This window comes from Primulina tabacum, chromosome 16, assembly GCF_025594145.1.
Source record: "Primulina tabacum isolate GXHZ01 chromosome 16, ASM2559414v2, whole genome shotgun sequence".
In the NCBI taxonomy this organism is placed as follows: Eukaryota; Viridiplantae; Streptophyta; class Magnoliopsida; order Lamiales; family Gesneriaceae; genus Primulina; species Primulina tabacum.
The window spans coordinates 25,753,011-25,825,099 of NC_134565.1; the positions used below are offsets into that span (position 1 = coordinate 25,753,011).

General features: G+C 39.2%; 3 protein-coding genes across 3 annotated transcripts; 1 reads left to right on the forward strand and 2 right to left on the reverse strand.

Moving 5' to 3' along the window:
- The first annotated feature begins 23,192 nt into the window (after positions 1-23,192).
- Positions 23,193-25,367, forward strand: LOC142528635 (uncharacterized). Its single transcript, XM_075633713.1, has 5 exons — positions 23,193-23,397; positions 23,493-23,716; positions 24,334-24,628; positions 24,713-24,790; positions 24,907-25,367. Exons 2-5 carry the CDS (start codon positions 23,496-23,498, stop codon positions 24,955-24,957), a joined length of 645 nt encoding a protein of 214 aa, XP_075489828.1. The 5' UTR covers positions 23,193-23,397; positions 23,493-23,495; the 3' UTR covers positions 24,958-25,367.
- Positions 25,368-25,528: 161 nt separating this feature from the next.
- Positions 25,529-41,197, reverse strand: LOC142528634 (calpain-type cysteine protease DEK1). The gene is given in 33 exon segments (XM_075633712.1): positions 25,529-25,935; positions 26,007-26,351; positions 26,353-26,430; positions 26,530-26,766; positions 26,934-27,071; positions 27,152-27,532; positions 27,906-28,034; positions 28,199-28,303; positions 28,730-29,050; positions 29,179-29,530; positions 29,704-30,023; positions 30,305-30,602; positions 30,687-30,802; positions 30,890-31,267; positions 32,117-32,188; positions 32,278-32,440; positions 32,583-32,674; positions 32,801-32,871; positions 33,020-33,185; positions 33,274-33,385; positions 33,506-33,656; positions 33,775-34,048; positions 34,450-34,612; positions 34,690-34,748; positions 35,465-35,575; positions 35,694-36,672; positions 36,759-36,873; positions 36,979-37,109; positions 37,334-37,469; positions 37,575-37,757; positions 38,326-38,576; positions 40,595-40,725; positions 40,881-41,197. Coding segments are annotated over 31 exon segments (6,432 nt in total). The 5' UTR covers positions 40,717-40,725; positions 40,881-41,197; the 3' UTR covers positions 25,529-25,935; positions 26,007-26,123.
- Positions 41,198-41,696: 499 nt separating this feature from the next.
- On the reverse strand, positions 41,697-42,200 carry LOC142528443 (uncharacterized). The gene has a single exon (XM_075633494.1). The coding sequence runs from the start codon at positions 42,198-42,200 to the stop codon at positions 41,697-41,699; it is 504 nt and encodes a 167-aa protein (XP_075489609.1).
- Between the last annotated feature and the right edge of the window lie 29,889 nt (positions 42,201-72,089).

The window sequence follows — 72,089 nt, forward strand, 5'->3', positions numbered from 1 at the left end:
AAGGATCATTTTCGTGCTACTAAAACAGACATTTTTACTTACATCAATAACATTTTGGTTATTTGATTAATAGTGGTGTCTAGTGAACTGAGGATTCTTAAAATCTAGAAGTGTAAAGTGATCACTAAGAGTTCCAAAACAGGCAGTGTGATAAGTTCTGATTGGAGTGGGCTGTTGCAAAGTTTGTAAAGCCAAAGTATTTTAGTGGAATCCTTCCTGCGGAGGAAGAAGGGGTGACATAGGAGTGTTTTCTCCGAACATCCATAAAATTCTCGTGTCTTTACTTTTCCCAAGCCTTTACATTTCAAACCATATCTTGTTGATTCGATTGCCAACCGATTGAAACTATCATTAGAAATATTGAATCGTTTTCCGCACTTTTCAAGTGGTTCATATTTCTAACCGTTTCAGAAAATCTTTCAATCGCCTAAAAACGGTTGAAAACAAATTTTAAAAGAAAATATTTTTAAAGAGTTTATTCACCCCCCTCTAAAATCTTTCCCAATCCTAACACAAGTCGATCCCAACACAAGTCCATTTTTATTCCCAGTATTTCGCTAGATTTAATATTTTATTAAAATAATATAGTTATATATTAAATAACTATAGTTTGAGCATTTATTTTTTAGTAACTCACGAATATGTTCGAATATTTCAAGTCGAACTCGAATCTTGATTCAAACAGAATTTAAGCCAATAATATAAAATTTTCGAGATTCGAATTGAAGTCGAATATAACTAATTCAAGTCAAATTCGGGCATTAAATTTCTTTTATAATCGGCCAGATTTAGTTAATTTATATTGGATAATCGGTTTTCTCGCGTCAAAATCACGGCGTAATTTTAAAAATTTTAATTTTGACATTCAAAATAATATTTGGACACTCATCTGGTTTAAATGAAAAGAACATACATTGGGCATTTGTAATATACCTGAAACGTCTGCTTATTCGTTTTCTTAAAAAGTACTAGGAAATTTTTTTTTTTTTAACCTCACTTAGCATCGGCCGAACCATAAAATATTTTCGACATCATTTTAAAAATAAAACAACAAACTATATATTTGAGAAATACAGCCCATACTATAATCTCTCAAAAACCTCTCACAACATAAATAAAAAGTCGTAAAGTCTTTTAACATAACTTAAAATCATAAATCCAAAACTAGTGCGGAAAACTAGCGTCGGTCCTCGGGTTATGTGCACCTTCAATCCAGTCAGATCAACCATCAAGACCTCCATTGTCATATTCATAATCAATATAACCTGCATCAATCACACCTAGTGAGTCTAAAGACTCAACACAGTCATATTCTTGATAACGAGTAATACGTAATACATTTAACATATAACAGTGAAAAATACTTATACTTAAAATATGCATTTTCATGAAGATGCATAAACATAAATATTTTCGTAAACATTTTCATGATGCGTAAAACTTTTAAATAAAAACATTTTCATAATCTTATGCATAAACATTTTCATATAAACATAAACATATCCATATTCATATCCTCATATTCATATTCATATTCATGTTCGTGTATGTTGAATTCAGATCGTGATTGTGACTCGTATTCTTAAACGTATTGGGCGATGGATCCATCTAAAGAAAACCACAGTACTGAGCGGCAGGGACACCAGCAGCACTCTCACCGGTCAACTGGGCCTTGGCCTACGTATGAACATATCATGTCATTGAAAATACGATCGTCGGGGCTCCCTCTGGGGCCTTTTCCCATAAATGGGCTCCCTCTGGGGCCTTCTTCTCCCCTCACGACATCTTCAATCATATCATCGTATTCGTATTCGTATCAACGAAAACACGATCGTCGGGCTCCCACTGGGACCTTAACCCTCACGATATTTCCAACATGTAGTAGTCACAATCCCTTCACGTCCTTCAACATGTTATCATCACTTAATAAAAACATGCATATAATATCATTTTTATTTTGAAACCAAGCATGCAACATGTTTTTAAATGTCCATATTTAAATCATAAAAATCATAGACATTTAAAAATCATAACTTAACATATTAAAAATCATAAACATCGATGAACATTTTAATATAAATATTTTAACATCGTAAAAATTTAAAATAAACAATTAAATCATAAATATTTAAAATAAACGTTTTAGCATATTAAATCATAAAACATCAAACATATTATCTTAAAAATCCATAAACATTTAAAATTGACATATTAACATATAAACATCCATAATCATTGAAAATAATCATATTATCATATAAAACAGCATTCAGGACACTGCCATGACGTTTACTAATTTTTAGGTGTAAAAAGACCGTTTTACCCCTGGATGTAAAATTTCACGTTTTTGATATTATCTTAATTTAATTGACTCTATCATGTCACAAATAATTATTTAAGCTTACATGAATTTTCTTATATTTTTATTTAGGTTAAATCAAGGACTTTTAAATTAATCTTTAAATGTAACGTATTAATGCGTTTTAATCCCGAATTAAACCAAACCTTAATATAAAATTCCCAAATTTAAAACTTAGACTTATAATAATTATTTTAGCTTAAACCTAATTTTCCATAATTTTATAAAGCTTAAAACTAGGTATTTCAATTAACTCGTTAATTAGCGTTTCGTGCGGCGATTAAATCCCGAATAAATCCAAAACTCGTTATTTTGATCCCAAATTTTAAACACAACATTTTTAAGATTTATTCTACCCTTCCAAGTCATGAGCCACCCCCGTGGACCCATGGAATCAATTTTAGCCTTATAATTTTCCAAATTGACACCCTAACGAACCACCGAGCCATCTCCCAATTTACTCGAGCCACGCCGAGCCACCTTGAACCAAAACCTAGCCAACCCATCTAGAGACCCTAATGTGCAAGACCAGGCCGAAATACCAGCCCTGGCCCGCTCAAAATCTCATGGAATTCGACCATGTACTGCACGTGGGTGTGTGTGTGAGTTCCCTTGAACACATGGACTCCTAACTAGTCTAGGACTTCTCCCAAACCTTAACCACCGAACCCACCTAACCCTGACCATCCCTAGACCACGCCCAGACTCGAGCCAGACCAGCCCAGCCCCTAGAACCCTCGCGTGAACCACCTGGATCAAAAGGCAGCACAGAGCGTAACTTGATCCTCTCACGTTTTACCTGTTTGCTCGTGCCAGCAGTGACTCCAGCCACTCCAGCTCCTGCCCCAACCATGAACCACCCTCCTTTGACCCTAAAGGACCTACCTAGCTCGCCCTCAGGCCAGCCGTGAGCCCCCTTTTCTCAGCCATATCAGAACCTGCGCGTGAAGACTCCACTCACGCTAGGACTCTCCCAGCCCACCTAACGCGAGCCCTAGCCCTCATAGGACTCTACCTAGGACCTAACCGTGACCCTAGCCAAGCCCCAACCAGCCCTGGCCGAGCCCAGCCCCCCATGCACAGTAGCCAACCCTCATGAACCAAGCCTTGCGTGAGTTGCTTTTCAAAATAATCCAACGGTTCTTTCCTGTTCGTGTCTTGATTTGCAACGTTTTAGTGCATTCTAGGACCCCTTTAAAATAATATAAAACATGCCCCTAACAAGTCCTAATCATGGCAGCCCTTTTACACACATAAAAACATGATTTTTGGAATTAAAAACACAAGTTTAAAGCATGTAGGCACATAGTCACGAAAATAGAACTTATGTGACTTGTTTTCATGCAAATTCATAAACAATTACATAATATGGTGTGATGATGAGTAAAGGGATTATATGGCGTGCCTTTGCGTATTTTACGCACGAATTAACGTTGACGATTGCGAAGAACGGCGACGAACGATCATGGCTTGAATTATTTTGCAACCTTCGAATTTTTCCTTGCTTTAAACTTGTGTGTGTATTAGGAGTGAATTTTTCAGAAAAGTGAGGCGTGTATTTTTGTGTGAAGAGTGTAGGGTTTTGCACTTTATATATTAATTAACACACTAACAAAAGCCTTGGCCTATTAATAAGTTAATTAGGCCCATTAAGCCCATTAGTATTTAATTAAAATATTAAAAATAATTTTGTTTAAATTAGTTTGTGAAGTTAATAGCCGGGTTGTCAAAACGTTCGTATTTTTGTTGAAAATCCAACACCGATAAAAATTACGTCCCGGCGTAAAAAATCACCTCAAATCCCCATATTTTCAAAAATAATAAAAAGCATCACCCATATTTTAAATAATTAAAAACACTTATTTAATAAAAACATTTTCTATTTTTCAGCCCTCGGTCTCCGTTCCTCGATCGCAACTCGAATAGCCTTTAAAATTACATTTTAATGCAACCATGTAAAATATATATTTTAAACATGCAAATATGCACTACATAATTAATTTATTAATGTAATTAAAACAATTAATTAAAATACAAAGGAATTTAATAATTGCATGCATGTGGTTTGCGTGGACTTTTAAATTTTCGGGGCGTTACAATACCTTTAGTGAAATTATCACTTGGCATCAACTACTCTGGTATTAGCGGATGTAGCTCTTGTTGTATTTCCTACGAAATTTCTTCAAAATCTCATTTATTCAAATCTCCTAATCCGGTACAAAACTTGAATATTTGTTCATCTTCAAAATTGCACTATAAATTTTGAATGCTTTTAAAGTACGAGAACAAAAATCAAAAGATGGCTCAAGAACTTGTTGTCTTGGGGTTGGCCGAATTTTTGAGAGAAAAATTAGAGAAGATTATCGAAAATTTGAGAAGCTTGGAGGCTAGGATTATGGCCTCATTCCTTAATACAAAAACCCTTGACCTTTTTTCCATAATTTTGGATTTAGGTTCCTTAATTAAAATTAATGGGCTTTGTTAATTAATTGGACTAGTACAACTAGTTTAATTAATTATATTAAGTCAATTAAAAATTTTAATTATTTAATATGTTGGACTTGTACTCCTAAAAACCCATTAAACATAATATCCACTACATTTAATTTAATATTTAATAAACTCAAACCTTCGAGTTTAATAATTTAAATTCTCTGATTTTATAAATTAAACTCCTTGAATTTATTCTCTCCAGATTTTAATTATCATAAATTCAATTCCTTGAAGTTATTATATAATAATTTTATATAAATTCAAGTCCTTGAATTTATTCTCTCATAATTTATATAAATTCAACTCCTTGAATTTATTATCTCATCGAAAACAAATGATCAAGTTCTTGTGTGTCTCCCAATAATTCAGGGATACAGCTAGCCGTGGGTTCACAACTCATTTTGATTCGAGATATTTTCCTTTATTCGGGCTTACCCTAATTTGCCATATTTCAGGCACCAACATTTGATCATGATAATGTGAGGCCCGGGGCCGAAGAGGGCGGGGGGTGATCGCCGGTGCCATGAGGTTGCACGGACAATGAGCGGCTCCTGGCAGGCTTCTAGGTGGAGGGAACATGAATGAACCGACCCACACGGGAATGAGAGGGATTTCGAGACTGTTCAATGTAATGGACTGTACAGTTGAAGAGGGCTTAAAAGATTTGATTTGTACTACTCATATCACGAAGGTGCATCTTCTTTTCGGTAGCTCATCACATAAGAACTCCAAAGTTAAGCGTGCTTGATTTGGGACAATTTTGGGATGGGTGACCTCCTGGGAAGTTTCCCAGGGTGCGTGTGAGTGAGGACATAAGCACGTTGGAAAGACTCTTTTTGATACAGTGAGGACAGTCGTCGAATCTGGGGCGTTACAGATAATATAAAAAATTATTTTCTGATTAAATCCATCGAATCATGGTAAGAGCGTCTAGTAGTATCGCCCCATGATTCCCTAGGTATCATTGATAGTGTCTGCAAGAACCAGTCGGTTATGATTAACGTACAGTATCATACCATCATCTCATATATCCTGAACAAATCTACAATCATTGGTTCATCGAGGGTTGCATATTAAATTCGATCGATAGCTATGTGATACAATCATAAAATAATCATAGTGTCATCGCATGCACAACTAGAAAACTCTTTCCCTAATATATATATCATACTCTGGCCAAAGATTTCATGCACTATTATTTCATTAGATCACATAGGATATCTACACCCGTAGGTGAGTGGTGAAATCCTGACTACAATGCACTAGCTCATACACATTTCGCAATTGCAGCCAAACTCGCCACCCTTTGACCCTCACGGAGTCGGTAAATGAGTCAAAACACAATCCTAGTATGTAGAGTCTCAGTGTTGTCTGTTGCGTGTTTTCTTGATTGCTCGCAAGCGCACGACGTCAAGTTATAGTAAAATGTATTTTTGAGTGCAAGTGTCGATCCCACGAGGAGTGTAAATAAAATATATATCAATGCTTGGAAAGACTCTTTTTGATACAGTGAGGACAGTCGTCGAATCTGGGGCGTTACAGATAATATAAAAAATTATTTTCTGATTAAATCCATCGAATCATGGTAAGAGCGTCTAGTAGTATCGCCCCATGATTCCCTAGGTATCATTGATAGTGTCTGCAAGAACCAGTCGGTTATGATTAACGTACAGTATCATACCATCATCTCATATATCCTGAACAAATCTACAATCATTGGTTCATCGAGGGTTGCATATTAAATTCGATCGATAGCTATGTGATACAATCATAAAATAATCATAGTGTCATCGCATGCACAACTAGAAAACTCTTTCCCTAATATATATATCATACTCTGGCCAAAGATTTCATGCACTATTATTTCATTAGATCACATAGGATATCTACACCCGTAGGTGAGTGGTGAAATCCTGACTACAATGCACTAGCTCATACACATTTCGCAATTGCAGCCAAACTCGCCACCCTTTGACCCTCACGGAGTCGGTAAATGAGTCAAAACACAATCCTAGTATGTAGAGTCTCAGTGTTGTCTGTTGCGTGTTTTCTTGATTGCTCGCAAGCGCACGACGTCAAGTTATAGTAAAATGTATTTTTGAGTGCAAGTGTCGATCCCACGAGGAGTGTAAATAAAATATATATCAATGCTTGTAATTAAAATAGTCAAGACTTTATCTAGAAAAATCAATAACAAGATTGGTTTGTTTGAACGAATTAATTGAAAACAATGAATTAATTTGATCACCGACTGGAGAAATAACTATGAGAGAGAATATCTAGAGGAATGATTTCACTAAGTTTCTACGATAATTCTTCTGGTTGTATTTAACTTCATGAATTCCTATTATTTAATGGCTAAGAACGCTTACATGTTTTATTCCCCCTTTCCCAAGTGACGAATAAATTGTATCAATAAAAATTCGATTCAATTATTCCTAATAAAAATCTAAGTTTAATTGATAAATGCAAGCAAAGTTCTCACTTAAGCCTCGCTAAAGTTATACGCCTTCGAACGATATAAACATTCAACGATGTGTCTCTAATGATCTATAATCCTAGTCTCTCTCCCGATTTGTAGAATTAATCAGACAACACACAATTTATGGCCAGTAAATTGCAGTGAAATAAATGTAGAGAACACAATTAAACAAAAACGGAATTCAATCATCAAAATATCAACGTCAAATCATCGTATAGACAAAGTTACGTCAACCTCTAGAATGAAAATTTAGTTCATCACGGAATCCAAGCGAAGACAAGACATATTCATAGTTTTAAACATCACTACACAATAAAATAAAATAGGGAAGGAAAATATAACAATCCGAAGTGTCGTCTCTGTCCCTATATACGTCGTTCTTCGTATTTGTGATTGTTCTTCGCTTCCCGAATCTTCGTCTCGTGTGTGCTTTCGGTTTCTCGCGTCTTTTCTTTTCCAAGGTGGCAGTTCGTGCGTGTTCTATTCTCCCACGACGGCTCTCTCCCGTTTCTGACCTAGGATGCGCAATTTATAGTTTTCTGGACACTCGGCGCACGCAGTTGCGCGCGAGCTACTGCCTGGTGGCTCGTGTCTGCGCGCACGGTTGCGCGTGAAGTGGCGCGACTGCATGCGCGCCTCTGGATCTTCGTGCTTCATCTGTGCGCGAGTGGCTGCGCATGAAGTGGCGCGACCGCACGCGCACTTCTTTCCAATGCCATGCCCCTCGGTTTTGTTTTCTTGCATTTACGAAGCGCCCACTATTTTCTCCATTCCTGAAATGACAACAAAAACAAACCAAAAACGCATAATTCTGTTCGAAATAAGCATAATTCAAAATGGATTCTAATATAAACTAAGTGCAAATCTTGCACTTATCAAACCCCCCAAACTTGAATTTTTGCTCGTCCCGAGCAAAATAAAATAAAAGCAAATAATCAAGAAAAAATTAACTCTAACGACTATAGTCATGGATATGCAAAAAGTGATATTGGCCTCTGACGTATCTAATTTCATGTAATTCACGATTTCCCAAGAGTCACGTACGTGTGTGATATGTCAATGTTCATTTACCCAATCGAATGCTCAAATAGAGTTGTCATACCCATTCGTCTTACAAACTCAAGAAATCATCAGCTCAGTGTCGCTCACACTTCATCAAAATATAAATTCGCATTCACAGATCACATAGGACTTTATCGGTGATTATTTGGATCGAAAGATAGTTAACATAAGTACGCCACAGATGAAATCACACAATGAGATGCTTGCAAGCAAGTGATTAAAGTATATACTTGATAACATTGTTTTTCAGGTATCCATGGGCTTGACTTGAACAACTTTTCTCCACTCGTATATTGGATAAATGTGACAAGGTTAATAGGTCTTGTAGGCTTGTAACGTTAGGCTACGGCTCATGGCTACAATAAAGGATGGAGATCAAGATTTGAGAGAAATAATTGAATTTTCATATTTCTCATCCTCATTTCATTCACCATCACTTTATTGTTTTCTTCCCAATCATATCCTTCATCTCCCATATTTTCCTTTCTTTTTCATCACTTTTGATTCATTTTTTTTTTGTCTCTTTTCAACTCCTTTTAGCACATTTAACTTTTTCTTTTCTTTTCAAGGAGTATTTGAATCATTACAACACCCATGAACTTATTTCTCTCAAAATTAGGTAGGACAATAAGTGTATAAGCTTCATTAGGTAGTCGTTGTGGGATGTAGAATAGATACAAGTGGGGGCTAATTGTATATCATTGACATACACCACTTGATTTTTAGTAGGCTCAAAATGGGACACTAGGGATATTTCATGTTCATTTGGTAGGCTCGAAGGCTCAAAACTGCTCCAAAGATCGCCTAAATCATTCCTATGTCATATATTATCCGTATTTCGTCTCGAAAAGTGTTCAAGCAAGTTCTAGATTTTCGTCAATCCATTAGTCAACTCATATAAACCAATCACATGCATTTGTTCAACAAAAAATGATATACGAGGTAGGTACAAAAGAAATTTTAAGCATCTCAATTAACTCGAAGTTCAAAGGACTACAATTGACAGTAAAAAAAGAACATATGCCAAAAGATATTGTGAAAAATTGCCTAGATCATTTCTATGTTTGCAAAGTGTCAATCAATTTCATGCAAGAATTACCAAGAATCAGATCTCCATCGTCTATTTAGCATCACAGGCATGCAACTGGTCTCTAAGCAACGATAGTATCAACAAACACAACAGTGCAAAAGAATTGTGACTCCTAAGTTATCATGAACACATATATACTTCAGGACCACAATTCAATTTTTCATCATCAGCCACACTATTTTACTTATCCATTACTCTTCCTAACAAATCCAGTATGCAAAAAATAAATAAAAACTAAAGAAAAAAATCAATTTAAATAATAATAATAATAATTCTAACGTGCAAGCAAATTCACCCCCCCAAACTTAAAGTATGCATTGTCCTCAATGTATAGAAATAAAGAACACGACAACACATACCTCGCACATGAGTGTCAGAACTCGGGACTCGAGTCATCATTCGCAGCATCTTCAGCATCATCGTCCATGGGCTGCGGCAGTGATTGTGAGAACCTGAAATTTCAGCAGTAGCAGTAGTAGCAGCTAGCAAATTTCAGCAGAAGCTAAAAATTCCATCAGAAGCTAATATTTCAGAAGCTGGTATTTTTCCAGCAGATTGGAATCCAGCAGCAGACAACAGATAAAATCGAGCTGCAGCAGCACGAAATCCCAGCAGACAGTTACTAATTCAGACCATAGCTTGTAACTGAAGCATTTAACACGAAATAAAGATTGTTAATGTCAGATTATGGCCTTAATTGGGAGGCTAACAGTCAGAATTTCACCTATAAATATCACCCTCATACCTCTGAATTGGTTTACCAAAAATCTGGAGTTATCACTTGAAATTAGAGCTAAGAGAGTACATTTTCGAAGCTGTAAAATCCAGTAGCAAGGCAAGCAGATTTCCAGACTTCAACCGAAATTCTTTAAGCAAATTACGGTAAGTGGGCTTATGTATAAATATCTTGAAACCCGTTTGATACTTCTGTTTCTAAGTTCAGTTTCTGTATGTTTGATTTCTGATATATGATTTTGAAGCACTGAAACTCCCTAGTGAACTAATGGTAGGAATATATATTCTGAACATTTCTGAATTCTGATTCTGATTCTGATTCTAGCCTCACCCCTTAGAGGAGAGAACATATAGGGGACTGATATCAGTTTAGCCATGAAATTCACTAACGTGCTCAGTGCTCACTAATTCTGATTTCTGTTATGAAACCTGTGATATCTGAATTCTGATTTCTGTTCTGAAACCTGTGATATCTGAATTCTGATTTCTGTTCTGAAAAGATGAGTTTCTGTATATTATTGTATTACTGTTTTTGTTGAAAATGGTTTCGAAAACTGGGAGTTATTCCTGCCCCTGCTTACTGAGTGACAACCATATCACTCACCCACTAAACCCATCTCAGATAAGAACGAGGAAGAAATATTAGAGGAGAAAGAGCAGATCCAGTTCTGGGGCTGGTGAAGAAGATTATTGTTTTCAGTTTATGTTATGTTAATTCCGTTGTATCTGTTAAGGCAATGTTGTGTCTGGTTTTTTACATTTCCGCTGTAAAACATCAGTATCCGAGTTGTAACAGACAATTGATTTATTTCGTATTATGAATAAAAGACTGGTTTCTGAATTCTGTACTCTGAGGCTTGTTGTTGTCGAATGTAAATTTGAGAACAACGCCGGTGTCAACCAACCCCCGTACCGGGGCGTGACATTGAAGTAGTATCAGAGCGAAACCGGGTTTCATAATCTAGGGAGGAGGAACTAGAAATAATAAGTTCTTATAGACTTCTGAAAATAAGTTCTGAAAGTTACTGATAATAAGCTATTGTAATAGACTACTGAAAATAAGCTACTGAAATAGACCACTGAAATGATAGATTGAATACGTACAATAGGAAAATCAGTAGGGAAACAAATCAGTAAACCAGTAGATCTGAAACCAGAACCAGTAGATGGAAATAAGTAGACCCAAAACCAGTAGCCCGAAACCAGAATCAGTAGACGAAATGAGTAGGTCTGAATGCAGAAGACTGAGTCAGTAGACTCGAATGCAGCAGACTGGTTCTGACAGTGCTGGAAAAGCAGCAGATTGATTGCAGTAGCTGCAGAATTTCAGTAGACAGTGCACTCCAGCAAACGAATGCAGTAGACTTTGTTAATGGCATGGAAGTTGAGGTGTTTTTCGCGCAAACTTCAAACGGCCATAACTTTTGATCCAGAAGGAATTTTTACTATTAAGAGTAGGCGTTGGAAAGCTTTCGACGAGGAGAACCTAACCTAGAACCATTCAATTGAATCTAGCACCGCCGACGAACCCCAAAATCCTTCTTTAAGATAGTGATATCATCATTTCCGTAAAAATTTCCAAAATTTTGAAATTCTGAGGAATTTTCATTTTCAAACGGCTTAGTATTTTTGCACCAAACTTGGTACCATTCATGTTCTTGATGTGAAGGATTTTTAGTAAAATTTTCACGTCATTCTGAGACCGAAAAATTTTTGAGCCATTTTCTTCTACTAAATGTTATAGGCATACTGATTCTATTCATTCCAGTAATTATTGTCTATAGTTCGACTTGTATTCTTGATATCGTTTCTGAACCTTCGCTCTCATGTTTTGGATGTAGGATATGGCGGACCAAAGTAGCTACATTAAGAGCTTAGAGAGGAAGCTAGAAAAACTCAAAGAGAATAACTACTGCCTAGAATTGGACAAAGATGAGTTAGAGCGTCGAACAGAACATTTGAGGTGTGATGTTCAACGTTATGCTCACTATCTGCATGAGGCAGAAGAGAGGAGTAGGAAGGCTCAAGAAGAGTTTGAAACCTCCCAAGAGACTTTGGTAGAATTCATCGAGTTACGTGATACACTAGTTGAGAAGATCCAAATACTCAAGGATCAGAATCACCAACTCGTGCACCAGCATAATCAGTATAGTGAACAGACTGATGCACATATTCATGAGTTGCAAAGTACTGTTGAAGTTCTTAGTGACCAGAATGCAGTTCTGCATGGTCATATTGAACACCTACAAGCAGTAATAGCCAACCTAGATGAACCCGAGGAGGATCCCGAAGAAGAAGAAGAAATCGAAGAGGATCCTATGGATTTGGGATTAGGAGAAGTGATAGATTAGAACATCAGTAGTGGTTTTCTTTGTAATACCACGTGTTCCATTTGCATTTATGTTCTCATTTTCGATGTTTGGTTGTAATTGCACTTTCTTGAGGAATCAATAAAATTTATTTCAATCCATTGGTTTCATATTTAAACTTTGAGCAATTACTCTATCATCGTGCTTCATTTGTTTAGTCTTTATTCTGCCATCAACCTTAGAACTTTCTTAATTGTAGGAAATGGACGGATGACCAGTTAGAAACAATCGCAATCCTCGCTACGGCAACCGCAACAATAACCGAAATGATGAGGATGCACAGCAACAACCACCACAACCACCACCAGCAGTTGGCCTCAGTCAGGTGGACTTGATGGCTATAGACACGATTGTGGCAACCACGCTACAAGGGTTAGTGAATCCTAATGCTAACCAGCCATCGCCACCACCTCCTGCTCAGAATGGGACTAAGCAGCACTATGAGGCTCTCCGAAGAGCAAGAGTCCCTAACTTCGATGGAAGCTCCGATCCAGAGGTCGGACAGAATTGGATGAAAGAGGTGGAAAATCATCTTCGATTACTTGAGGTTCCACAAGGGATCAGAGTAGATGTGATTACACCTTTTCTTGTGGATAAAGCTGCCAAATGGTGGGAAGGAGTCTCACCAGCTATGTTAGAGGTGGGACCTATCACTTGGCAAAGGTTCCGAGATGCATTCCTGAGGCAGTACTTTCCAACAGCAGTTCGAGTGCAGAAGCTGTCAGAATTTGAAAGCTTGGTTCAAGAACCAAACATGACAGTGGTGGAGTATTCATCCAAGTTCCACTCATTGGGAACTTACTCCCCAACCATCATGAGAGACGAAGCCTTGAAGATGCATCGCTTCAAGAAGGGATTGAATAGCCGTATTCAATCTGCCCTTGCTGTTATCGAGCCCAATAGTTTTGATGAATTGATGGGAGCCGCCATCAGGGCTGAGAATGACATCAAGAGGCGTGAAGGCGAGAACAAACTCAAACGTCCTCAGCCAAGCCAGTACCAATCGGGCCAGCAATTCAAGAGGCCTAGGTTTTCAAGCAACCAATTTACCAGTGCTCCATCCAAAGAAACCACTTCTTCTCAATCAAACAAAGAAGGAGTCAAGTGCCAAACTTGCGGATTCACACACACTGGTGAATGTCGTAGGAATTCTAGAGCTTTTTTCCGTTGTGGAAAGATGGACCATCGCATTGCTCAATGTCCTCTTCCAGACCCAAGGAACGGACCAGTAGGAGGAACAACTCCAAACAAGCCTAAGGAGAACAAGCCAAATGCTCGAGTTTATGCTATCACTCAAGAGGAGGCCGACAACTCAAATGATGTCGTAGCCGGTACCATTCTAATCAATAATATAACTGCTTATGTGTTATTTGATTGTGGTGCTACGCATTCATTCATGTCTAAGAGATTTGCCAAGAAGTTAGGAGCTAAGCCTGATAACTTAGAAGAACCATATAGAGTAGCAACTCCTGCTAATCAAATTTTAGAAACACGCACTTTATATCGGAATATTGGTGTTCTCATAGAAGATCAGAATTTCAAGGCAAACCTAATCCAACTAAACATGGTGGAATTCAACGTAATTCTTGGGATGGATTGGTTAGCCAAGAATCATGCTTTAGTGGACTGTCATGGAAAAAGACGGTAACCATCCAAGCTCCACACCAAGAGAAACTTTTATTTCATGGCAAGACAAAAGAACGAAAGACTCTTCTTTCTGCTTCTCAAACTTGGAAAGCCATGAAAAGTGGAGAAGAAGTTTACCTGGCTATGTTAAGCGAGGTAAAGAAAGAAGGAACCACACTGACACTAGAAGAGATTCCAGTGGTACAAGAGTTTCCGGATGTCTTTCCTGAAGAACTCCCTGGCGAACTTCTCGATCGCGAAGTGGAATTTGAGATTAACTTAGTGCCCAATGCTACACCAATCTCAAAAGCACCGTATCGAATGGCTCCAGCAGAATTGAACGAACTCAAAGAGCAACTTCAAGAGTTGTTGGATAAGAAGCAGATACGACCAAGCGCATCTCCATGGGGAGCTCCTGTCTATTTGTAAAGAAGAAGGACGGAAGCATGAGAATGTGTATTGATTACAGAGAGCTGAATAAGATCACAGTCAAAAACAAGTATCCACTTCCAAGGATAGATGACTTGTTTGACCAACTCAAAGGAGCTTCAGTCTTTTCCAAGCTTGACTTAAGGTCAGGCTACCACCAACTGAAGGTCAAGACAGACGATATTCCGAAGACCGCCTTCAGAACAAGATATGGACACTATGAGTTCATGGTAATGCCATTCGGTTTAACCAATGCTCAGGCAGTATTCATGGATCTCATGAATAGGGTGTTCAAACCATTTCTTGACAAGTTTGTTGTGGTATTCATCGACGATATTTTGGTATATTCATCAAGTGAAGAAGACCACAAAGAACATCTTCGTCTCACCCTCCAGACACTGAGAGAAAAAGAACTGTACGCCAAATTCAAGAAATGCGAATTCTGGCTAGAGAGCGTCGCATTCTTGGGACACATAATATCAGCAGCAGGAGTATCTGTGGACCCTAAGAAAGTCGAAGCAATCTCAGATTGGCCTAGACCAAAGACTGTGACAGAAATTAGAAGTTTCTTGGGATTAGCAGGCTATTATCGAAAATTTGTTGAAGGATTCTCTTCAATAGCCATACCCCTCACAAAGCTCACACAGAAGAACTTTAAGTTTCAATGGAATGAAAAATGTGAGCAAAGCTTCGAGACTTTGAAAAAGAAACTTACCTCCACGCCAATGTTGGTATTACCGATGGAAGACAAAGACTTCACAATCTACAGTGATGCATCTAAAGAAGGTTTAGGATGTGTACTCATGCAAGAGGGAAGGGTGATTGCATACGCATCAAGGCAGTTGAAGCCGTATGAACAAAATTACCCAACGCATGATCTCGAACTAGCTGCAGTGGTATTCGCACTAAAGATTTGGAGACATTATCTTTATGGAGCCAAGTGTGAGATTTTCACCGATCACCAAAGTCTCAAATATTTGTTCACACAAAAAGAACTAAATATGAGACAAAGACGATGGATCGAACTCATGAAGGATTACAACTTGACAATAAGCTACCATCCAGGCAAAGCCAACAAAGTAGCAGATGCTTTAAGTCGAAAGAATATGAGTAAGGTGATCCTGACATCACTTTCAGCACAACCATGTCTTCGAGAGACAATCAAGATAAGTCAAGATAGAGATTCCGCTTTGGTGAAACTAAAAGAGCAAGTTAAAGAAGGAAAATCACCAGATTTCGAGACGGATAACAAAGGAATCTTGTGGATGAAAGGACGATTGTGCGTACCAGACATCGATAACCTTCGACAAGAAGTAATGTCTGAGGCACATAATTCGAAATTTTCAGTCCATCCTGGCAGTACCAAGATGTACAGAGATTTGAAGAAAATTTTTGGTGGAGTGGAATGAAGAAAGACGTGGCCATATTTGTTTCCAAGTGTCACGTGTGCCAGCAAGTCAATGCAGAGCACCAAAGACCTGGAGGACTTCTGCAACCTCTAGAAATTCCAGAATGGAAATGGGAACATATCTCCATGGACTTTGTTGTCGGGTTACCAAAGTCTAGACAAAGTCATGAAGTCATCTGGGTAATCGTAGATAGACTCACAAAATCTGCACATTTCTTACCTGTCCGCATGAATTATAATTTGGACAAGCTAGCCACATTGTACATGAATGAGATCGTACGATTGCATGGAGTTCCAGCTAGTATACTGTCAGACAGAGATCCGAGGTTTACATCCCGTTTTTGGAAGAGCTTTCAACAAGCTATGGGGACCAAAATTACTCTTAGCACGGCCTATCATCCTCAGACCGATGGCCAAACAGAGAGGACAATCCAAACTCTAGAAGATATGCTGAGAGCATGTGCTCTAGACTTCAGTGGTAATTGGAGCGAACATCTGCCCTTAATCGAGTTCGCGTACAATAATAGTTACCACAGCAGCATTGGAATGGCACCATACGAAGCTCTGTATGGACGAAAGTGTCGATCACCACTGTATTGGAATGAGGTAGGGGAAAAAGCCATTGTTGGACCCGAAATGATCCAAGAAACAGTGGATAAAGTTGCCGTGATCAAGGAGAGATTAAAAGCTACACAAGATCGACAGAAAAGCTGGGCTGACCTTAAAAGAAGACCCGTGGAATTCGAAGTTGGAGAGAATGCATATGTGAAAGTGTCACCCATGAAGGGTATTATCAGATTCAATAAGGCTGGGAAACTGAATCCCAGATACGTCGGACCATTTGAAATCCTCGAGAAAGTGAGAACACTTGCTTATAGATTAGCACTTCCACCTGACATGTCAAGAATTCACAATGTATTCCACGTTTCGCAGCTGAGAAGATATATTTCTGACCCTAGTCATATTCTTGAAGCTGGACCACTGTTGGTTGAGGGAAATTTAAATGAAGAGCTGAAATATGAAGAAATTCCGATTCGAATTTTGGATAACAAAGACCAAGTACTGAGGAGACGAACTATTACATATGTAAAAGTACAATGGTCCAATCACACCGAAAGAGAAGCTACTTGGGAGTTGGAAGAAAAGATGCGAGAACAATACCCTTATCTTTTTGAAGATCATGCATAGCCAAGTTTCGAGAACGAAACTTCTCATAAGGAGGGAGGGATGTGAGAACCTGAAATTCCAGCAGTAGCAGTAGCAGCAGCTAGCAAATTTCAGCAGAAGCTGATATTTTTTCAGCAGATTGGAATCCAGCAGCAGACAATAGATAAAATCCAGCTGCAGCAACACGAAATCCCAGCAGACAGTTACTAATTCAGACCATAGCTTGTAACTGAAGCAATTAACACGAAATAAAGATTGTTAATGTCAGATTATGGCCTTAATTGGGAGGCTAACAGTCAGAATTTCACCTATAAATATCACCCTCAAACCTCTGAATTGGTTTACCAAAAATCTGGAGTTATCACTTGAAATTAGAGCTAAGAGAGTACATTTTCGAAGCTGTAAAATCCAGTAGCAAGGCAAGCAGATTTCCAGACTTCAACCGAAATTCTTTAAGCAAATTACGGTAAGTGGGCTTATGTATAAATATCTTGAAACCTGTTTGATACTTCTGTTTCTAAGTTCAGTTTCTGTATGTTTGATTTCTGATATATGATTTTGAAGCACTGAAACTCCCTAGTAAACTAATGGTAGGAATATATATTCTGAACATTTCTGAATTCTGATTCTGATTCTGATTCTAGCCTCACCCCTTAGAGGAGAGAACATATAGGGGACTGATATCAGTTTAGCCATGAAATTCACTAACGTGCTCAGTGCTCACTAATTCTGATTTCTGTTCTGAAACCTGTGATATCTGAATTCTGATTTCTGTTCTGAAAAGATGAGTTTCTGTATATTATTGTATTACTGTTTTTGTTGAAAATGGTTTCGAAAACTGGGAGTTATTCCTGTCCCTGCTTACTGAGTGACAACCATATCACTCACCCACTAAACCCATCTCAGATAAGAACGAGGAAGAAATATTAGAGGAGAAAGAGCAGATCCAGTTCTGGGGCTGGTGAAGAAGATTATTGTTTTCAGTTTATGTTATGTTAATTCCGCTGTATCTGTTAAGGCAATGTTGTGTCTGGTTTTTTACATTTCCGCTGTAAAACATCAGTATCCGAGTTGTAACAGACAATTGATTTATTTCGTATTATGAATAAAAGACTGGTTTCTGAATTCTGTACTCTGAGACTTGTTGTTGTCGAATGTAAATTTGAGAACAACGCCGGTGTCAACCAATTCCCGTCCCGGGGCGTGACAGTGATAAATCTGGTGGTGGGTAAAATTAACAACTAAGGGAGTAAAATAAAATAAAATAATAAAAACAAAATGAATGCTAAAAAATAAAAATTGTGGGTTGCCTCCCACACAGCGCTTAGTTTAACGTCGTCTGTCACTACACTGCTCAAGGTGGGTCGTATGATTTCTTGGATGCCCTTATTGCCACCAGTTGACCTTCAACTTCTATGGTTATCTTTCCTCATTTCACGTCAATGATGGCTCCAACAGTAGCCAATAATGGTCGTCTTAGAATGACGTGAATGTTCTGACTATTATCCATGTCAAGTACCACGAACTCTACTAAAACCTTCAGTTTGTCGATCCGAAGTTCAACATCTTCCACGATGCCCAACGGTGTCCTGATCGATTTATCTGCCATCTATAAGCTTAGTCCTGTGGGCCTCATCCTGCTCAATCCAAGTTTATCGTAGAGAGATCTTGGTATTATATTCACGCTCGCTCCTGAGTCACAGATAGCTTTATCCACTAAATGACCCCCTATTTCACATGGCATAATAAATTCATCAGGATCTAGCAACTTCTGAGGACGGTTTATTCGTGTTCCTTCGGTAAATTCACCTTCCACCTTATCTGCAAACTCATTATTAGTATGTAGGTTCTTGAGATCTTCAAGACCTTTTTTTTTTGAAATTCAGCTTGTAATTGTAAAAATATCTGGGGGTAGGGAAGTAAAAAAATATCAATGCATTGATTTAAATCATACCTCTCATATTTCTTACCTCGGGCTCTTTTGGTTGGAGTTGGCTTTTCATCCCGAACAGGTGTGGGTTCAACCTCTTTCTCTTCTCTTCTTACCACACCAAACTCTTCATGCTGTATAAAAATGGCATTCACTTCTCTCAGATTTGGATTTGCAGTCTTTTGGACTGCGCCTGACGGTTGAGACGTGAGGTGCTTTGTTATCTGCCCCACTTGCGATTCAAGGATTTTCAAGGTCGCCCCAATACTTTCCTATGTGGGTCTCTAGGTTGTCAAGCCTAGACTCAGTCCTAGCCATCCTCTTACCAGATTCACAAACGAATGTCCCGACCAAGTCCTCAAATGATGGCTTCCCTTCCCCATTTGATGTATTGAACCCCGGTGGAGGATTCAACACATTTTTATTATTTGCGTATGAAAAATTCTCATGATTTCTCAATCCCGAATGATAAGTATTAGGGGGAGGGTTACCTCGATGTCCTCCATAGCTTCCAAAATTCTCATTGTTGATGTATTGCACTTCTTCAGGAATTTGCAATTCTTCAACAACAAACGATGCTCCCTCAGTGTTTGATGTTCTCACTTTATTCATAGTCGCTATCTGTGTAGTCAATGCTGATACTTGTGCAGTGAGTGATGTGATAGAATCCACAGCATAAACTCCATCTGTCCTCGGTACTCCTGACCTCTCAGACGACCATTGGTAGCTATTGATAGACATCTGCTCAAGCAGGTCATAGGCTTGAGCAGGAGATTTGGCAAAGATCGTGCCACCTGCTGTTGCATCTACTGTTGTCCGTGTCTGACCATTCAACCCGTTATAGAATAGCTCAATCTGCACACAGTCTTCAAAACCATGATTTGGGCACCTCCGCAACAACTCTTTATACCTTTCCCAAGCTTCATACAATTGCTCGAAGTCAGTCTGTCTAAAAGTGCTGATCTCAATCTTCAATTGTGCAGACTTCGCAGGGAGAAAATATTTAGAAAGGAACCTCGTCGCCAGCTCCTGCCATGTCAGTGATGCTTCCCAAGTGAAGGATTGGAGCCATCCTCTAGCTTGGTCCCTGAGAGAAAACGGAAACAAACGCAGTCTAATAATATCATCAGGAACATTATTAATTTTTACCGTATCCGTGATCTCCAAGAAAGTCCTCAGGTGCACGTGAGGATCAGCAGTGGCAGTTCCTGCAAATTGGTTCTGTGGAACCATATTTATTAGCGCAGGCTTCAACTCGAAATTATTGGCATTGATGGTCCCTCTCGCAATACCAGAGTAGTGATTGTTGATCACTGGTCTGAAGTGATCTCTGATAGGTATAGCTTCTGGTAGATTTTGTCTTTTATTTTCTCTGTGTTCAGTCATTGCTTGGATCTCTTTCCTTCTTGCTTTTCTTAGTCTTCTCGCAGTTCTTTCGATCTCCGGATAAAAAATAAGCACATCAGGGTTTTGCGATCTTAGCATGCACTGTCAAACAGAAAAAATTGAAAAACTCAATCAATAAAAAATAAGTTCTAAATTAAAATATAGACTAATTGGTAACAATATTGATATAAATTCAAATTTTGACACTCCCCGGCAACGGCGCCAAAAACTTATTGCGTGTTTTCTTGATTGCTCGCAAGCGCACGACGTCAAGTTAGAGTAAAATGTATTTTTGAGTGCAAGTGTCGATCCTACGAGGAGTGTAAATAAAATATATATCAATGCTTGTAATTAAAATAGTCAAGACTTTATCTAGAAAAATCAATAACCAGATTGGTTTGTTTGAACGAATTAATTGAAAACAATGAATTAATTTGATCACCAACTGGAGAAATAACTATGAGAGATAATATCTAGAGGAATGATTTCACTAAGTTTCTACGATAATTCTTCTGGTTGTATTTAACTTCATGAATTCCTATTATTTAATGGCTAAGAACACTTACATGTTTTATTCCCCCTTTTCCAAGTGAGGAATAAATTGTATCCATAAAAATTCGATTCAATTATTCCTAATAAAAATCTAAGTTTAATTGATAAATGCAAACAAAGTTCTTACTTAAGCCTCGCTAAAGTTATACGCCTTCCGAACGATATAAACATTCAACGATGTGTCTCTAATGATCTATAATCCTAGTCTCTCTCCCGAGTTGTAGAATTAATCAGACAACACACAATTTATGGCCAGTAAATTGCAGTGAAATAAATGTAGAGAACACAATTAAACAAAAACGGAATTCAATCATCAAAATATCAACGTCAAATCATCGTATAGACAAAGCTACGTCAACCTCTAGAATGGAAATTTAGTTTATCACGGAATCCAAGCGAAGAAAAGACATATTCATAGCTTTAAACATCACTACACAATAAAATAAAATAGCGAAGAAAAAGATAACAAATCCGAAGTGTCGTCTCTGTCCCCAGATCCGTCGTTCTTCGTATTTGTGATTGTTCTTCGCTTCCCGAATCTTCGTCTCGTGTGTGCTTTCGGTTTCTCGCGTCTTTTCTTTCCCAAGGTGGCAGTTCGTGCGTGTTCTATTCTCCCACGGCAGGCTCTCTCCCGTTTCTGACCTAGGATGCGCAATTTATAGTTTTCTGGACGCTCGGCGCGTGCGGTTGCGCGTGAAGTCAGGCGGCCGCGTGCGAGCTTCTGCCTGGTGGCTTGTGTCTGCGCCCGCGGTTGCGCGTGAAATGGCGCGACCGCGCGCGCGCCTCTGGATCTTCGTGCTTCATCTATGCGCGCGCGGCTGCGCGTGAAGTGGCGCGACCGCGCGCACTTTTGTCCAATTCCATGCCTCTCGGCTTTGTTTTCTTGCATTTACTTGGCTTCGTGCCCACTATTTTCTCCATTCCTGAAATGACAACAAAAACTAACCAAAAACGCCTAATTCTGTTCGAAACAAGTATAATTCAAAATTGATTCTAATATAAATTAAGTGCAAATCTTACACTTATCATTGTCCTAGATCGTAAGGACTAATCATGGACAATCACAGCCATGACTTTTCCTTTCCATGGATGATAACCACTTGGAAAGTCCGAGGAAATGTTGTTTGGTACAATCATCGTTTGATTACCCATCTGTATGATCGGACATCTCTATGCCCTTAGCATGAAACACGGTACACAATATCACAGATGCTAATCTCAAGCTCATGTTGTATTTATCCTTATTTTAGGTGGCTGAATCGACTTGGAACAAATTTAGAATATATAGTGTTTACAAATGATTTTCAATATCGACTTACTATTCATTTGTATTAAAGCATAATCAAGGACTTTATCTTTGTTGATTGCATGAGTATATAGATAAAGTAAAATGAAACTCTGAAAAGTTAAATTATATTAAAGTAAAGATCATTTATTATATTTGAGTCGATAAATTTCCTAACCAACTGTTAGCTTACAGGACATCTAATCTAACAGTTTACACCCTTAGTTTTTTTTTTTTTTTGGTCTCCATTGGGTAGTGCAATATCTACACCCATAGTTGTTTGGGTGTATAAACTTTCTAAAAAGACCAAAATTTTAGTAGGAATTATATGTGAGAAATATGTTACTAAATAATGGATAATCAAGCACGTTGTAAGTCGGATACCACATATTCCTCCTATAATTTGATTATCTTGATATAATATTAGTGTGAGATTTTTTAACACTCGTATGTATTTAACTAAGTCATAGTATGTATTACCAACCCGAATTTTAAAATTAACCCGACTTCTCGGGTATCGGATACCCATCCCTGCCCACTTGAATGAATTTTGGGCTTTAGTTGGTCCAAATAGACAGGCCAGGCCCAAGGAGTTTTCATAGGAAGAGCACGAGAGTCACGTGACTCATATCTCCTCCGGCTGTCGGAGGGAAAATCCATTTCATCTCATCTCTTTCATTCAAAGAGATTAACGGCCCAGATTCTCCGTTATAATTATCGGCTTACGATCCCACAAACTTACAAAAGAAATAACATTTAAAAAAAATAAAAATAAAAATAAAAATAGATTGTATATTCTATTTGTGTGGAATGAAATTACATAAAGTTGAATGATAGTTTACATTACATCCATTTTTTTTTTTCAAGCATAGCAACTGAGAAAATCTCATCTTGTGGTTTGCGCAGCAGATTTTTCTGCAGCAATTTCTCTGTGCATATTCTCTTCCTCTGTGCATTTTTCTTACGTATTTTGGTTTGTGTTGACGGAGGGTACTCCATTGTCATCTGCTACAGATCTTGAGGTGTGTTTGGTTTTTCTTCTTGTTTTCTACTGAATTTTATATATTATGTAAGTGCAAGGATCTGAACTGGTTGCTTGGTATTTTTCTGATGCTACAGATAATGGATAAGTTGCAGTGGGGGAATAGAAAGAGACTAAGGTGTGTAAAAGTGAAAGATCCGGATTTAAATGGGAAAACAGATGGAAGCGGCGGCGGCGGTGTTATGAAGAAGAAAATAACTTCAAGGGTTATTGAAAACAACCACCATAATAATAATATCAATAACGGCAGTAAAGATGGGCTTGGTCTACCTCCAGTTCCATCTCCTCATCGTCCGAACAGGTAACAGAGGATTGAGAATTTCAAGGAAAGATACCATCTTTCTTGGTTTTTTGAGTTTCCCACTTCCATAATGACCAGATTTGCTTTTTCTTCTTCTTTTTTTTCTTCCTGTTTTCAATTATTTTTTGGTGGTACTACAATTGGAAGAAAGGATCCTTCTGGGTTTTTTTTAAAAAAAATTATATTTCTTTTTATTCCAAGTTTTTTGTTTGAAGAGGGTGATTCTGGATTTCTTCGTTTTTCCTTCCTTTTTTTCAATTGACGTGGCTCTGGAGTCTTAAGTTTTCGATTTGTTTTCTTTATCTTAAACTGAGCAGGGTTTTGTCTATCTTTAATCAGAAAGATTAGATAGGAGTTGAGCGTCTGGTACAAGAAAATTTGTACCACGGGTACAACTCGAACATTCTTGTGGAGGTTTTGGTAGCGGTTGTTGGATCCAAGTATATGCTATTAATTCGCATTATTGTGGTTGGTTAATGGTTACATATCCATTCAGATTCTCATCTACCTAAATTGTTTTCTACAACAAAACAGAGAATGGATTGTGTGTAAGAGATAGATGTATGCGAATAGATGCGTTTTTCCAACTGGTAATGGGCGCATAATATTCACTACAGGGAATTGGGGATGAGTAGATCTGGTGCAAATGATAACCGTAAAGCATCAGCATCTTCATCTCCTGAGAAAGAAGACAGATATTACACGACGAGGGGATCCAGTGGTGGATTCGAAGATGGCAACAAGTTGCTATTTGCAAATCCTGCTAAGGAGGAAAATAAAAAAATGGTTTGGCCAAAGTTGCTAATTTCTTTATCTAATAAAGAAAAAGAGGAAGATTTTATGTTGATGAAAGGATGTAAACCACCCCAAAGGCCAAAGAAAAGAGCCAAGTTGGTCCAGAGAACCATATTGGTGAGTTAATTCGGTTTGACGAAAAAGTTGTGTAAATCTAAATGATGCATTGAGATATAATGACATTGTTTTATTTATTTGTAGTTGGTGAGTCCCGGTGCGTGGCTATCAGACTTGTGCCAAGAAAGGTATGAAGTGAGGGAGAAGAAGACCTCTAAGAAGGTACTCAAGATTTTTTTTTTCGGCCTTCGCTCTCCTGTTCGATTTTACTTCAAATTCAAATGCCTGATTCCGATAGCAGAGTTTTGATGTCATTTCCTATTTTTATTTTTTTGCAGAAACCAAGAGGATTGAAGGCTATGGGAACCATGGAAAGTGATTCGGAATGATTGACTTCGCTGCGAGAAATTTAGTGGCAGAGAATTATTTTTTCAACCTTATACATGCAGAAGAGAGGATTTCAATTAGAGATGTTGACCGCACTTTGATTTGAATTCTTGAAGTGGTATTCTTTAGCACAACTATTCTGAGTTCTGCCTGATATATTGTAGTGACATTTTGGTAACTCGCAGATCACGAATTATTTGTACCAGTTCACAGATAATTTCAATGGGGCTTGCTCTTCATTTTTATACTGTATCTTATCCTAGGGATTTAGAAGACTGAGTCTGGGTCATAAATTATTATTCTTGCTGGGAGAAACAGAGTAAGAATATGTTCTTGTTCCTATGTATTCAGAAGAAGACAGTGAAGGGCAAGTTGTCCCTTACCGACCATTTTTATGAAATTTTCTGCTGGACATCACTTTTATTATAATACAAGGGTGCAACTCATTTGCTATAATTTTGTAGCTCATGCCATATTTTAACAAAAAAATTTAGATGTAAACAAATGTAAAAAAGTCTTGAATTCGTCCTGTTTCCCTTCTGCTAAATAATGAAGATTGACACTAGTATCAAATAGATTAAAGAAGAGGTTGGATTACGGTTTAAAAAAATTAAATGTTTTTACAAAGAGCTTCGGTCACCTATCTAAAGCTTCAAAATTGTGGCTGATGGATGATTCAGCCACCCACATTTGGTATTTTTGTAAACCTATAAATAACTAACAGGAACAAGTGTTACCCTACTCTCCATGCCGCTCATTTACAATTATAATGCTACTACCTCCTATACTTTGCCTTTGTATGCACAATTTTACCCTTGGTGGTGAAGGCAGGTCAGATTAGATCGCCTAAAATAACCATGAACTGATGCCGCTGTTCACAGATCCCAACAGATGATAGCAATTCCACGACAAAATAATGTGATTGCATGTAGCTTGGCCTAAAGATTGAGGGTTCATTTGCCTGGTGTCAATTTTCAGTACTGGAAAAACAGTAAGGATAATGACAAACCATGAAACTAGTATGATTAGTTCAACTTGAGCAAATTCTTACCATGAAACTCTGCTGCCCATTTTTGCTCGTGTCTGATTGGGGATGCATATGAATGGCCACGACATAGCCAAGCAAGGCAGACTACTCCTGCAGATACTGAACCCAAAGGACTGCAAGCTATAAGGCTTCCAGCGCTACCGAGGATTTAGTGAAGACAGATAAAACAAAGGGTGCCTCTTCTCCAGGGTGTATTGTTGTGGGTACTATCGTGTACCCCTTTGGATCAGGATCCAGGACCATTTCACATGATATTTCCCGAGAATTAACATAATCAGTTCCTCCAACTGATTCATGCATATAAATATTGTAGGCAGCACGGCGGCCTCGTGTCTTAAGAATCCTCATAGCCAATATAGAACATCATGGAATCATGGCTCGATTGGTAATTCCTGAAACCTGCTGTTGTTCTCGAGAAACTCACCCCCTAGCAATTTGGGTCAAGGTCATGTTAGTATGGCATTAAACAAATGGAATGAAAGATCTCAATGTCTAAAGTCCAATTACTGTACATAGGAGGCTACACCTGAGTCAAGGTAATGAAAACGTGAATAGGCAACGATACATCAGGTCCAGTTGCCCTCAACCGGAATTGTGGATTTTGATGCCACGTATCATAGTCTTGGCAGCCTCCAGCGCTGTAGCCACGCCACTGACTGTGGAGGGAATAAGTCATCTCAGATGGGTAGACGCGGCATACATATATTGACCTGAAATGAATTTGAAAATCTTGCCACGACATCCAAAATATACCATCTTGTGCCTGTTTCAAATCCATATCATCAGATGTAGCAAAATGAAATACGCAAGTTTTTGAATGTTAATTCATGCAAGTAAAGATAGCATAGGATGCTATTTTCAGAAGATGACATCCTTTGTAAAACCGCACAATAATTAAAGACCAATTAAAGAGAGCAGAAATTCAATAACCTGCTGTACATGCTTAAGCTTGTGCTTCATCCTATCAGTCCATTCAGGGGATGCATCGGACCAAGGGCCATTCCACTCAACCTCGTTTGCCCAAGGATTTCTGATCTGAACAAGTTTGTGGCCGTCCACTTCGCGTACCTGAACAATTAGGATACAAAAGAAGTGATTGAAGTGTTCAAAGTTTTGAGACATCACAGATACACTGTGGATCAACATACTTGCAATATTGAGTATGCATGTCCTTGCACGATTCCACAAGAAGAAACATGCACATCTGACCCTGAAGGGCTACCAGCACCAAGCAGAAATCCCTCTTGTTTAAAGCGCAACAGTTGAGACCATAGTCTTCCACTTGCAAGATCAATCTGTGATTGAGAACATCTCATATCGATCTCCTCCCCAGCACCTCCAGTAAGGTCTACTAGAGCATCTTGGACAAGACCACCTTCTAACGCTTCATATGAACCATGGAGCTTAGCATATGCCTTTTCCAGTACAGAGACCCACAACTCATTCACCTTCCGGCTGGTTGCAAATGCTGGTTTGCCTGGAGATTCGCAAGGAATCCAGTCATCTACAACAACAGGAACCCATTCCCCCTGACATTAAGTAAAGTAAGCGTTATTTCCAAAATAAATCAGACAATCACAGTGACAATTTACCATGGCCTTCAGTTAAAAAACAGCAAAAAAACCCAAGAACTTGCAGAGTCTCAGTATCATTACTACAATGAACAATTGGAATAGCTTCCGATTCTGCGGCAGAACACGCAGCAAAAGCACTGAAATGAAACTCCACATATGAAAACATAAAAAAATGTATCAAGAGGGGTCCTTTACTGCTTATATATAATTTAAAACACCTTTAGTGTGGCTCCCAAATTCTTATGAGCAAAAATTGAACAATTTCAGGTTTCTAGCAAAAGAAAGATAACAATTTAACAAAACAAACGTGACTAAGAAACTAAACCACCTGAATACAAAAACGAACTGTATATATTCCTTCTTCATTGTAGTCTGGAGTGATAATGACTTCTGATATGCGTTTAACCTCAGCCAGAACAGCAACAGCACTCAAAAACCAACAATCGCCCAATCGACCCTATTCAAGGTAGATTACAAGAAAAAAATTAAGAACTAAACAAGAATGAGATGGCACAGAGGCAATGCCCCCCCCTCAACCTGTAAGAGGACCATACACATACATACACATACACGGCGGGGGAAATGGAAATAGGGGAGGAAGGGAGAACATAAGTGAAAGACCTGACAAACATCAGAAGGATTTGCTGTTCCCGAAAATAAGCTTGGAATAGAATCCAGATGCTTCTCTTTGACTATTTCAGTAGGTCTCATCCATTGAGACACAACCTATGAGAAAGATCCAGCAAAGTTGAGAAGCAAAGACAGTAGAGCGGAATAGTAGTGACAGGTTTAAATAAGCATCCGTTGCAGGAAAAATCTAACTATTTAATTAAACTTGAGGTCCCTATACTAACTTTAATTTGGTGAAATCTTATTAAAAATTACAATTATAATATTGTTATATGACTTTATTAACGATTTCCCCCCCTAAAATAGTCTTTCTTTTTTATTTTCAATGTCTTCATTATCTATATTTTAAATTTCAATCCTATCATAATCTATATTTTTAAATGTTTATATAGTCTATCTCTCTTAATAAAAAAATATAGAAAAATCATTAATTTGAAAATACCAAAATTTATCATGTTAAATAAATATTTCTAACTGTATAAGCACGTAATGCGTGCAAAAGAACACTAGCTGATAAGTTACCTGCAACTTCAATGGGGGATTTCCTGGATCCACAAACAATGATCGATCATTTGGGGGAAACTCTTGATCAGTAAACTGTGATTCTCCTCTTGCCAAGAGAGCTTCCTTAACAGCCAATTCGACAGAGTGCATACGTAGATTGATTTCCTCCTGAGTCTCTATCCTGGGTTTCCTCAACCTTCTGGCAAAAGAATCAACATCTACAACAATCCCTTCCCGATCCACCCTCCTCTTCCTCCCACTTGAATATTGCCCATCCCAGTCTACCTCATCTCTATCATAGAGATCAACCTCAGCGGGATCACTCTCCCAGTCCTCAACCTATTATAAAATGGCACAAAAGACCAATCAGAAAACAGGTTAGAAGCACCAAGGCGTATTACAAATTCATATGGAAGTTCAAATCAAGCAAAAATTGTAAAAACAGAGAAGCAAACTTAAGCACAAACCCTAGGAGGCGAATCTGCCCACTGGCAGTTATCGTCTAGGTAATCAGTAAAGTTGTAATCTCCAGAACCCATGGCAGCTGGAAGAGCAGCAATCTCATCTTCATTCAAGCACCTTCCCCAAAGGAAAACATCCATCAAATGCATCTTGGATTCAGTTCCTTCGCTGTCAGACCTCCCAAATGCATCCATATCTATGGGTGGTCTAACACCAATCCAAACATCTGTTCCTTGTTCCCACACACCATTACCGATGTTGAGTGGCAGCCCAGTCTGATATCCATCATAACCACCATCAATGAAGCAAGTTGCCTCACCTAAATCAGCATCGATTGTCATTGTGACAATATGCCACCTGCAAGAGAGTGAATCTAAGACAAAGCATGAAGACACGTGAAACCCATTGAAGTGCTGACACTCGATGACGAAAGGGGCATAGATGACAAAAAACTAAATTAAAAAAAAATGAAAATGAAAATGAAAACATTCAAGGAGTCTATTGATGGTGGCAAGAAAATAGGTCATTACCTTCCATCTGCAATACTGGACGAACTTATACTCCATTCCTTGGAAACAAATGTCTGTCTATCACCTTTTGTAATCAAGCGAAGGCCAACTTGTCCAGCTTCAATTCCTTGTTCAGAACCAGCCACGAGAATTTCCCAACATATATTGCTCTGAAATTCAGTGCCCAACAGACAAACTGGCCCAGACTCAGGCTGAACCATCACCGCGATTGAGAAACTAACTTTCTGGCTCTGACATAAACTAAGATCGATCTGACCATAGTGCCTGCCACTTGTTGTGGGCTCATCATCAAGCACACATACAGCTCCAGTAAGTCCAGTCTGCAATAAAAAATTAGACAAAGGAACACTGTCATCAGCAATTTATGCCTTCACTGCAAAGCTTCAAACCTAGTCAAATTGCCTAGATCAACCCAACCAATCAATCCAGACTCATGCCTCACTCCCCATACACCCAAAAAAATATAACAGACAGATAATCATTTGTAGTCAAATATGACTGCAACAATAACTTACCTGATAGGCGAAATGCTAAAATCTCAAACATACAGAGTTTGGCATGCCACTTACTGAAGCAAAGTAAATTATAACATAATAGTCACCTGAAGTGCACGTTGAGATAACTGAGTTGATCGTATCCTACGAGCAATGTTTGAGACCCGCTCTCGCGCAAAGGAATCATCAAGCACTGAATCACCACCTACAGCACGAACGGCAGCTGCCATGGCCACTGCTTCTCTACTGCCAGCATTTGGAATGCTTGATATGAGAGAAGCTTCTATCTCCTTCCATTTGCGTTCCTCTTTCTCCAGAAGAGCCTTTCTCCTTTCTTTACCTCTTCCTTCCTCTTCGCGCCTCTGCATTAAAACTTCCTCCTCTATCTCCTTCTCTCTTAAATAACTACAGGAACCAATAAAGAAAAATAAGGATGGCCAGGAAAAAGTAATGAAAGTCCACAAGATTTATACATAGGAACTTTTCAACCTCTCCTGTATAATCTCAAATTGTCTACGGTCTTCAGGCATCCACTCCTTAATTTTTTTAGCACTTAAATCCGAAAATCCTATGCTATCCAGAAACAGTCTCAGGCGAACCTCATCCTGGTAAGTACAAAAACAAAGAATAAAATCATCAGCAGACAAAACAAGAATATTCACCCATGGACAGCAGAATATAGCCATGATTACCTGCACCCTTTCTGCCTTGGCAGTCAAACCAAGCAGAAGAAGCAGATAACCACCAAACTTATCCCACATATAAACCCACTCAGTATCAATAGCTTCTTCAAGAGCGAGAATTCTAGCATGGGCACACATTTCTCTCCTGTGATCGAGGTCACTGGTGGCTTCATGACGTAAAATGTTACAACATCTCAGTCTGGAGAAGAATGACCCTATAGTCAGTTCTTCGTTTCTCAAACGATCTCTTAATTTCATGACATCAGCCCTGGGAAGCACGAAGTTTCCTGCCCTATCCCGTGCAATAGTAGGGTCTCCAACCAAAAGTGCAGCTGAACTAGCTGACCTCTGAGGAGCGGAGTAAGTTCCAGATAATGCATTTCTAGTCTGCAAGGAATAACTGAATTTAAAATCCAAGCAAGACTGCAGTCATTCAGACAACCAAAAGTTCCAGATTTCAGCATAATTAGCAGAACAGCAACTTTTGGAATGGAATGGCCTTTACGAAATCAAAATCACCTTCCATTGACAAAATCACCTCTTTCCTTTTATTTTCATACGTTTTTAGTACTTGCTTCACCAACGTGTGGCACTGAATACCTAATTTCGAGATATAACCACAACATCAAGAAATTCAGAAGCTACAGACACGTGTATCGACTTGTATACGACACCATGGACAAAAGACAGTAATTCTTGAAAGTTTGAAGAGATGGCAAAGGAATCATCACAGGTATACGCATGCACGCAATCACACACACATTCAATGTAAAATACATCGCAATTCAATCAATTATGCAAACACTAAAAATAAAACATATAATTAGTTAATCACACTCAAATTAGAATGCATGCAATCAACAAATTACATAATCGTCCAAGGCTTCAAGCTTCCGGCGTTCGAAGAACTTGTAAAGGTTTTTTCGAACCTCAAAAGCCTTTTGAAATACCAAAGTAAGCCTCATTATATCTAGAAACAACTTGGACAGGTTCCTGAGCATGTTAATGTGCCAGGTCCCACATTTCAATTTTGTGTTTTGCTTCATTAAGCGCACCATATGCAGAGTGAAAGCCATGTACTTTTTAGCATGAATCTGAAACTGCTCGACCTTTTTATCCACATTTTAAATTGTTCTTATTGAGAAGACATATTTAAGATATGACAAACTTCTCTTCAGAGATTTGAGAATAGCAAATTTAACTTTCACTCATTTCTTCTTTTAAACAAGAACGCACCTTGGTGGCAGATCTCGCAATTGCCTGGATTAGAGTTTCCTTATTAAGGAAGTGAACCGCATCCTCCAACATCTACAAAATTATACAATAGAGCGAGTTGTGACTATTCCAGAGTTATAAATGCTAAATTGTGTAGATAAGTGCCAGGAAGACTGCAAAACCTCAAGAGTTAAGCATGATCTTGAGACAGCAAAGCCAAAAGCCACAACAAGTGTAATTGCTGATACAGCAGCACCGGCAAAAGGTGGGTAAATTTTCAAGCTGGCAACAACACCCCAACCTTCAGTAGCCAGTGCAATCCCGTAAAGCACAAGAAAAGCAGCACTGGAAACAGAAGAAAGATTGAACACAAATAGAATGTTATGCAGAAACTAGCTGAGTCATTCATATAAAAAAGAATACCTAAGAAGTTACATATGATGGAAGAAAGAAACTAATATGATGTTAACGAAGGGATGTCACAAACCTGACATTTTTTCCACAATCTGCATGAGCATCATAAACATATACAGGTAACACTCTAGGAGAATAAACAACAACAGGGGGTGAAAGAAGAACCTGCAATGTAGCACAGTGATAAATGTAGATACACCAAAAATCAAGTTGAATATAATTGTCCCAAAGACTAGCTAAATTAAAGTGGCATATTGCTGTTGAACTGTTTTACGGCAAGATGTTACTCACAGTCAATGCCCTTCCAGCCAAAAGGAAAAGAAATGAGAAGTAACCAACGGACGCCCCAACAAAAGCCTTATCTGGGGAAAAAAATTTACAATGTTATTTAATACAAAAGAATTCTTTGAAGATACATATTTATGAAATTCAATAAAGTAGATGAGACAAGTAAACAATGCAGTTTATTCTATCAGTGGTTTCCACATAGGTTTTTTTAAAAGCTTTCACCTTGAAACCAGCCAACAAGGAATGCCGCCAAAGCCAAAAGAAATGCAAGAAAACACACGCATAACATTTGAAACCGTGTCAAGTAAAAGTTGTTTGAAGCCCAGTAATGAATAACACCGATGGCCAGAACCAAAAGGAGCACCACTAAAAGGAATGATACACCAATCTGTAGGCAATAGAGCAAAACATCATGTAAGGTGCAGCTGAAATGAAATTTAATTTAGCATACAAACTCAGTGAAAACGCTTGCTCACCGTCCATGGATGAATCGTAACAATAATTGCTGAAATGGCAGAAAGCAACAAAACAAGACCGATCATAATAAATATATAAGCACCACGAGAAAGTTTCCAGTTGTCATCTTTCCTGCAGTAATATATTGAGGATGTTACGCCTTTGAATAACTCTTATACATACCATCAACTGAAACCAATTCTGAAGGAATAAAACAACAATCCAGTCAGACAGTACATCTGCTTCACATACCATTTGAGCAAACCGGAACATAGTGATAATATCGCAGGCATGCAAGTTAATGGAAGCAAAGCAGCGAGAAAGTCAGCCTTTGTTGGAACCTGGTCATTTCTTGAATTCACAACTTTCACATATGATGCACCACAAAACGACACAAGGATAGCTACAAAAAACAAGATTTTAGTATTGTAAAGCTATATAATGCCCATAAACGGAATCAAGTAAAAAGATGATGCTTCAGAGATTTGGGCACAAGATCTAAATAGTAAATCATACTTCACCTGCAAACAATCCAATGCAACAAGCAGATGACAGGGAAAATCGGTAAGTCGAAAACCACGACACAATCGGCAGCACACCAGTCACTATTAAGGCGATTATCGAAGCCATTGCCCAGCCAATATACACTGATGATGTATACGGGGAAGAAACATGATTCTGGTATCCAGTCCACCCCTTGTAGCTTAAATCATCTAAAGGCTTAGCAGATATGATTCCACCAAGAGCCAGTACAGATCCAGCAAACAAGGACATGCAAATGAAAAGAACGATTCTCTGCCATTAAATTACAGTAATGTCGTTAATACCAAATGAAAGAAAGTAGAAAGGAAGTCATTAATTCCGCAACCATAAAAAACAAAAATATGCACATATCATTAACAATAATCAATTACACAACTGAATCCGACTGAAATCTTGTGCCAGAAAGCACCCATGTCCAAATAATGCAAAACAAGCAACATAACACAAAAGGTTCACAACCTCTGGGTGGTTTCTACAAAATGCTAAAATGATTTATCTTTAATAACAGTGACAAGTGAAGTGGAATAAAAATATGGAGGATTTTTTCCTTTCAGGAAAAACAAGTAAAGCAGTAGAATTTTATCACGTTGCAACAAAATCTCCAGAAGCCAGCTCGAGTTATGACAAATTACAAGAAAAGTAAAATGTTATACCTCCATCTTCCCAATAATTGCACGATTCTGTATGTTGTCTTCACCACCACCTCTAGAAGCCCAAAACTGGTGACCATTGCGTATCCATATGGGAATGCCAACAGAAAGGCATGCCACCATAAGAGGAACCGTCAAAGATAATCCCAGAAGAACTGACGACTTGCTGCAAAAGATTGACAATCAGGATTGCATTCAAGTCAGCAACTAAAAAAACAAACACATGAAATCAAAAGGTCATACCTCAAGAAGGAGAGCAGCAATCCTACTGAGGTGCTCACCAGCCAAGCCACAAAGCCATACTGCATAAGATGAAAGATAACAGAAAATACATAAACATAAATGCTAGCAGAGATCCTGATAGGCAATGGCGAGGAATTACATAACATGAAATTATGCTTGAGCATTAGAACATTTGAAATTCTAATAATTAGAAAATGCAACACCTAAAAGTAGAATGTTTGCAGGAACAATAAGGAAATATATGAGGCGCTATTGTCAAACAGATTGTATATAAACAACACATCCTGATGTTATTTACAGTTAGAACTTAGATAACATTATCCTTCCAAAGCTTCATTCCACACAAGCCAAAAAGATAATTTGACAACCAAGAACGTATACTCAACAATTTGTGGATTGAACTATTTAAGAGCAATTCTTAAGCAACATATGTAGAAAGGAGATGGGGGCCTATGATATGGTACTCAAACACTGTTTGGTGCACGGAATGAGGCATTAATTGATTATATACATCTTTGTACCATGAAACCATCTAACATTTGACTGAAGTTCTACAAACATAAAGTCATAAATTATTTTGTTATCCATATTATCATCCCTATAACACACATCATTCCTCATCCAATCACATGAACCAAACATTGCCTTATCCAACCCTAGCCAAATAAGTTGAGAATGTTTAAATTAATGCTACAAACAATGGTCCATCGAATTAGAAAATATCAATCCATGAAAAGAAAAGAAAAGAAAACTTTAACAACATAATCACCATTACCTTCCGAGGTTTTGAAGTCATGGACAATTCTTCATATTGCAGTGACCTAAGGAAAGCCATAATTGACCAGACAACAGGAGACAACAACAGCACGGCAATGCCAAATTCAAACTGTAACAGAAGCATGTGAAGCTTGTAAATGAGAAAGTGGAGAATAAGCACATGCAAGCTTCTTAATGGCATTGTCATAAATACTTTAGGCTATACTTGGCATAACCATGCCGGTTACCTGTTGATGTGTAGCATTTATCAATTTTATGGTGTTCGGGCGGAAAATAGCTACCATGGTTGTTTCCATGCTAAAGACAAAACTAAAGAGAAGCCATGCCCGTTCTGGGGTACCAGCTATGTAGTGCAGAACTAGTCTACAAAGCTGGAGCCACTTCTCCAATCCATGGAGCCTAAGTTCTTCTGAGAATGAAATTTGATTAGGTGCAATATTGTCAACAATGTTTGAGTCAATCACAGTCGTGTTATTATTGTCACGGTGATCTCTATCCGCATCCAAACTACTTCTTTGCAGTAATGCAAGTATCATCGGATCCAATCCATTCTCCTTCAGCATCACAGCGAAATTAGGGTCTAGACCTTTATCTTGTAATAAACTGGTAAGTTCCAGCTCTCCATGTGCTGCTCCTCTTTTCAAAATAGAAGTAATTCTCGGATCATTCAACTTCTCTTGAAATGCAAGGGCTAAATTCAAATCTAATGCCTGATTAAGAGAATTAGATGCACTGGACTCACATCCCTGGCTTTCCAGGCCACTACTAGAACAAACTACCAAAGAACTATTCTGATCAACATTTTTATCCATAGATGATGGCCCAACTTCGGTTTCTTGAAATACAGAACGACAAGAACTACTACGTAAAGCAAAACTCGGCCTCCCACTATCCATGCTGTTTTCACTATGAATCCCATCAACATTATTCCAACAATTAATATCACCAGTACAAGTTGTTGCATTATTACCAAGTTGGCCTGCTTCTGCACTACTATTACGTTTTACACTCGAACCACAGCCTTCCGATGAGCTGGATGAACAGTTTTGCTCTTTTCTTCGGAATCCTTCCCTAAGACGAGTTACTGTGCTCTCTAACGCATCTCTTCTCGCAGCTGACAGATTAGTAACTGATAGATGACGAGAAACAGCAGCACCTAGCAGCACAGATGCCACAACAGCATAACTAATACAGTGTCCAAGATACCTGTAACAAGATTGAGGTGGAAGTCATGATTAACTAGGTCAAGTAAATTGAAAGTTTCAATATCTAGTCACAAGGATGGAACAAACCAATAATGAACACCAAAACATATCAAGAAGACACGAGATGCCCCAGCGACAAAAAGTGCAGCAACGCGACTTTTGAGAAGCTTGAACCCATACAGGCATGTTCCCACATTCCAATCTACCATAGAAAGAATATTAGGATGATATAATCTGTCAAGAGAACAACAAAACAGCATAATTTAGAAATGGAAATAACAAACTCTATTATTTCCAATGGATATACCAAGAATAATAACTGCTGCTGATGTAATTGCTCCAAGCCAATGTGATTCTTTGGCTGTCAGGCCATACAAGATAGAATATACAAGCAGAACTACAAGAGAACCAAAATAGAGAAGCCCAAGGTGCAAAGCCCTGTAGAAAATATTTGAGAAAAAACAAATTATTGAAAACATAAAAGATTAACGATAAACATAAAACGAAATGGGTGTATACACAAGATGATGGAATTCAATTGATATAAAGTTGAACCATACATAAAAGTAACCAACAAGCAGTTGCACGAGTAAATGTTTGTATAGCAAAGACATAATGAAATAGAGGGTCTAAAGAGAAATCCAACGAGATATAGAACTTGCCTTCTAGACTGCCGAGGATATAATTCATTGGGATTTGGCGGTTCGTGTAAGCAAGCAACGGGGCCCACTTCAATACAATCTGAATAAGCAAACTTATATGCTCTTCTGACATATTCATCGATGTCTAAACCATTTCCTGAAGAAGTCATGCAAGAGGATTGCCAAAAACACAAATATCAAATTAAAAGACAATACCGAATGAGAAGCAGTTTTGATGCCCATAACCAAAATGATGACTTACCATTGAAAACCATTCTGCAAATGAAAAGCATGTTGATTGCAAGGGCGATTGCAGACACACCAAAGAAAAAGCCTGAAGATGAATACTGGTCAGATGCTTTTGCACCTGCCGTAACATACACGGCACAAAGCTCATATGCACAAAGCAATCCAACAGCCAGAAGCAGAAGAGCAGCAACAGCCCCTGTTCAAGTTTTTCATGCAGGTTATTCATTTTTTGTTGAATATAAGTACAAAACCCATACGCGTCATGCAGAGGTCAGTTCCATGTGTATTAAGGGCATTGGAGAGGATGGTTGAGCAAAATCAGAGTAATTCAAATCCTTTATAACAAAATCCATAAATGACAGAAATTTTAACTGAGTCAAAGCTTAAAGGGTAGGACAGAGGGTCAAAAACTAAAATAAACATGTTTAGTACAGATGCAATTGGTAAAAATGAAACATTTAGACCAATAGAACACATAGACTAATCGCAGCCAGACAAACAACAGGGCTTGCGTGCTTGCAGAAAGAGCATCAGAAGCGGAGCATGCCTAAACTTCTTCCTGATTCAATTATACACAGTCCCTCGTCTGTTAAGACTCATATTAAAGGGGTTTTCATATCAATTAGCTGCTAAAAATGGACTCGATGAAATTTTGTAAAATTTCATGGGTCCTCCCCAAAGGACAAATTAAAATTCTTACCCAGAAACTTTGTTTTCATGTCAAAAAGTTCCAAAACAATGAACCAAAAATAAGAGATACATACTTGAGCTTTGCCATTGGGTTCTCCACCATAGCATTACAGAATAGAATGCCAAAAGTAGAGCAACTCCAGTCATTATAACAGCAAGACCAATTAAGTCTCGCCCTAATATCACTATCAACCAGCAACCCCATACAATCACCACAACTACCGGTGAAATGACAATTATCCAAGCACCAAAGGAAAAAAGTCCACATAATACTCCCAGCTGCGGTCCTTGAACAAAATCTGGCCATTTTCTAGCGAAGATCCAACTGAAACACAATGACGAAGAAGATTCAGTTAAAGTTCTACATGCACCCAATGAGATACGCCTTAGCATCAAGTGGAACAATGGTAAACCAAGGATCTGATTTTTTGTGCACAAAGTAAAGACAGGAAGAAAATATAAATAAGAAATTTTAATCCATAAGAACCACCATAATCAATACAAAGGCCATCCTATCCATACTATAAATGTCATATCAACTCATCATGCAGTTAAAGATAACGAGAGCATATCTACAGAGTTCTCAAAGTATCAACTTTTAAAACCAAAAAAAGTATAGAAAAAGGCAATAATAGTAATATGATAATGAAGATGCTGCATAGGGCAGCTTTCTCAAGATTAGTAAAACTGAGATCACATTTAGTTATGAAATCCTTTACATCTTTTTCCATCCTTAAAAGGCTTTTCTACATCAATTTGGGAAAAAACACATATATAATCAAGCATATAAAATGATACAAAGTAGTCAAGAAAAGTGAGAGACGAAAGGAAAACTAAATAATCACAAAACAAATCAAGGTAGACTATCATAGGTACCATTAAGAAACAGTACAGTTTCTTCAGAAACCCTATCTCATATGTAGAACCCAATTGTTGATTTTCCTGTTTATGCTAACAATTAGGTGAACAAATCCCAAAGGCCAAACACTACATTTAGCAACTAAAACAGCACTTAACATTCTTATCCCATAAGATTTTTTCAATCAAGCAGTGCGAAGGTCAACACCAGAATAAGAGAACTGAAGAAGAAAAGGAAAACCTGAATATTAGTATAGAAAAATAACTCACATTATTTCAAATGAATAATTTTGAGGGGCAAAAGGAAGCAAAATAAGAAATATATGGTGAATGAAAAATTATCCGTATCTCAATAAAATATCAGGTGCTTCTTTTGCACTTACCCTGTAAAACCAAAAGTAAATAAAAAGGAGCCACGGAAAAGGCACAACAATTGACATATCCATTCTCCTAAGATCCTAGAAACTGTAAGAGCGTTCTCACTTTACAACCAGTTATGAGACAAACTAAAATACACCAAAAAATTGCACACCAGTTCAACTCCATTGACTCGCCAAGAGACATACTTGAACAATTAGTTACTAAAAGACAACTAGAACAGAATATCCCACGGAATTTCACACCAGTTCAATTCCAATGGCTTGTCAAGCGACATACTTGACCAATTAGACAACTAGAATGTTTGGTTTTCGAAGTTATATTTATAATTATCTATGATAAAATGGCAGGAACGTGACAATTAGATATACATGCCAAATATTTCAAAAACAGTCACAATAAATGGCAAGCAGTAACTATGAGGTGGATTCGGAATCCAGTGTCATAGATACTATTCTAGTACTTCTGCTTGCTATAAATAGATTGGTCAATCTTAAAAAATAATGGTTCGAGGAAAGTCAAGTGAGATTTATTTGAAGCATTAACCTCATGCAGATATCAAGAGAAAGAAGCGCCTTACAAGAATTTCAAATCTGAAAATGTTTTTCATAAGAACCTTCCTTATTTGAATAGACCACCTGCTTTATTTAATAAGAAACAAATTTGAATAATCCCTGTTCAAACAAATCCTAGATTCACAACCCACATTTAGAAACTAGGCAACATGGCATACTCTTGCATTTCTGAATCGAGTTTAAACTGGAGAAATCCTCCACTGTCTCATGAATATTTTCAGATAAACAGTAACTGATCTGAAGAAGAAGTAACTCGTATTGAAAAATGATTCACCAAACCCAATTTTACCAGCGTTATTTCAACCAATTCAACTATTGTAAAATGGGCATTTCAAAATCTAAATGAGACAAAAAACCAATTTTAATATACACAAGGATAACCATAATCTATCATTCTGTGTAATCATCCACTGACACTGTTGGAGCTCGACCAGATTAGTTAAATACAATTGTTTGTTGGTACCGGAGCAAGCTTTAGTTATCCAAAAACAGAAAAGGTAATAGATATAAAAAGGAGCTAAAACCATGTTACCTATAGATGCGCCAAGGTCTCCAATTCACCAACCAGAGTATAACAAAAGAAGCAGCACCTAGAACAGAAAAGAGAGTCCCTGAAATTGCACATGCCAGGATAAACGCATGCTCATCTTCCATTTCTTTCACCTATAGTCGCCGCAAAACACCAATCACATACTAACAATTAAAAAAACTTGTGCGAAACATAACGGTCTAAGAACCGAAAAAAACCAGAAAATTGCAGAAACCCTCAACTTGGAGGAGCGCCGAAGCAGATTTTTCAAGAAAAATATACACCTGACCTATATCAGTGAAATCGGGGCATTTCCCCGAAACTTCAGCTCGAAAAGCTAGAGTCTTCCAGCATAATGCACAGCCCCACCATAATCAACTGCCAGAAAGTTAAGGTTTTGCCCTAATTTAGTAGCTTCAGCACATCCCAAAAATGAGTGAGATTTTATGTTCGATTGGGAGCGACTAAGGTAAAGAGAGTCAACAATTCTTGCATTTGAAAAAGAAAATACACACTTTTTGACAAAAACTGAGAGAGATTGGAGGGCTTTAGGTTTTGTGTGTGAGAGAGAGGAAAGGGCTACGGTTTTTCTGTTCTTTTTTAAAATAAAATAAAATAAATAAACACGAACTTTGGTTTATATGTGGAGGTTGTGGTTGTAAATATAAAAGTAACAGCTGGGAATTTTGTCCGAGTAGGGATTTAAGCTGTGGAGCGTAGCTGACACGCACCAATGGGATGTCTTGTCACGTTGTAGGGTGTCGTTTTGTGTGTGTGAAATATGCTTCTCACCTTCCTTTGTAATCATAATAATTATTGAGAAACATTCTTCCTAATTACAGTACTCATTGGTTACATACTATTTTTTTAAGGTCAAAATCTCATAATATTATTGCAAATAATCGTCAATTACAAGCTTAAATAACCAGGAATAAAAAATCATCATTCACCCAAACAAAAGATGAAGGGGATGACAAAGAAAACGAGCAATATGATGTTCTACTTTATTAGCCGATATGCGTTCATGAATAATCTCAGAAATCATAGGTGCTTTCATGTTATCTATTATTTATGCCGTGCAGAATCCAATATAGCCGAGATACATCTATTTGTTGGTGACTGCCTGTACCGCCAAAAAAGAACCTGATGCAACTTGAACATTTTGAAAACATTTCTCATAAAAGAGTTTAATGTCTTCTCGGATTGCCAGGAGTTCACCATGAACTACAGAAATTGGTTGATTAATTTGTTTCCCGAATGCCAAAAATAGCCGGCCTTGAGTATCTCGAACTACTTCACCAACGCTATATTGATTCTGATCCTCATTCACGACTGCATCTACATTAAGTCTGGGAGTGGATGACCTTGGTGGCTTCCAAGTCTTCTCCTGGCTTCCTCGCTCAGATTGGCAGGAAATTGTCTCCATCATCCGTACCTTTTGAAATTCTGATAGCATTGCAGAGCTCCATGGGATATTTTCGATCATCGGTTTCCTGTTATCTCCATGAAGAAATTTCCGCTTTTCTCTCCAAATTGCCCATGTATGTATTGCTAGATATTCGAACTCGTCTTCGGGCATTTGGTATTTCAGCCATATACATATCTCCATAGTTGTGGTTCGGGAAGCTTCTCTTAAGACATGCTAGAACGGTGTGTTCTTCCGTAGGACTTTAAGAGCAGGGCAGAAGAATAGAGCATGACAGGAAGAATCCATGGAAAAATTACACATCGTACAAGATTCACTCTGTAACGTACCGTATTTTGAACTACTTGAAATTTGCGGAAAAATAAAAATTTTCTTACATAAGAAATAAACTCTCAAATTTCGATTTAAAATAAACTGTTCATCCAAAAATAATTGCAATAAAAAGAGCGTAAGTAAAGTTTGCTAAAAACACTTGTTTAAATGTAACGTCCCGGAAATTCGAAGGTCCACGCAAACCACATGTATGCAATTATTAAATTCTTTGTGTATTTTAATTAAATGTTTTAATTGCATTAATTAATTATGTTGTGCATTTTGCATGTTTAAAACTTATTTTTCTATATGGTTGCATTAAAATGTATTTTTAAAGGTTATTCGAGTTGCGATCAAGGAACGGAGGCCGATGGCTGAAAAATAGAAAATGTTTTTTATTAAATAATTGTTTTTAATTATTTAAAAGAGGGTTGATGCTTTTTCTTACTTTTGAAAATAAGGGGTTTTAAGGTGATTTTATACGCCAGGACGTAAATTTTATCGGTGTTGGTTTTTCAACAAAAAAACAAACGTTTTGGAAACCCGGCTAATAAATTCACAAACTTTATTAAACAAAATTATTTTTAATATTTTAATTAAGCACTGTTGGGCTATTTGGGCCTAATTAACTTTCTTATTGGGTCTAAGCCTTGTTAGGGGTTTATTTAGTATTTATAATACAAACCACCCCCATAATACACACACATCACACGCCTCCCTCACCCAACAAACTACTAGGACTCTTCTTTTCACACCATACACGACACACACAATATTTGCAAGAGGAAGTTCGATATTTGCAAAGGGAAAAATCAAGCCATCGTCTCGTCGTCGCCGTTCTTCAATCGCCAACGTTTTCGTGCTTTTGAAACGCAAAGGCACACCATATTCTTTCCTTTAATCATCCATCACACCATAGTATTTTATTTAATTGAATTTTTGCATGAAAAACAAGTGACTTTTTATTTATTTTCGTTTTTACATGGACATGGATTTTTAAAGCTTGGGTATTGCTTCAAAATCATGTTTGTATGTTGGAAAAGGGACTGCCATGAATTAGGCTTTGATCAAAACTTGTTAAAACAAAGATGGAAAAAAACATGGGTTAAGGGGAAGAGAGCCGTGAGGTTTTTGAAGAATCTGTGTGTGCATGTGGGGGGTCCAAGGGACTCGATTTTTTGCATGGGGCTAGGGGGCTCGGCCAGGGCTGGTAGGGCTTGGCTAGGGTCGTGTTGAGAGGCTAGGAGGAGTCCTAGGGAGGATGGGCACCGCTGCACGTAGGGAGGAAGGGAAATGCGCGAGACCCGCTTGAAGAACAAAGTGGCGCGCGGCTGGTGCAAGCGCCTAAGCTGGTGCGCGGGTCCAGGCGTGGTGCAGGAAGGTCTGGAGGGTGGTGCAGGGACGACTAGGTGGAGGAATTCGGGGTTTAGAGGATGGAGGAGTCCTAGCATGGCAAAACTCCTAAATCACGCAAGGGAGGGCCGCGTCTAGGAGTTGGCTTGCGCAGGTACTTGCTGCGTGGGTTCAGGGGCTGGGCTAGGCTTAGGCTGGGTCTGGGTGTGGTCCAGGGTCGGTGAGGGTCCGAGGTGATCGTTGGTTAAGTGGCTAGAGGAGTCCTAATTGGCTAGGAGTCTTGGGCTAGGGAAGAGTAACACACAGAATTTTTCAGTTCTATCCAGGAGTGTTTCGAGCGACCTAGGGGCTGGTTCTTGGGTTTGGGGCTGGTCAGTAGGGTTCATAGATGGGTTGTCTTAGGTTTGACTCGAGGTGGTTCGGGCATGGCTCGAGTAAATTGGGAGATGGCTCTGGTGGTTCGTGGATGTGTCAATTTCGAGATTTTAAGAACAAAAATTGAACCCATGGGTCCACGGGGGTGGCTCATGACTTGGAAGGGTAGAATAAATGATAAAAATGCAATGTTTAAAATTTGGGATCAAAATAATGAGTTTTTGATTTATCTGGGATTTAATCGCCGCACGAAACGTTAATTAACGAATTAATTGAAACGCCTAGATTTTTTAAGCCTAATAAAATTATGAAAAATTATATTTAAGCTCAAATAATTATTAAAAATCTAAGTTTTTAATTTGGGAATTTATATTAAGGTTTGGTTTAATCCGGGATTAAAAACCAGTAATACGTCTTATTTAAAGATTAATTTAAAAGTTCTCGATTTAAGCTAAATAAAATTATGAAAAAATTCATATAAGCTTAAATAATTATTTGGGACATGTTAGAGTCAATGGAATTAAGAAAAAGTCAAAAACGTGAAATTTTACGTCCAGGGGTAAAACGATCATTTTACACCTAGAAATTAGTAAACGTCATGGCAGTACCCTGAATACTGTTTATGTGCAAATATGATTATTTTCAATGGTTATGGATGTTTATAGAATTTTATATGTTAAAATGATTATTGTAAATGTTTATGGTTTTTTATATGTTTAGGGATTTTTATGTCAAAATGTTTATTTTAAAGGTTTATGATTTAATATGTCAAAATGTTAATGATGTTGAAATATTTATTTAAAATATTTATGAATTTTTATATGTTGAAAGGTTCTTTTAAAATGTTTATGGATTTTTATGAGGAAATGTTAACGTTAAAAGAAATGTTGCATGCTTGTTTTTAAAAGGAAAATGATATTAAATGCATGATTTTTGTAAAGTGATAAAAATGTAAAACGTTGAAGGAAGTGAAGTAATTGTGACTATTGAGGATAAGAATGAGGATGTCGTGAGGGGAAAAGGCCCCAAATGGAGCCCATTTTCGGGAGAAGGCCCCCGAGGGAGCCTCGACGATCGTATTTACATTCGTTGAGGATAGGCCATGACCCAGTTGACCGTTGAGAGTGTTGCTGGTGTCCCCCGCCACCCAGTACTGCGGTTTCATGTAGATGGATCCATCAAATTTTTGAGGTTTGAGAAAAGTCACAATTAACGATCTGAATTCAATAAAAAGGAAATATGCATATGCTCATGATGAAAGGATTTATGTTATGAAATGAGGAAAAGGAAAATATTGAGGTTTAAGTTATACATGTTCATATGAATATGTTGAGGATGATATGAAAATGTTTATGAAAAAAGATCATGAAAATGTTTTTAAAGTTTATGCATCATAAAAATATTTACGAAAATGTTCATGTTTGAAGTTTATGCATCTTCATGAAAACGATATTTTAAATACAAGTATTTTTCACTGTTGCATGTGATTTTATACGTATTACTTGTTATCAAGATTATGGTGTGTTGAGTCTTTAGACTCACTAGACTTGGCTGGACTGAATGTGCACATAACCCGAGGACCAGCGCTTCTACTTTTCCGCACTTATGATTTATGTTAAAGATATTTATGACTTTTATTTATGCTTTGAGTGATTTTTGAGAGGTTGATAGTATGGGCTATGATTTTCAAATATTAGTTGGATGTTTTATTTTAAAATGATGTCAAAAATAATTTATACAAATATGTATGGTTCGGCCGATGCTATGTAAGGTTTAAAAAAAATTCTAGTACTTTTTAAGCAATAAAAATGGCAGACGTTTTCATTAAACATCGTAACCCAAAACATGAAATCGGAGTAATAAAAATTGTCGTGCGTGAAATCTTAAGAACATGGGTGGTCCTCGGGTTTAGCCTCCCATTCAGTCCAAGCCAGCTCACTGGTCCGCACCCCTCGTCTCCTCAAAGTCATCCTCACCTGCAACGATCAAGTCTAGTGAGTCTAAAGACTCAACATGTATAAACTGGGCATAACAAGTATTATGTAGTAAAACCACATGAAATCTTTAAAATAGAGCGTACATACTTGAAACTTGTACATGCGTGTAAAAGCTTGAACTTACATACATAACATAGACGTGCCATAACGTGAAACTTTTCTAAAACATGCTTGCAACATACATACTTGGACATACATGGACTTCATCATTTTGCGTAGAGATATGTTTCAAAGCAAGTGACCTATACATAAATACGCCTGATCAGACTAAACCACAGTACTTGGCTGACAGGGAAGATCCACTGCCACATACATGAGATCCCCGTTCATGCTTTAACGGGTGGATTGGTCCCTGGTCATGCTTTACCGCTTTCCAATACTGATCAAAACCCGGTCATGCTTTACCGGGGTGATTGGTCCCTGGTCATACTTTATCGCTTTCCAATCACATACATAATTTGGTCACAAGACATTTAGCATACTTCAAAAACTTTAAAATATTTTCTCTTGCACGTCGAACATACTTACTTGGCGTTGAGGGATTCGTTGGATCTCGCTTGGGGCCACTGCTGCACATTAACACATTGCAATCACTTAACTTTCATAACTTAGAGGTAGTTACTCGCGCTCACCACCGAAGTACATAAATAGTTTATGACATTCTAGATCACTCGGGACTTGACCTCGTTAAATCATCGTACTAATCCATGACATCGAATCCCGAAAAATCCCTAAAATGATGTGTGAACATTTCCCAACAATAAAAGACATGGACTCATTATTTGAACTTGAAAATAAGTGGAAACCAAACGTTCTTCCAGCTGGGGCCGCGCTTGGGCGGTAACATATTACCGCTCGAGTGCCAGGTCTTATGGAAACCTACACTCGGACAGAAAGAATGGCGCTCGTGCGGTAAAACATTACCGCTCAGGCGCCGAGTGCACTAGACTCCGCGACTTAGAAGCTTATTTTCTCCAAATTCGATTACACAGACAGTGAACAGCGCCTCGAGACTCATCCTAAGACACTATGGCACTGACTCGACTCCAAAAAACGTCCCAACGTCTCCAAAACGACATGCCAAAAGCAACACAACAAATCCGTGAACACGACACTTGGCGCTAAAACATTCCTACGACTTCTAATTCGACCAATTGCCTAATGACACGAAACGAAACACCAACAATCATCCCAATATCATTTTCGATATACCTAAATGCAGTAGCAATCACCCGTCAATCCCCAACAAAGCCTGCAACAATAAAACTTCAAGAACACATTAAGAACGTATTTTCAAAAAAACGCAGTTTGAGCAGTCTCACGAAAACGATCATAACTCACTCATTTCTTATCCAAATATTTTGAATTTACTGTCAAATCGAAGGTATCAAAAAGTTCTACATTTTATATGTTGAAAGTTTTCCAGAAAACCGAACAAAAAATCGCAGTAATTAAAAAGACAACAAATTCGAGTTTTGAGATCCAAAAACCGTTTCAAAAGTGATCCAACCATATTTGCTCAAACTCTTACATAACATACACATGGTTTTCATACAATAAACATCAAAATTATTATTATGACAAGATCGATGCAGAAACGAAAGAATATACATGCCTTTTGATGATTTGAAATACCGAAATGGCGATACCGAGGCGGGAAATATGTGAGGAACGATCCGGGACGAACGTGGCACGATTTTCTTGAAAAAAGTGGCGAGAATTGCTGAAATCTTTGAAGGGGAGGGGGGCGGCTGCTGAGTTTTCTTAGAACCATAGGTTTTATTTTGCTCTCAAAACCTTAAATGAGATGGAATGCAATGTGTGTGCTTATGGTGTGTGTAAAAACATGTAAGTGTGTGTGAGTGTGTGTAACGTGTGTGTGTGATTAATTAGGGGTAATTAGCTCAATTAAATAAATAATAAGCACTTTACATGATTATTAAAATGCCAATTCTCCACTAAATTGCTAGCATCCCTAAATTTGAAATAAAATGCACAAGTGTTAAACTTTAAAGGTTTTAAAATCTTAAAATCATTAAATAAATAATTTAGTCTTTAAAATGCTAAAAATTCACTAAATTAATCAAAATGCCCCAACCTTAACTTAAAATAGAATACCACGTTTTAAAATTGCCAAAATCGTCGTCGGTCTCTTTTCATCGATCTCGCATCGAATAATCGCCTGAAACATGAAACTCAAGAAAACATTTAACGAGCATCACATAAACATAATTAATTTAAAATAATGCAAATTAAATAGGTCATGCATCGCTATAAATCATTTTTTAAACTTAAATAAATAATTTAACAATTAAATAAATACATGGGTTTAACGTGTACTGGTTTTGGGCTCTACACACTGACTGACACATGTTGGCGATTTAAATTAATCTTAATGGGGATACAATCATGAGTAATACTCCAACATAATAGCCGGACCTTAGGTGGAACAGAGAGGCTCCAGATAAAAGACCACCAATCTTCAAATGGGTGAGTTGACTGATGCGCTGGCGGTTCGAACAGACCACGTTGCAGACGGCACCCATATCGCACCAAATATTTGCCCTTCACATCAAAGCGCCAATACAGAGCATCATGCTTTCCTGTTGTAGATAGTGGTATCTTGAGGATTTCTCCAGCGACATATGGGTTGAAGCTGGATTAGAGTAGATCGGCATCCCAAGCTCCATATTTTATTAAATTATGTATAGTACGTCGTTCTCCCAAGGAACCATCGGCTTATTGATTTGGATTGCATGGTTGGAATCCAGTGCCCTCAAATATGTTTATTGCCTTGCCATCGCAAACCCTCCATAATAATCCACGCATCAGAATTTCTTTACTCCAGAGTATCGATCTCCATATGTAGGAAGGATTACTCCCCCAATCCCGCTTTTAACACCGACTCATGTCGAAAGTATCTTCCCTTTAGCACTTCGGCAACTGAAGCGTCAGGGAAATGAATGAGGCGCCATAGCTGTTTTGCAAGTAAGGCTCGATTAAATTCAGACACTTTTCTGAACCCCAGACCACCTCGGCTCTTCAGTTGACACTTAAAAGTCCTAGGATTTCCAGTGAATTTTTCGCTTGCCATTATCTAAACCCCACCTGAAGTTTGCACATTCCTTTTCAATATCCTCACATACCATAATAGGTAATTTAAAACAAGACATTGTGTGTGTAGGAATTGCTTGTAAAACTGACCTGATCATCACTTATTTTCCTCATGCTGAGAAGCACTTAATACTCCACCCCTGTGACCGTTTCACAACTCTTTCGATCAGGTATTTAAATTGAAGCATCTTACTTTTCAGAGACACTGTAGGAAGGCCCGAGTATAACTCATATTGATGGAAAATATGAATAGTCAATATGTTCTTAATCGTGTCCACCAACAATGGATTGGTATTGGGACTAAAAGAGAGAGGGCTGAATTATCATAGTTAATGAGTTGCCCAGATGATCTCTCATAAAGAGAAAAACATTCTTTGACACGTGCTCCTTCCTCCATAGTTGCTTTGAAGAAGACCAGACTATCATCTGCAAAGAACAAGTGAGACATTGATGGACTGGCAGACGCAATTTTGACCCCTTTAAATAACCCCTTGGCTTCATATGCATCAATGAGATTATATAATTCGTGTGCACATAAGGCAAACAAGTAAGGTGAAAGAGGATCCCCCTGCCGCAAACCTCGACCTGGATTAATTGGTCCAGCTATTTCCTGATTTACTCGAAAGAAATATGAGACAGATGTAACACAATTCATCACATTTGCTATCCAGTTATAGTCAAACCCCAACCGTGCCATTATCTTCTCCAGAAAATAACATTCAACCCTATCATAAGCCTTGCTCATATCTAGTTTGAGGGCTGCAGAACCACTTCAGCCAGTCTTTCTGTTCCTCAGCCAGTGAAATATCTCAAAACCCACGATGATATTGTCAGTAATCAAACGTCCGGGGATGAAATCACTCTGAGAATTCCCAATAATTTTTGAAAAAACAGGTCTTTATCGATTGGTGATGACTCGAGAGACGATTTTGTAATAGACATTACAGAGGTTAATCAGTCTGAAATCTTTTACCATTTGTGGCTCTTTTATCTTAGGAATGAGTGTAACAAGTGTCTCATTCCAATGCTCTAATGAATCCCCCTCATTTAGTACTTGGAGAACTGCATCTGTAATATCCTGACCGACTACATCCCAGAATTTTTGAAAAAATACTGTAGATAATCCATCTGGGCAAGGGGCTTTATCCGGATGCATATCAAAGATGGCGCGTCTAACCTCCATTTCTGTAAAAAGGTCATACAGAGACTGGTTCATCTGAGCATTCACTTTAGGAACAATTGTTTCAAGAACATGTTCAATCTCATCCTCAAAATGGTTGGGAGCTTTGAATAAATTTTCAAAATAATCCATCACAGTTTTTGACATTTCTCTATCCCATGTACACCAATCACCATGGCTTGAGACCAATCCAAGAATGGAGTTCTGTCTTCGACGAGCAGAGGCTTTGGAAATGGAAGTACCATGTATTACGATCTCCATCCATAAGCCAAGATATTCTACTTCTTTGTCTCCAATACATTCCCTCTTTTGAGGCAAGTTTCTCGACTTTTGTTTCTAATATTTTGAACTGATACGAGTGATAGCTTTATTGGGCACTTGTTCGGAGCCTATCCAATTTTTCTTTTTGTGATCATAGTAGCCTAGGGATCCTTCGAAGTTTGTTGTTTTCCCGTTGGATTAGAGCCTTTTTACACGAATCATGTGCTCCAGCAGAGAAGAACATTGATATCTTGGTCCCCATCCACCCTCAGTCACCTCTTTACATTCATCCTCCATTAACCAACCTTTTTCAAACCTGACAATCGACCTGCAAATCCCATTACCTGCTCGGGTATGAGTCTGTTTCCCAAGCAGTTTCTTACATATTGGTCTGTGATCTGAGTGGAAATAGCTTAAAGAGGTCGCACTAGCCACAGGAAAAAGTAGGAGCCAGTTCAAGTCACCCACAAAATGATTCAGATGCTCAAATATAACATTGTTGGGATCTCTTCTATTTACCCATGTAAATAACTCACCATTACAGTGAAGATCCTGAAATTCACATGCCTCGAGTGCATCTCGGAAAGCTTGCATTTGAGATATGAAATTCTTGAAAACCTAAATTTCAAATTTCCCAAATTACAGAAAATTCAAGAATCACCCCTTAAATTATCTATTAATACAATTGGGTCCTAAAATTCTCCAATTAAACAATTACATTTTTAATCCCAACCAGGTAGAGCACATCCTAATTCCTTCTAAGTTATCAATCACATAATTTAATCCTCAAACAAGCATGAAATCCAAGCAATCATGCGATAAATTAAAATCTTAAACATAAGGGTTACCAGTAATCAGCGTCGAATCTGGCTATGCATCGGCCTCCTCGGCATGCATCACATAAGCTCGGCCATTAATGGGGCCTATGTTCTTAGGGAAGTCTGCTGCTTTTGTGACCCTCCTGCCCGCAAACGAAACATCTGTAGGTTCCCCATAAACACTTGCGGATGTGGAACTTGTTGCACCGCGTGCATGGCTGTCTGTCGCCCCTGACGCCTGAGGAGGTCTCTTCTGCTGGGACCTTCTAAATTGTCCCTGGGGCTTCTGCTTCCCCTGCTGCCTCGGTGGCCTTGAATACTGTTTTTTCTGCGGCTAGGAACTGGACTGAGTTTGATGTCGCTTCATCTGCATCTCAAAGTCTGTATCCCGCAGAGCCTGCTCTGCCTGAAAAGCGCAGGCGGTGGCCTCATCATAACCTGCCAGCCTCATCAGCATAACGTCCCGGCGAAGGGTGAGTCTCAGTCCGTCAAATAAATGCCTCAGCTTCTGAGCCGCATCCCTAGCTATCATGGGCACAAAATGGCAGCCCCTGTCGAACTTGCGAATAAACTCCGCCACAGATGAGTCTCCTTGACGAAGACTCATAATGTGAAGGGCCTAAAACTCCTTTCTTGAAAATTTGCGGAAAATTTAAAATTTTCTTTTTTAAAAGAACTTAAATGGCCTCATTCATAAAATCACTGGTGAATCAAGTTCAATATTTCAAAATATTGCAGCGGAAGAAAATTAAAGTTTTGCCAACAACAACGATTTAAAAATATCCAACGACTGATAAAATTGTTTGCGGAAAAAAATAACAACTGCTGCTCTGAGGTCCTCGGGTGCCACTACTGCCGACCTAAGCTGGCTCACTGGTCCCCGCCCTCGGCCCTGGCCTCATCAGTACCTACAACAATCAAGTCTAGTGAGCCTAAAGACTCAGCATGCATATATCGCAGGTAACGAGTAAAAATCTGAATTTAAAATATGCATGAATTAACATATCCTGTCCTGAGGCATACTGAAAATAATCTGTACTAAGCAATTATAATACGTGCATAACTGAACTGGAAATCACTGTAAAAATATTTGCTCCTTGGAGCCTGTACTGAAATATCTGGTAAAATTTTCTGTTGAGATTATGTTTTACGCCTGTGGCCACTGCACTAAGCTGAACTGATCGGTAACTGGCTACCGGGGAGGCTGAAACTGAACTGAGCTGGCCGGTCACTGGCGATCGGGTGGTACCATACTGAACTGATCGGTCACTGGCGACCGTATAAAATAACACTCCCACATAGTGAACGAACCACAAGCCATATCGCATAAATCTCAAAAATAATCATTTTCTATTTAATGCACGTAAAATAATTAACTGGCATAATGAAAATGTCCCGTAATTTTACCAACTGGATTGGATTGGATCGTTCCCAGGCTCGCTGCAACCTAACTATGCCATGAAAATTATGCAATAGCTTAAACTTGACCAACTATGCAATTTACGTTCAAAAGATGCGACTATGACGCCTAATGACTTCGCATTTAATCATGACTCCGAGCCAACCTGAACTGACGTATAGTCATGATTAAAATACGCTGAAAAATCATAAAATAATGTTTCTAAAATGATAGGGTCGAAATCTAGGTGGAATGGAGGCCAAAACACGAAACGCTCTTTCGAGAGTCAATTTGGCACATTGCACCGTAAATTCTCGTACGACCTCAAAAATGATCCAAATGACGAACGGTCGAAAACATGACCTTCCTAACTCAATGAGGCACTGTCCAGTCCAAGGCCATGGGCTAAAAGCCAACCAAGAACTCAAACGAGCCTTCTAAACGACACAGCAACTTGCTGTAATTTCCAGCAGCTGCGCAACTACAAGACTTGCGTTGGTTTCGAGACTATCGTCCATTAGGGGAGTGAACCACTGACCAGAGACTCTTACCAACATCCCAAGGAATGATTTGAACCATGGCTAAGGGCCCTAGGCCAGCCACAATCCGCATCACACCAAAACTCAACCGAAGGGTCCAACCGAGAGCAACGTGCATGCGTGTGTAGTGTTTATGCTATGATCGATGTCTCGTGTCATTCCAATGGCCATTTGATTGACCATGGCACGATCTAGACATCTAGGAGCATGATATGAACCGTGGCTAAGGGCCATAGGCCAACCAAGATCCATACCAAGCAACAAAAGAACGAACCAAAAGCTGAACAAATGAAGAAGCCGAAGGGGTATAGGGGCTGTTGTGACGTTTTGATTAAAAACCGATGAACCATGGACCAAGCCACCAAAAAGGGCAACTTAGTCACGTCTTAGACTTGCTAGGGAAGTGATCCAACCATGGCTATAGGCCCTTGGGGCAGCCAAGATCAGATCCTTCCTCCATGACAACAAACTGAATTTTTCGAACAACATTTCTGCACCTATGGGGACTTGCTGTCATTCTGAATTTCCAGCAAGCATGGGGATGGTTTGAATGGACCAACATGGTCCTAATGCATCCTACTACATGTATACAAGCCGCCTTGGGAGCCTGGAGTCGATCCAATACCTGAAACTCACAAACCAAAAGAAATCGTGAAGCTTGACAAGGAAATCGAAAATTCTGCATGTGTGGTTTCAAAATGTTTTGACATGGATCTCGATTTTTACTTGAATAAACATGATCATGTATTGAAAAATAAATGATAATATGACTTGATTGAGGTTTGAAAGAAATCTAGACATGCCTGGTTTCGTTTCGAAAGAAAACGAACGAAACAACGACGACGCGGCACGGAGGAGGTGGAGCGCTTCTCTTTTCTACCTTACCTTGCTCTCGATTTTTCTCTCTTCTTTTTGGCTAGGTACCTCACGATTTTTCTACTGAAAATGAGTGTGAATTCACTCTGAATTTTCGAAAAGGAGAGGGGGGGGGGGGGGGGGGGGAAATGGTTATGAGGGGTGAGGAGAAGGGTGCACAATATAAGGAAGAATCAAGACCAAGTCCACTCCCCTTTGAATTTTAAATTTTGAATTGATATCAAATGAGTTGGTGGATGCTTCTAGGAGGTAGTGGCCGAAATTTCTCTTGTTCTAGACTAGGATATGTCCATTTATTTAATTAAATTGTGCTCCCAAAAATCCTAGAATTATCCTACTAATTACATGCAAAGAATTGGTCAAAGTTGATGAGTTGGAAAATGAATCTTCTAGCACTAAGGGTGGCTGAAAAATGCATAATAAAATAAAGGGGAATGTTGATTATCTAGTCAACTAATAATCCTTGAAAGCCTTACTAATCCTTTAAATAATTTAGTGAGCTAACCCCTTAATTTAATAACTTAAATGAGTTCATTTCTTAATCACCTCAAATAATTAAATTAAATCCTCAAACCTCCCTTTCTAACTTAAATGAACTTGGTTGCTAGCTAAATTAACTTCTGGAAATATTTCTCGAATCTTAAATTCTATCTCAAAACTCCAACTCCGGTCCGGCCTCACTGAAATAACTGAAATGCTAAAAATCAAACTACTGAACTGAAATAATAAAATAATTAACTTCAAATAAATGCATTTAAAATAATCATGCAATGAAGTCAATTAAATTTAAAAATCTAGAATTATGCACGGCTTATACGTCTACTGACTTACGGGTTCTACAATCCTCCCCCCCTTAAATAAATTTCGTCCTCGAAATTAGAACTCACCGAATAACTCAGGGTATCGACTCCTCATCTCCGACTCAGACTCCCACGTAGCTTCCTCCTCTGAATGGTTGTGCCATTTGACTTTGACTCGCTTAACCAACTTGTTCCGAAGTTTGTTCTCCTGTCTGTCTTGGATCTGCACGGGTCTCTCCTCATAAGATAAGTTCGGAGTAAGCTGCAACGGCTCGAAATTCAGCACATGCGAAGGATTTGCCATATACTTCCTTAGCATGGAGACGTGAAAGACATTGTGCACTCCGGCCAGATTTGGCGGAAGAGCCACACGATAAGCAAGCGTCCCAACTCTGTCAAGGATCTCAAACGGTCCAATGAATCTCGGACTGAGCTTCCCTTTCTTGCCAAATCTCATGACACCCTTCATAGGTGCCACTTTCACGAAGACATGATCGCCCACTGCAAACTCTAACTCTCTCCTCCGCTGATCGGCATAACTCTTCTGTCGACTCTGAGCAGTCCTCATTCTATCACGGATCTTGACTATTACATCTGCTGCCTGCTGAACAATCTCTGGACCCAACTCTGCTCTCTCTCCTACTTCATCCCAATGAACAGGAGATCTACACTTGCGGCCATACAGCGCTTCATACGGAGCCATACCTATAGACGACTGGAAACTGTTGTTATAGGTGAACTCTACCAATGGTAAGCTCGACTCCCAACTCCCAGAGAAATCAATGACGCAAGCACGGAGAAGATCCTCTAAGATCTGAATAACTCGCTCCGACTGTCCATCTGTTTGCGGATGGAAAGCTGTGCTAAACAGCAACTTCGTACCCATAGTCGAATGCAAACTCTTCCAAAACGAGGAAGTGAATCTGGGATCTCTGTCGGATACGATAGAAACTGGAATACCATGGAGTCGGACTATCTCTCGGATATACAGCTTTGCATACTGAACCATGGTGAAAGTCGTCTTAATAGGCAAGAAGTGCGCTGATTTGGTAAGACGATCTACAATCACCCAGATAGCATTCGATCCTCTGGCTGACCTCGGCAATCCGGTCACAAAGTCCATGGTAATGTTCTCCCACTTCCACTCGGGAATAGGAAGAGGCTTGAGCAAACCTGCTGGTCTCTGATGCTCGGCCTTCACTAACTGGCAAGTCAGGCACTCGGATACAAAACGCCTGATGTCCTTCTTCATCCCTGGCCACCAATACAATAGCTGCAGATCTTTGTACATCTTCGTACTCCCAGGGTGAATGGAGTACGGGGACGTATGGGCCTCTGATAAGATGTCTGCTCGGATAGAATCACTGCTAGGAACCCATATCCTATCTCGGTATCTCACAATACCGTCGCTGACTGAATACAAAACACTGTCCTTGGCTTCATCTCTCTTCTTCCACTGTGCCAACTGCTCATCTGCTGCCTGACCGCTGCGAATACGGTCAATAAGAGAGGACTGGATAGTCAAGGTAGATAAACGAGGAACTCTACCTCGAGGATAAGTCTCAAGATCAAACCTCTGCATCTCAATCTGAAGAGGTTTTTGCATCGTCAAATGAGCCATCACTGCGACTTTCCTGCTCAAAGCATCCGCAACTACATTAGCTTTACCCGGATGGTAGCTAATGTCACAATCGTAGTCTTTCACAAGCTCCAACCAACGCCTCTGACGCATGTTCAGCTCCTTCTGCGTAAAGAAATACTTGAGGCTCTTATGGTCGGTAAAGATCTGACACTTCTCCCCATACAGATAGTGCCTCCAAATCTTCAAAGCAAAAACTACGGCCGCTAACTCCAGATCATGGGTAGGGTAATTCTTCTCGTGGATTTTCAGCTGTCGAGAAGCATACGCTATCACTCTCCCATGCTGCATCAAAACTGCACCTAAACCAAGCTTCGAAGCATCGGTATAAAGGACAAACTCGCCGGGCCCTGATGGCATGGCCAAAACTGGTGCTGAAATAAGAGCTTGCTTCAAAGTATCGAAGCTCTTCTGACACTCCTCGCTCCACACAAACTTCACATTTTTCTTTGTCAGTGCTGTGAGTGGAACGGCGATAGAGGAGAATCCCTGGATGAATTTTCTGTAATATCCTGCTAGCCCAAGGAAACTGCGGATCTCGGATGCATTCTGAGGCACAACCCAATCTCTGACTGCTACAACTTTTGCCGGGTCTACCTCAATGCCACTGCTAGAAACAATGTGGCCCAAGAACGCTACCTTCTCTAACCAGAATTCGCACTTACTGAACTTTGCGAATAGTTTATGTTTCTGCAATGTCTGCAACACTGTGGTCAGATGCCTGCTGTGCTCCTCCCAACTCTTGGAGTAGACGAGAATGTCATCTATGAACACTATCACAAACTGGTCGAGGTACGGCTGAAATACGCGATTCATGAGATCCATGAAGATCGCTGGCGCATTCGTCAGACCGAACGGCATCACAAGGAACTCGTAGTGACCATAACGAGTCCTGAAAGCTGTCTTCGAAACATCAGCACCTCTCACCCTCAACTGGTGATAACCCGAACGCAGATCTATCTTGGAGAAAATCGAAGCTCCCTGCAACTGGTCAAACAGATCCTCAATCCTCGACAGTGGGTATTTATTCTTCACTGTAACCCTGTTCAACTCCCGATAGTCAATGCAAAGCCTCATCGAGCCATCCTTCTTTTTCACAAATAAGACTGGCGCGCCCAATGGAGAAAAGCTCGGGCGAATGAACTCCTTGTCGAGAAGTTCCTGGATCTGCTTCTTAAGCTCTGCCATCTCTGTCGGTGCTAGTCGGTACGGCGCTTTGGATATCGGAGCCGTACCTGGCATAAGCTCAATGGAAAACTCCACCTCTCTCTCTGGTGGCATACCAGCGACGTCTTCGGGAAAAACGTCTAAGAAATCTCTAACTATCGGAACATCTGAGGCTGACTGGCTGGGTTCCTCGGGGACAGATAAAAAGGTTGCTAGAAATGCCCGACACCCTCTATGCATGAGCTTCCTAGCCTGAACATATGGAATAATGCGCGGTAAAGAAAAGTACCTGTCCGGCTCAAATAAGAACTGCTCCATTCCAGGCGGTCGGACAAGAACGGATCTCCGCTGGAAATCTATCAACACTCTGTTCCTCAATAGCCAGTCCATCCCTAGGATGATGTCAAATTCCGGCATCGGTAGCACAATTTGATCCGCATAAACAAGATTACCGTGCAGCTCAAGGTCTATATCTCGGATAACATTGGTAGCTGCCATCTCCTCGCCTGACGGCAACACTACTGAAAAGGCTGTATCTAGCCCAATGGTCTGGATCTTGAGAAAGTTTGCAAAGATCTCCGAAATAAACGAGTGAGTGGCCCCTGAATCTATCAAGGCCTTGGTAGCGGAACCAGATATAAAAATTCTCCCTGAAAGAGCGGAGCTCTAAGTTGAATCCCACTACAAGATCTAAACTTATAGACATGCAAAGGTCTAGGTTCCTCTAGCTTAATTTCCCCGAAATAAATCTGAGTAGAGCATGCAATCCTATAACAGTTCTAAGTTCAAAATCTAAATCCCGATTCCCAAAACGCGGAAATTCAAATAATAACTTAAAGTTTAAAGGTACCTGTCAACAACATAGTCTCCGGGTTGGTTTCCGCGGCATGGAGAGCAAAAACTCTGCCTTGGGTAGGCAGATTCCTCTGAGGGCACTGCAGCAATATGTGGTCTGGACTGCCACACTTAAAACACTTTCCTGAGCCAGCCATACATGCTCCAGGATGGCGACGTGAGCACCTGGGACAGACTGGGTGCTCCTGAGTCCTCGGGGCTGGGCGTCCCCGCTGCTGCTGCTGCTGCTGCTGGCCTCGGTTCCTGGGCGGTCCATGAAAAGGCCTCTTATTCTGCTGCTGATGCTGATGAAGAGGAGGGCGGTGCGGTGCCTGGACTAGGCGCTTGCCCTGGCGATCCCTCTCGATATCCCGCAGATCCTGCTCCGCGGCTAAGGCCTTGGAGACGGCAACCTCATAAGTAGCAGGGTCAGATACCCTAACATCCCGGCGCAAGATCGGCCGTAAGCCCACCAGGAAGTGCATCAGCTTGGCTCTGGCATCATTCGCTATCAGGGGCACAAAGTGACAGTCCCCTCTCGAACTTACGGATAAACTCCGTAACCGACATATCCCCCTGTCTCAGACTCATGAACTCGGTGGTCAGCCTGGTGCGAACCTCCTCAGCAAAATACTTGGAGTAGAAAACCTCCGTAAAGCGGGTCCAAGAAAGTGTAGCCAATGTCAGGGCTACCGAAGCTCCTTCCCACCATAAGCGGGCGTCTCCAGTGAACAAGTAGGTGGCACATCGGACTCGGTCTGCGTCCCCCAGCTCCATAAAATCGAAGATAACCTCGAGGGATTTGATCCATCCCTCGGAAACCATGGGGTCAGATGCCCCAGAGAATTCCTTCGGGCGCATCTTCATGAATCGCTCATACACAGCCTCGGGCCCTGTCGGCCTGGCTGCGGCTGAGGCTACGGCTGCGGCATTGCCCCCCGCAAACTGTGCGAAGAACTGTGCCATCCCAGCTAACATCTGGGCACTCATGTCCGGTGGTGGCGGTGGAGAAGGTGGTAGGTCTCCCTCCGGTCTACGCTCCTCCCTGTCTTCTCGGCGAGGCTCCTCCTCTCTGTTGCGCTCTAAAATGCGTCTAGGGGACATACTGTTCCAACATAACCCATACGTAACTAACATGCATAATTCCATAATTTATTTTAAATGAACTCTGAAATACTGAAAATCTGGAAGCATGCTGACAAACTAATTCATGCTTTAACTAAAATGCTGAACAAAATGCTGAACTGAAAAACTTACAGACCAAAGGCGTGGCTTCGTGAGCTTCTCGCGGTCAGTAGTAGTGAAACCCTATACAGAACCACCGCTCTGATACAAACTGTGAAGGGCCTAAAACTCCTTTCTTGAAAATTTGCGGAAAATTAAAAATTTTCTTTTTTAAAAGAACTTAAATGGCCTCATTCATAAAATCACTGGTGAATCAAGTTCAATATTTCAAAATATTGCAGCGGAAGAAAATTAAAGTTTTGCCAACAACAACGATTTAAAAATATCCAACGACTGATAAAATTGTTTGCGGAAAAAAATAACAACTGCTGCTCTGAGGTCCTCGGGTGCCACTACTGCCGACCTAAGCTGGCTCACTGGTCCCCGCCCTCGGCCCTGGCCTCATCAGTACCTACAACAATCAAGTCTAGTGAGCCTAAAGACTCAGCATGCATATATCGCAGGTAACGAGTAAAAATCTGAATTTAAAATATGCATGAGTTAACATATCCTGTCCTGAGGCATACTGAAAATAATCTGTACTAAGCAATTATAATACGTGCATAACTGAACTGGAAATCACTGTAAAAATATTTGCTCCTTGGAGCCTGTACTGAAATATCTGGTAAAATTTTCTGTTGAGATTATGTTTTACGCCTGTGGCCACTGCACTAAGCTGAACTGATCGGTAACTGGCTACCGGGGAGGCTGAAACTGAACTGAGCTGGCCGGTCACTGGCAATCGGGTGGTACCATACTGAACTGATCGGTCACTGGCGACCGTATAAAATAACACTCCCACATAGTGAATGAACCACAAGCCATATCGCATAAATCTCAAAAATAATCATTTTCTATTTAATGCACGTAAAATAATTAACTGGCATAATGAAAATGTCCCGTAATTTTACCAATTGGATTGGATTGGATCGTTCCCAGGCTCGCTGCAACCTAACTATGCCATGAAAATTATGCAATAGCTTAAACTTGACCAACTATGCAATTTACGTTCAAAAGATGCGACTATGACGCCTAATGACTTCGCATTTAATCATGACTCCGAGCCAACCTGAACCGACGTATAGTCATGATTAAAATACGCTGAAAAATCATAAAATAATGTTCCTAAAATGATAGGATCGAAATCTAGGTGGAATGGAGGCCAAAACACGAAACGCTCTTTCGAGAGTCAATTTGGCACATTGCACCGTAAATTCTCGTACGACCTCAAAAATGATCCAAATGACAAACGGTCGAAAACATGACCTTCCTAACTCAATGAGGCACTGTCCAGTCCAAGGCCATGGGCTAAAAGCCAACCAAGAACTCAAACGAGCCTTCTAAACGACACAGCAACTTGCTGTAATTTCCAGCAGCTGCGCAACTACAAGACTTGCATTGGTTTCGAGACTATCGTCCATTAGGGGAGTGAACCACCGACCAGAGACTCTTACCAACATCCCAAGGAATGATTTGAACCATGGCTAAGGGCCCTAGGCCAGCCACAATCCGCATCACACCAAAACTCAACCGAAGGGTCCAACCGAGAGCAACATGCATGCGTGTGTAGTGTTTATGCTATGATCGATGTCTCGTGTCATTCCAATGGCCATTTGATTGACCATGGCACGATCTAGACATCTAGGAGCATGATATGAACCGTGGCTAAGGGCCATAGGCCAACCAAGATCCATACCAAGCAACAAAAGAACGAACCAAAAGCTGAACAAATGAAGAAGCCGAAGGGGTATAGGGGCTGTTGTGATGTTTTGATTAAAAACCGATGAACCATGGACCAAGCCACCAAAAAGGGCAACTTAGTCACGTCTTAGACTTGCTAGGGAAGTGATCCAACCATGGATATAGGCCCTTGGGGCAGCCAAGATCAGATCCTTCCTCCATGACAACAAACTGAATTTTTCGAACAACATTTCTGCACCTATGGGGACTTGCTGTCATTCTGAATTTCCAGCAAGCATGGGGCTGGTTTGAATGGACCAACATGGTCCTAATGCATCCTACTACATGTATACAAGCCGCCTTGGGAGCCTGGAGTCGATCCAATACCTGAAACTCACAAACCAAAAGAAATCGTGAAGCTTGACAAGGAAATCGAAAATTCTGCATGTGTGGTTTCAAAATGTTTTGACATGGATCTCGATTTTTACTTGAATAAACATGATCATGTACTGAAAAATAAATGATAATATGACTTGATTGAGGTTTGAAAGAAATCTAGACATGCCTGGTTTCGTTTCGAAAGAAAACGAACGAAACAACGACGACGCGGCACGGAGGAGGTGGAGCGCTTCTCTTTTCTACCTTACCTTGCTCTCGATTTTTCTCTCTTCTTTTTGGCTAGGTACCTCACGATTTTTCTACTGAAAATGAGTGTGAATTCACTCTGAATTTTCGAAAAGGAGAGGGGGGGGAAAAATGGTTATGAGGGGTGAGGAGAAGGGTGCACAATATAAGGAAGAATCAAGACCAAGTCCACTCCCCTTTGAATTTTAAATTTTGAATTGATATCAAATGAGTTGGTGGATGCTTCTAGGAGGTAGTGGCCGAAATTTCTCTTGTTCTAGACTAGGATATGTCCATTTATTTAATTAAATTGTGCTCCCAAAAATCCTAGAATTATCCTACTAATTACATGCAAAGAATTGATCAAAGTTGATGAGTTGGAAAATGAATCTTCTAGCACTAAGGGTGGCCGAAAAATGCATAATAAAATAAAGGAGAATGTTGATTATCTAGTCAACTAATAATCCTTGAAAGCCTTACTAATCCTTTAAATAATTTAGTGAGCTAACCCCTTAATTTAATAACTTAAATGAGTTCATTTCTTAATCACCTCAAATAATTAAATTAAATCCTCAAACCTCCCTTTCTAACTTAAATGAACTTGGTTGCTAGCTAAATTAACTTCTGGAAATATTTCTCGAATCTTAAATTCTATCTCAAAACTCCAACTCCGGTCCGGCCTCACTGAAATAACTGAAATGCTAAAAATCAAACTACTGAACTGAAATAATAAAATAATTAACTTCAAATAAATGCATTTAAAATAATCATGCAATGAAGTCAATTAAATTTAAAAATCTAGAATTATGCACGGCTTATACGTCTACTGACTTACGGGTTCTACACATAAACTCCCTCGTCAGGCGGCTCCTAACGTCAGCTGGAAAGTACTTCCCGCAGAACATCTCCTTGAATCTGTCCCAGGTGAGAGTAGCCAAGTCCGCTGCATGAGCGGCTCCCTCCCACCATAGGGATGCATCATCCCTCAGCATGTAAATAGTGCACATGACCCGGTTGCCATCTCTCATCTGCAGATACTCATAGTGCAACTCCAGAGATCAAATCCATCCCTCTACCAAGATTGGATCAGTAGTGCCCCCGAACTCCTTCGGGTTGAGCCGCTTAAACTGCTCATAAATATTGGTCTACGGACGGGTATATCCTGCTGAGACTGTTCCAAGAGCCTAGCCATACCCTCCAATACACGGGTAGCTGCATCCATAGGCGATGGTGGTGGAGGGCCTCTATCGCCTCCAGGAATATCACCCTGACGGTCTATTCTAGGAGTGCTTCTGGGAGGCATATCTAAATACACTCCAATTTATAAACGTAACACATTGTGCAATTAATCTAGTTTTTCAAAATAATAAGTCCTTAAATCATAAAAGCAGTTAAACATGCATTGAAAATCCTTGTAAATCGTATATCATGAAGGCATGCAGGTGATAGCATTAAATCATTTAAAACATAAAAGTTTACAGACTTGAGGCTTGAAGACTGAGCGACAAAAGCTGGCGGTGGCACAATCCTATACAGGACCCTTGCTCTGATACCAACTGAAACATCTACTAACTTAAAATGCGGAAATATATATATATATATATATATTTTTTGTAAAAGCACACAATTTTCGTAAATATCATTTAAATATTTTACATGCATGCAACCCTACTGAAAAATACACCAATTAAAAATAAGCATAAACATTTAACAATTTAAAATAGTGCAATTTAAAATGGCCAAAATCGACCAACAAAAAATGCGTATCGTATCAAAATCAATGAATAAAAATGCTCATTTTTCTCAAATCTAAAAAAAACATAATGTGCGGAAGAAATGTGGTCCTTGGGTTGTGCACGCACATCCAGTCCTGCCTACTCAGAGTTTGGCACCTCCAGTCCCCTCGTAAACATGCTCACCTGCATCACACATGCCCAGTGAGTCTAAAGACTCAACACACCTGTACCAGAAATAACAAGTGCATATACATAGCACACTACAGTGAAAATATACTGTAATCAACATACCTTTCATGAACTTTAAAAGCGTAATATAAACATGTCGTATGAAATCATTACATGTCAAAACAGCTCATCATTATCATCATATACTTATACATCATTTTCTTTAAATTCAGTTCATTAGTTGTGACTTTCGTATCATCATTCATCATTATACAATGGATCCGTCTACATAAAACAGTGGTACCCGACGGCTGTCGGACATCAATGACAGTATTACCCATCCACTGTGCCTAGGCCTCATCATCAGCATTTACATATACATCTTAAGAATTTACATATACATCGTTAGTCACAACTAATTCTCATCCTTTAAAATATCATCCTTTTCATCACTTATCAAAATCATGCACATGCATAAATTTTTCTTAAAATCAAGCATGCAACGTATATTTCATAATTTCATAAAAATCATGATCATGATGCATACAAATTTAAAAGCATGATAAATTTGTGCTCGGGGCGCTGCCAGGACTAAAAGCTCACCTCGCGTGCAAAATGACCATTTTGCCCCTAGAAACCCAAAATGACCGTTTTACCCCTGGACTTCTAAATTTCGACCCGAAGCTTACCAAACTCCTTAAAACATCCCAAAAAATAATTAAAAGTATTTCTTAGTTGTAAACTCGAGCCCGTTTCAAAACTTAAATCGATTCGTTTTAAAACTTGGACCGGAGTCCCTGTTTTAACCCGAATCGAACCGAAACTTATCCAAATTTCGCCCAACTTTTTACCACACCTTATAAACACATTAATAGCCCTAAAACCATCAATATCAGACCCCTAAACCTCTCGACCAAACCCGAAAAGTTTCTGGAAATTCTCCTACTCACTCTAGTCGAACCCTAGCCGTGGCCCTAACTCACATACACCGACCCTACACCAAAACCACTGGGACCATTCACCAACCATCCTCTTCTAGACCACCCTAGGAACCCTTTGAGCCTACTGAACCCATGGCAACAGCTCCATTCAAGCCACGAAGCGCAGCCCTTTGCTAGACCCCAACGAAGCATACCCGCGGCCCTTACGATTTTAATGACTCCAACCATTCTTAAACCATAACCAGCAACGAGCGACCACCATAGACCATGACTCAGACCCATAAGGGGTCTGGTCCACGGCTTGGAAGGCTCCTGGTACAGCCGTCTTGTCCCCTCACTTAAGCCCTAACACAAATGAGTCAACCCTTAACCACTACTCCTCGGCCCTTAGCTTGCCTATCCTACCATCGAATCCAACCTTTGAACAGCACATCCCTCGACCAAAACACACCTTCAACACCCCAAATCAACAACCCCCTTGGAACGATTCAAAGAAAAAAGTGAGTTGATCAAAAGAATGCATGAACTTGTAACAAAAATGAAAAAGCTTTATACTCCAAGCTAGAAAGAAAACCCTCATGCAAATGAACACATATCAGCAATTATATAGCGTGAATGATGCAAAAATAAAGGTGCATAGCGTGCCTTGATGATTAGAAGCTTGAAAGCTTGAAGAAACGAGCGTCGGGGAGACACCGGAGGGGCGGGTAATGATCTTCTTGCAAGCACACAACTAGGCCGAATGTTTGCTGCAATTTTCTCTCAAAATATCTAAGGGGAGGCTTCTAAAGGGGAGAGGAGGCAGCTGCTATGTTTTAATTAGGTTTAGGGTTAGTGAAGATAGGTTTAGGTTTATTTAAAATCACTAATGGTCTCTCAAATATAATTTAAAAAGATAAAAATGCTTTTTGAGCCCATTTAACAAAAAATCCAACCCAAAAAACCCAAAAACATTCTCAAAAATAATTTCGTTTTAGTACATTTTTGAAAATATTGTCCGAACTCTCAAAAAGTCGTCTGTTTCGATAAAATTTGTGTACCGATTAAAAGTATGCTCTGGCGGGTAAAAATACCCAACAAAGTCCATTTCATGAAAAATACACTCAAAACACCTTATATTAATTAATTAATTAAAATTAATCATTCAATAAAAATATTTCCGGATAATTCCTCGGTCTTAGTTCTTCGATCGAGCGCGAAATGCATTTAGAAACCCTAATGCGTGAACTTTTAAAATGATTGTGAAATGAACCCTATCATACAATAATTATGCAGTAAATGCATAAAAAATAAATAAACACATCGTTTATATAAAACTCTAGATTGCATGCATTTAGGTTATGTAAATTTAATTTCCTGGACCTTACATATGTACTAAAATGGATACGACATATGCTAAATTTATATGAATGTATGTTGGAAGTAACCTGTAACGTACCGTACTTTTAAATTACATGAAATTTGCGGAAAATAATTTTTTTTTTCTTAAATATGAAATTAACTTTCAAATTGCGATCATCCATAATCCGTTTAAAAAAAAATAACTGCAACCAAACGTTCAAAATTAAAAATATTGCTAAAACATTTGACTACAAATCATGACAGTAACATAAAATCATAGTATTTTAAACTTTCGTACATTGTTAAAAATATGGCGGTCCTCGGGTTTAGCCTCCCGCTCAAACCAAGTCAGCTCACTAGTCCTCACCCCTCGTCTCCTCAAATGCATACTCACCTGCATCGATCAAGTCTAGTGAGTCTAAAGACTCAACATGTATAAACTGGGAGTAACGAGTAATGCATAATAAAATCACATGAAACTTTAAAATAGAGCGTACGTACTTGAAACTTGAACTTGCATTCTTAAAAGCCTGAACGTAACATACTTGAAACTTGTGCATACATACATAAACATAGACGTGCCATCATCATAAGACTTTTCTTAAACATGCTTGCATACTTGTACATACTTGAAAATTCATAAACTTCATCATTTTGTGTAGAGGCATGTTTCAAAGCAAGTGACCCATACATAAATACGCCTGATCAGACTAACCACAGTACTGGGCTGACAGGGAAGATCTACTGTCACATACATGATATCCCCGTTCATGCTTTAACGGGTGGATTGGTCCCCGTTCATGCATTAACGCTTCTCAATCCTGATCTAAACCCGTTCATGCTTTAACGGGGAGGAGAGATCCTCGGCCACGTTCACCGACTTCCAAACCCATTCATAATTTGGTCACGAGACATTTAGCATACCTCAAAAACTTAAAATATTTTCTTTTGCACGTCGAACATACTTACTTGGCGTTGAGGGATTCGTTGGATCTCGCTTGGGGCCGCTGCTGCAACATACTAACATGAATTCAAACACTTATCTTTCATAGCTTAGACGTAGGTACTCGTGCTCACCACCGAAGTAAATAAATAGCTTATGACATTCTAAATCTCTCGGGACTTGACCTCGTTTAATAATCGTACTAAGCCATGATATAGAACCCCAAAACAAATCCTATATTTTTACATAAATAAATTTAAACCATCGTACTAAACCATGATATAGAACCCCAAAGCAAATAAAAAAAAAAATTTTTTTTAAATTTTTTTTAGAGGGGGGTACACGGACCCCGTGTAGGCACGAAAATTTCATATTTTTGAAAGAAAAAGGACACGGACTCCGTGTCGAGGTCCGGGAAGGGGTTCGTGTAGCCTCTGGACGTGGAAATTCACTAACTTAATGATTCATTCTTCCAACACAAGCTTAAAGACCATGAACCAACACCTCAAGACCCATCCTAGGATGCTATTACATTGATTCGAACCCATACAAACACCCCAAACATCCCCAAGCATCGTCAAACAACTTCAATACACAATAACCGGTAATTCGACATCGTTTCGCTTCCTATGACTTCTATTACATCCCAAGCCAATCCCGACCCAAACGAACCACCAAATAACACCTAAACACATCCCATAACATATCTAAATGCAGTAACACCAGCCCGGCGATGCCCAACGAAGCCTGCAACAAATAACTTCAAGAACATGTCAAGAACACATTTTCATAAAAGTCGCAGTTTGAGCAGTCCCACGAAAACAATCATAACTCACTCATTTCTTATCCAAATATTTCGAATTTTATATCAAATCGAAGGTATCGAAAATTTCTACGTTTCATATGTTGAAAGTTTTTCCAGAAAAACCGACCGAAAAATCACAGTAATTAAAAAGATAGCAAATTCGTGTTTTCAGATTCACAAACCGTTTCAAAAGTGATCCAACCATATTTGCTTAAACTCTTACATTACATACACATGATTTTCATACAATAAACATCAAAATATTTATTATGACAAAATCGATGCAGAAACGAAAGAATATACATGCCTTTGGTCTTGAAACGTAGGAAATCTCGCAAATCTCGACGATCCGGACACGAGGAAGAAATTTGGAGCTTCTTGCTATTCTCTAATGGTAGAATAGATGGAAATGGAGCTCAAGAACACTTGAGAAGAGAAGGGAAATAAATGAGGGGAAATGGAGGAGAATTGATGGGAATGAATTTTCTTCCGGAGAAGACTTGGACAAAGTCTTGCAATTAGAGGCAAGTGGAATGAATTTAGGGTAATTTAGGAATAATTTAAATATATTTATTAGGTTTAAACTAATTAATCAATATATGGTGTAGTCCAAATAAAATTTAAAATGCTCGAGGCTTGAAAACAAATACATAAAATATTCCTAAATTTACAAAAGTTGCACCACAATTAAGGGAAAATAGAATATTAATTGTCATAAAATAAAATACTCCATAATTTAAAAATTCATTTTAAACTTAAATAAATATTTTTTTTAAATTTAAATAAATGCACGTGTTTTACGTGTACTGATTTTGGGCTCTACAGTTTCTCCCCCACTTAAATAAATTTCGTCCTCGAAATTAAATCTTACCAAACAGTTTCCGAATAGCGACTTTTCATATCTGCTTCGGTCTCCCAAGTGGCCTTCTCCACTGATTGATTCAGCCACCGGATTTTAACCAATTTGGTCACTTTGTTCCGAAGTCTCCTTTCCTGTCTGTCTAGAATTTGGACAGGTCTTTCCTCATACGACATATCTGGAGCCAACTGCAACGGCTCAAAACTCAAAACATGCGAAGAGTTTGCTATATACTTCCTCAGCATCGAGACGTGGAACACATTGTTCACTCCAGCCTGATTCGGCGGTAGGGCTACACGATAAGCTAATGTCCCAACTCTGTCAAGAATTTCAAACGGTCCAATAAATCTTGGACTCAGCTTGCCTCTCTTCCCAAACCTCATAACATCTTTCATAGGTGCTATTTTTACGAAAACGTGATCACCTACGGCAAACTCTAGATCCCTTCTCCTCTTATCAGCATAACTCTTTTGACGACTCTGGGCGGTCTTCATTCTGTCTCGTATCTTGACCACCACCTCTGCAGTCTGCTGAACAATCTCTGGACCAAGTTCTGATCTCTCACCGACTTCATCCCAATGAATCGGCGATCTGCACTTCCTCCCATACAATGCCTCGTAAGGAGCCATACCTATAGATGATTGAAAACTGTTGTTGTAGGTAAACTCCACTAGAGGTAGCTTCGATTCCCAATTCCCATGGAAATCTATCACACAGGCTCGCAACAGATCTTCCAATATCTGAATCACTCGCTCAGACTGACCATCTGTCTGAGGGTGGAATGCAGTACTGAATAACAACTTTGTCCCCATGACTGCATGTAAACTCTTCCAGAAGGACTATGTGAACCTCGGGTCCCTGTAAAACACAATAGTAACTGGGATCCCGTGCAAACGAACTATCTCCCTGATATAGAGCTCCGCATACTGCGTCATGGAGAAAGTCGTCTTCACAGGCAAGAAGTGTGCCGACTTAGTAAGTCGATCCACTATAACCCAAATGGCATTGGATCCTCTGACTGATCTCGGCAAACCAACAACAAAATTCATGGTGATATTCTCCCATTTCCACTCGGGAATAGGGAGCGGCTTAAGCATTCCTGCTGGCCTCTGATGCTCTGCTTTCACTTGATGGCAATTAAGACATTCAGATACAAATCGGCGGATGTCGCGCTTCATACCTGGCCACCAATACAGCATCTGCAAATCCTTGTACATCTTGGTACCTCCTGGATGGATGGAATACGGAGATGTATGTGCCTCTGACAAGATATCTTCTCTGATCGAATCAACACTAGGCACCCACATCCTCCCTCTGTATCTCATAATACCATCGGACACTGTGTAAAGTACATTGCCTTTGGCTTCATCTTTCAGTTTCCATTTCTGTAACTGCTCATCTGAAGATTGTCCTTTACGGATTCGGTCTAGCAAAGAAGACTTGACTGTCAGATTAGACAGCTTGGAAGCTCTGCCCTTAGGATAAACTTCTAAGCCAAACCTCTGAATCTCTGATTGAAGAGGTCTCTGCACTGACAGCTGTGCTACAATTTCTACCTTTCTGCTCAAAGCATCTGCCACAACATTAGCTTTCCATGGATGGTAGCTAATTTCACAATCGTAGTCTTTTACCAACTCCAACCACCGTCTTTGTCTCATGTTAAGCTCTTTCTGTGTGAAGAAATACTTGAGACTCTTGTGATCAGTGAATATCTGGCATTTCTCGCCGTACAAATAATGTCTCCAAATCTTCAACGCAAAGACCACGGCAGCTAACTCGAGATCATGAGTCGGATAATTTTTTTCTTTCATGCACTTTTAACTGTCTGGAAGCATAAGCTATAACCCGACCATGTTGCATCAACAATGCGCCTAATCCGAGCTTAGATGCATCGGTGTACAACACAAAATTTTCTTGCCCTGATGGCATGGCTAAAACTGGCGCCGAAATAAGAGCTTGCTTCAAAGTATCGAAGCTCTTCTGACACTCTTCACTCCATACGAATTTAGCATTCTTCTTGGTCAATGAAGTGACTGGCACTGCTATCGAAGAAAATTCCCTGAATAAACTTTTTGTAGTAACCTGCTAAGCCTAGGAAACTGCGGATCTCTGATGCATTCTTCGGCTCAACCCATTCCTTACTGCTACTACCTTAGCTGGATCCACCTCGATACCACTACTAGATATTACATGACCAAAAAATGCTACCTTCTCCAACTAGAATTCATACTTACTAAATTTTGCAAACAACTTGTGTCTCTGCAAAATCTGCAACACTGTACTCAAATGCTGAACGTGCTCCTCATGGCTCTTCGAGTAGATAAGAATGTCGTCAATGAACATTATGACGAACTGATCTAGGTAGGGCTGAAATACTCGGTTCATCAAGTCCATAAAAATAGCTGGATCATTAGTCAGTCCAAACGGCATCACTAAAAACTCGTAATGTCCATATCTAGTCCTGAAGGTTGTCTTAGTTTTACTTTACTATGACCTCGAATTCTGACTTTTCTCAAAATTCCCAATATTAGAAATGGAGGTTCAAACTTATCGTATCTTACTTTCCTTATACTATACCCGTAATGTTCATCGATCTATTACCTTAGCATTTATGCAGTTCAACCTAAGAAATCTTAGCACCAAAAGTTACTGATCAATTTCAATCCGTGGTACTACACTCCAAAGTTAAACCTTATCTTAACCCCGTAATAATATTGACCTACGATCCTTGAATCGAATATTTACCTTATGACACCAAACTTACGTAACTTAGCTATTTATAAGTACATCCCAAATAAAGATTGTTGCTAATCTTAAATTTCGAGTAACGTTAATCCATAAAACCCCAAAATATAGAATATCGATATTCTGCTTAGATAATAAAATCTTCCTAGCATCAAACACATGCTTAAACTATTTCCTTCCCAATTCCATTATAGTTGAGGCCTAAGACACTTAAACCTTCCTCATTAGAACGAATGTCACACTTTGACGTATCCTCAATACTTAATTCATTCGAACGTATAAAGCTTAATAAGTTTCCCCCTGTTAATGATCCTTATTCTAATAAAGCAACTTCACTTATAA

What these genes read in the sequence shown, in the direction of transcription:
- LOC142528635 (XM_075633713.1), top strand. Translation starts at nt 23,496, where the DNA reads ATGGATAAGTTGCAGTGGGGGAATAGAAAGAGACTAAGGTGTGTAAAA. An exon ending in TGGTCCAGAGAACCATATTG is followed by an intron (nt 24,629 to 24,712) that starts GTGAGTTAATTC and finishes ATTTATTTGTAG; the next exon opens with TTGGTGAGTCCCGGTGCGTG. An exon ending in AGAAGAAGACCTCTAAGAAG is followed by an intron (nt 24,791 to 24,906) that starts GTACTCAAGATT and finishes ATTTTTTTGCAG; the next exon opens with AAACCAAGAGGATTGAAGGC.
- LOC142528443 (XM_075633494.1), bottom strand. Translation starts at nt 42,200, where the DNA reads ATGGAGATATGTATATGGCTGAAATACCAAATGCCCGAAGACGAGTTC.